The 72,089-nt window shown below is 34.2% G+C and overlaps 4 protein-coding genes and 1 long non-coding RNA gene across 9 annotated transcripts; all 5 read left to right on the forward strand.

The window, feature by feature from the left end:
* The first annotated feature begins 13,851 nt into the window (after window positions 1–13,851).
* On the forward strand, window positions 13,852–14,946 carry LOC110693628 (VQ motif-containing protein 4-like). The gene has a single exon (XM_021870770.1). The coding sequence runs from the start codon at window positions 14,104–14,106 to the stop codon at window positions 14,734–14,736; it is 633 nt and encodes a 210-aa protein (XP_021726462.1). The 5' UTR covers window positions 13,852–14,103; the 3' UTR covers window positions 14,737–14,946.
* A 13,243-nt stretch (window positions 14,947–28,189) lies between these two features.
* Window positions 28,190–40,080, forward strand: LOC110693629 (protein SMG7L-like). 5 transcript variants are annotated; one of them, XM_021870773.1, is made up of 7 exons: window positions 28,190–28,520; window positions 29,418–29,603; window positions 29,685–30,290; window positions 30,572–30,694; window positions 30,800–31,011; window positions 32,202–33,940; window positions 39,840–40,080. In XM_021870773.1, the coding sequence occupies exons 2-6, from the start codon at window positions 29,550–29,552 to the stop codon at window positions 33,937–33,939; spliced, it is 2,733 nt and encodes a 910-aa protein (XP_021726465.1). In that variant the 5' UTR covers window positions 28,190–28,520; window positions 29,418–29,549; the 3' UTR covers window position 33,940; window positions 39,840–40,080. The 5 variants fall into 5 exon arrangements, with proteins under 5 accessions (XP_021726465.1, XP_021726463.1, XP_021726467.1 ...); XM_021870771.1 differs by having other exon boundaries at window positions 29,446–29,603; XM_021870775.1 differs by having other exon boundaries at window positions 29,466–29,603.
* A 1,226-nt stretch (window positions 40,081–41,306) lies between these two features.
* LOC110693632 lies at window positions 41,307–45,281 on the forward strand. The gene is made up of 4 exons (XM_021870777.1): window positions 41,307–41,923; window positions 43,727–43,802; window positions 43,898–44,299; window positions 44,444–45,281. The coding sequence occupies exons 2-4, from the start codon at window positions 43,755–43,757 to the stop codon at window positions 45,254–45,256; spliced, it is 1,263 nt and encodes a 420-aa protein (XP_021726469.1). The 5' UTR covers window positions 41,307–41,923; window positions 43,727–43,754; the 3' UTR covers window positions 45,257–45,281.
* On the forward strand, window positions 45,264–48,010 carry LOC110693630. The gene is made up of 9 exons (XM_021870776.1): window positions 45,264–45,356; window positions 45,578–45,647; window positions 45,735–46,378; window positions 46,481–46,667; window positions 46,758–46,850; window positions 46,972–47,103; window positions 47,179–47,285; window positions 47,368–47,440; window positions 47,539–48,010. The coding sequence occupies exons 1-9, from the start codon at window positions 45,343–45,345 to the stop codon at window positions 47,647–47,649; spliced, it is 1,431 nt and encodes a 476-aa protein (XP_021726468.1). The 5' UTR covers window positions 45,264–45,342; the 3' UTR covers window positions 47,650–48,010.
* A 2,969-nt stretch (window positions 48,011–50,979) lies between these two features.
* On the forward strand, window positions 50,980–52,589 carry LOC110693768. Its single transcript, XR_002505666.1, has 2 exons — window positions 50,980–51,178; window positions 51,280–52,589. It is a non-coding gene; the product is annotated as an uncharacterized LOC110693768 (long non-coding RNA).
* Window positions 52,590–72,089: the final 19,500 nt, after the last annotated feature.

The following is a 72,089-nucleotide window of genomic DNA, read 5'->3' on the forward strand; positions in this document are numbered from 1 at the left end:
TTTTATTTACTAAATATCTTATGCTCCAACAACTTTGTTTATTTCGGGAAGTGTTTTATTTTTTTGTATTTTCAACGTATAAGCATGTAATATGAACTAAATATATGAATTGTTTAGAGGATTATATGTGAATTTGTTATGAAACCAAAGAAGTTGGGTAAGTGTTTGTCTTTCTTCGTGCCTCAGATTTGATTGCCATTACTGATGACTAACAACATGCTTTGCTTGTTTACTGTAGGTGTGCACATATCATGGATCCTGATGAGAACCTTCATTCTGATGAGGATATGGATGATGATGATGGTGACGAGTTGTATGATGTTAATAAGGAGACGGATATGGGGGAACCGGAAGACCAAGCTTATGACGAGTTCCAACATAAGCTTGATGAATTTGAGCGTATAGCTAAAACTGCCCCACCTATTGATGATAATGTGGTTACCGAAGTTGTAGGTGATTCACATTGTGAAACTCAAATGCAAAGGCAAGTGAAAAAAACCGGTGGTGGAGGAGGGGTAAAGCCACCGGTGAACAGAAGGAGTAGGGGTGCAACTAAAGCTTTCAAGAAACCCGGCGTTCCGATGGTGCTTGATTTTGATGAGTTAGGTCAACCTACTGGCCAATGGCGCGACAAATTTTCTAGTCAAGTTGGCATTCTAACTCGTAAAATACCAATCACACTTGAGTTTGCCGATATACCTCACGGGTTGCTTCAAACATTTTGGGACGATACTATGGTAAGTATTTATTTCAATCACACTTTTATTTTAAATTCATATTTATCTTGGCAATAAAAAATAAAAAAAATTGCAAAAACCTCCCATGGGCCTAACCCGAGGGCTGCAGCCGGCAGCTGCCCGGGGCTGCTGCCTGGGTGCTGTAGCTGCCTGGGTTGCTGCCTGCGTGCTGCAGTAGCCTGGGCTGCTGCTGCTGCCTTGCCCGATTCCCGGGTTTTTTTTCCCTTTTTTCATTTTTTTTCTCTTGCCTAACGTGGATGTTTGCGCCAATTACAGAGTATGTTCCATATTCCTGATGAGCCGGCCAAGAGAAAAGTCTTTGAAGCTTTTGTACAAGAGAGATTCAAAAACTTCAAGAATTACTTGAGGACGAGATGGATCCATAAGAAAAGAAAGAGAAGACCAAAGAAAAATGTGCCTGCAGATGGAGAAGAAGAGAAACCTGATAAGAAACCGTGGGATTTATATCCACAAATAACGGTGGATGATTGGGAGAAGTTTGTGGAAAAATCTTCCACTAGCACCGCACTTGTATGTTTTTATTTATCAATAGAGTCAGCTACTCATATTTAGTTTCTTACAATGACTGATGCTAACATATATTTCTGAATGTGTAGGAAAAAAGCGAACAAGCTAGAATCAATGTCGGAAAGAAATTGTATAGCCATCATATGGGTTGTAAGAACTTTGCGGAGTCAAGACCAAAGTGGGTCAAAGCGGGTCTTTACCCAAAATCCATAATGTCATCAACTGATAAACCACTTTCTTCCACGGTCACAACTTTGGTTAATCGTGCAATTGACTGGTGGTATGCTATGCATGGGATGGACAAGGAAACCGGCAAGTATGTCATGCAACCGGATAAGAAAGTAGTAGCAGATGCACTTGTAAGCAAATTTTTCTACTTATTAATTATATTTCCTTGTCAAGTACATTGTACTTAGATCTGATAAATTTTTGTGTTGTTAAAGCTCGAACATACTTCGGAAGTGATTGAAGGCAAGCTGACTCCAAGCATCGAACATGATCCTTTCACCTTAGCTTTGGGAAAACCATACCACCCTGGGCGAGTAATTGGTTTTGGCGGGAAAATTCTAGGGTGGGAGAAGGTGATGGGTTCAGAATACACCAAATCAGCAAAAATCAGATCAAGTGTTAATTCGCCACATCGAATTGATGAGAAGGAAAAGGAATCAATTAAGGCGGAGATACGCGCGGAGCTGCAAGAACAGATGCAAAGTCAATTCAATGCCATTCTGAAGCACATGAACTTGCCGCCTTTGCCATTTCCCTCGAGTATCCCAGTAGACTCATGTAGTCACCCAAGAGGCCCCGAGGACAATCCAGTAGTTGAGAGAGAGGTAATTTTAGTACAAGGACGAATTACATCATATGAAGTTCGTCTAATGAGGTCGTTTGCATGTTTAATTATTTTACTTTTGCAGGATCCTAGTCCTATGGATGCAGAGTCACTGAAGAGAGCAAATCCGATGCCTGAACCTTTCCCAGATGTTAAGGTGAACTTCACTACGTAATCAGCTTTTCTTATGTTAGGCTTTCGTTTGTTATTTCTTAACTTATGTCCTAACTCCTAACCAAATATGTAGGAAGAGACGCCTTGTGAGCTTCTTCACCCCGGGGAAAACACCGGTGGACAGTTGCAGTTGGTGGGGTATGGTAGTGCACAACCTTTTGACAAGGTCCATTTTAAGTCTAATACTAGCACCCATTACATCTCGGTCGAGATCGATTCTATAGTTGATGGGTTTGAGGACTTACCACTACCGGTGCCTAGAGAAGAATATGATTTTTTAAGCTGCGTGACGCGACCGGGAGCTTTGTGCAATGGCCACGTGATCGGTTGAGGTTGGTAGGAGGGGTAAGTAAACACTACTTGTATGTAACTACTTGTATGTAACTAGATTAACATGTGCTTTGTGCAATGACCATGTTCTTTTAAGCTACTAGATTACTATGGAAATTCAGTCCGCTAAAAGGAAGAAGGTGGAGAAGCCAAAATCCAAGGAAGAAGGTCCTCCGAAGATGGAACAAGGACAAGTGTCGAAGAAGAGTTTGAGAGCTTCATGTACTCCATTGGTAGAAGCCAATGTCCTTAGGTCGCTTTCGAAAGCATGTACTTTTCTTCACAGCCGTGTTAGTGAGTTGCCTACGGGTACACGTATTCAAGTGAACTTGCCTAAGGCATTGTTCCACTATGATGAGGATGCGATCGCATACATTTCTAGAGAGGATGTGACGGAATTTCTAACCGGTTCCATGCTTAACATTTCCATCATTCAAACTTTCATGAGGTAAATTAACGAGACTATTTCTAAACATATTGTATTTTTGATATTTTCGTACCAAAACAATGCAACTAGTAATTACTTGCACACATTACTTTCTTGAAGGTCACTACAGGAGCTCCTTGCTAGTAAACCCGATGGTGAAGCAACAGTTGGGTGGTTATGCCCCGAGCAGACCTCCGTAACCAAATGCTTGCATAACCCTCGTGATGTGATAGATTACCTTGAGCGGGGTATTAGAGAATCAATGCGTGCGAGAAACAAGTTCTTATTAGCCCCTTGTTTTGAGGAGTAAGTTTAAATAGGTCACTCTTAATTTGTTTGTTAAGTATAGATGTTGACGCATAAAAATTGATGGATTGATATTTGCTTTAATATACATGTAGTCTACATTGGAGCCTTATGGTGATTTGTGTTTCCAATAATACAATCTACTACTTTGACTCGGCTCGTATATGGCCACTAAGGAAGTTTCTAGTGAATAACCTATTGAATAGGTACATACCGCTTCCTATATATTGTTTTGTATCATCACCTAAGTGATTGAGTGGCTATGTTCCTAAATCGTTTGTTTTTTTATTTTTTTGAAGTGTTATGAAGAAGTTGAATTGTCGTTCGGTTGCGGGTCTTACGTGGAAATATGCGAAGGTAAAGCCTTGATACATTGATTTATTTAATAAAATTGCCTTGAGTTATGGCTATGCATGACTATTTTAACTTTGTGTCATGTTAGTGTGCGCAACAAGACAACGGCATTGACTGTGCCCTCTACGTGATGAGGTTTATGCATGACATAGTCAATAGGTGCACTGAAGCCTAACACATTGAGGAGGTACTTGTTTTTACTTTTTTCCGGTTTGATTTCGGGTAAAAGCTGTCCTAAAACTAAGTATAATGCTAATTTGCTATGATTCCAAACATTAGACACCTAAGACTAGTTGTAATTGACATGTTATGATAAAGAAATAGCTCATTAGATAAGAAATGTACAAATCGGGCAAAGAAGTAGTGAAATAGACGATTTTGGGTAAAAGCCGTCCTAAAACTTAGTTGAATGCTAATTTGCTATGATTTCAAACATTAGACACTAAGACTAGTTATAATTGACATGTTATGATAAAGAAATAGCTCATTAGATAAGAAATGTAGAAATCGGGCAAAGTAGAAGTCAAATAGGCGATTTTGGGTATAAGCCGTCCAAATACTTAGTAAAACCTTCTTCTGATGCGCTTACAGACCTTAGACACCCAAAACTAGTTAATATGGGTCTGCTCTAAGGACAAATTAGGTCATTTGATACAAAATGCAGAAAATGGGAAAGTGAGCACCTGAGGAAACTACAACACCAGAGGCAACAACCTCGGGTTTTGCCAGGCAGCTGCAAGCAGCCAGCAACCAAACTGCAACAGCTGCCAGGCAGCCGCAGCGGCAGCATAGGCAGTTGCCCAGGCAGCTGCATAGGCAGCTGTAGCAACCGCCAGGCAGCTGAACATGCAGCAGCAGCAGCAGCCAGGCAGCTGCACAGGCAGCTGCAGCAACCACTAGGGAGCTACACAGGCAGCTGCACCAGCCACCAGGCAGCTGCCAAGGCAGCTGCTGCAGCAGCCCAGGCAGCACCCAAGGCAGCTGCTGCAGCAGCCGTTCAAGAAACCGAGCCGCTCATGCAATTTTGTGTAATTTTTTTGTACTTGCATTGTTAGTGTATTATGGGCAATGTTTGTGGAAAAAAATTCCAAACGGAAAAAAAATGTAAAAAATGGGCAAGTAGAAGTGGAATAGGCGATTTTGGGTAAATGTCGTCCTAAAACTGAGTAAAATGATCTTTTGCTATGATTTAAACATTAGACACCTAAGACTATTTAATAATGATAAGTTATTATTAAAAAAAAAATTACGTAAGAAATGTAGAAATCGGGCAAAGTAGTAGTGAAATAGGAGATTTTGGGTAAAAGTCGTCCTAAAACTTAGTAGAATGAAAAACTTGCTATGATTTCAAACATTAGACACCTAAGACTAGTTATAATTTACATGTTATGATAAAGAAATTGCTCATTCGATAAGAAATGTATAAATCAGGCAAGTTAGAAGTCAAATAGGCAATTTTTGGTAAAAGCCGTCCTAAAACTTAGTAGAATGCTAACTTGCTATGATTTCAAACATTAGACACCTAAGAGTAGTTATAATTGACATGTTATGATAAAGAAATTGCTCATTAGATAAGAAATGTAGAAATCGGGCAAGTTAGAAGTCAAATAGGCGATTTTTGGTAAAAGCCGTCCTAAAACTTAGTAGAATGCCAACTTGCTATGATATCAAACATTAGAAACCTAAGACTAGTTATAATTGACATGTTATGATAGATAAATAGATCATTAGAGAAGAAATGTAGAAATCGGGCAAGTTAGAAGTCAAATAGGCGATTTTTGGTAAAAGCCGTCCTAAAACTTAGTAGAATGCCAACTTGCTATGATATCAAACATTAGAAACCTAAGACTAGTTATAATTGACATGTTATGATAGATAAATAGATCATTAGAGAAGAAATGTAGAAAACGGGCAAAGTAGTAGTGAAATAGGCGATTTCGGGTAAAAGTCGCCCTAAAACTTAGTAGAATGCTAACTTGCTATGATTTAAAACATTAGACACCTAAGAGTATTTATAATTGACATGTTATGATACAGAAATTGCTCATTAGATAAGAAATGTAGAAATCGGGCAAGTTAGAAGTCAAATAGGCGATTTTTGGTAAAAGTCGTCCTAAAACTTAGTAGAATGCTAACTTGCTATGATTTCAAACATTAGACACCTAAGACTAGTTATAATTGACATGTTATGATAAAGAAATTGCTCATTAGATAAGAAATGTAGAAATCGGGCAAGTTAGAAGTCAAATAGGCGATTTTTGGTAAAAGTCGTCCTAAAACTTAGTAGAATGCCAACTTGCTATGATTTCAAACATTAGCCACCTAAGACTAGTTATAATTGACATGTTATGATAGATAAATAGCTCATTAGAGAAGAAATGTAGAAAACGGGCAAAGTAGTAGTGAAATAGGCGAATTCGGGTAAAAGTTGTCCTAAAACTTAGTAGAATGCTAACTTGCTATGATTTCAAACATTAGACACCTAAGACTATTTATAATTGACATGTTATGATACAGAAATTGCTCATTAGATAAGAAATGTAGAAATCGGGCAAGTTAGAAGTCAAATAGGCGATTTTTGGTAAAAGCCGTCCTAAAACTTAGTAGAATGCTAACTTGCTATGATTTCAAACATTAGACACCTAAGACTAGTTGTATTGAAATGTTATAATAGATAAATAGCTCATTAGATAATAAATGTAGAAAACGGGCAAAGTAGTAGTGAAATAGGCTATTTCGGGTAAAAGTCGTCCTAAAACTTAGTAGAATGCTAATTTGCTATGATTTCAAACATTAGACACCTAAGACTAGTTATAATTGACATGTTATGATACAGAAATAGTTCATTAGATAAGAAATGTAGAAATCGGGCAAGTTAGAAGTCAATTAAGCGATTTTTGGTAAAAAGTCGTCCTAAAACTTAGTAGAATGCAAACTTGCTATGATTTCAAACATTAGAAACCTAAGACTAGTTATAATTGACATGTTATGATAAAGAAATTGCTCATTAGATAAGAAATGTAGAAATCGGGCAAGTTAGAAGTCAAATAGGCGATTTTTGGTAAAAGCCGTTCTAATACTTAGTAGAATGCTAACTTGCTATGATTTCAAACATTAGACACCTAAGACTAGTTATAGTTGACATTTTATGATAAAGAAATTGCTCATTAGATAAGAAATGTAGAAATCAGGCAAGTTAGAAGTCAAATCGGCAATTTTTGGTAAAAGCCATCCTAAAACTTAGTAGCATGCTAACTTGCTATGATTTCAAATATTAGACACCTAATACTAGTTATAATTGACATGTTATTATAAAGAAATTACTCATTAGATAAGAAATGTAGAAATCGGGCAAGTTAGAAGTCAAATAGGCGATTTTTGGTAAAAGCCGTCCTAACACTTAGTAGAATGCTAACTTGCTATGATTTCAAACATTAGACACCTAAGACTAGTTATAATTTACATGTTATGATAAAGAAATTTCTCATTAGATAAGAAATGTAGAAATCGGGCAAGTTAGAAGTCAAATAGGCGATTTTTGGTAAAAGTCGTCCTAAAACTTAGTAGAATGCTAACTTGCTATGATTTCAAAAATTAGACACCTAAGACTAGTTATAATTGACATGTTATGATAAAGAAATTGCTCATTAGATAAGAAATGTAGAAACCGGGCGAAGTAGTAGTGAAATAGGTGATTTTTGGTAAAAGCCGTCCTAAAACTTAGTAGAATGCTAACTTGCTATGATTTCAAAAATTAGACACCTAAGACTAGTTGTAATTGACATGTTATGATAGATAAATAGCTCATTAGATAAGAAATCTAGAAAACGGGCAAAGTAGTAGTGAAATAGGCGATTTCGGGTAAAAGTCGTCCTAAAACTTAGTAGAATGCTAATTTGCTATGATTTCAAACATTAGACACCTAATACTAGTTATAATTGACATGTTATGATAAAGAAATTTCTCATTAGATAAGAAATGTAGAAATCGGGCAAGTTAGAAGTCAAATAGGCGATTTTTGGTAAAAGTCGTCCTAAAACTTAGTAGAATGCTAACTTGCCATGATTTCATAAATTAGACACCTAAGAATAGTTATAATTGACATGTTATGATAAAGAAATTGCTCATTAGATAATAAATGTAGAAACCGGGCAAAGTAGTTGTGAAATAGGCGATTTTTGGTAAAAGTCGTCCTATAACTTAGTAGAATGCTAATTTGCTATGATTTCAAACATTATGCACCTAAGACTAGTTGTAATTGACATTTTATGATAGATAAATAGCTCATTAGATAAGAAATGTAGAAATCGGGCAAAGTAGTAGTGAAATAGGCGATTTTTGGTAAAAGCCGTCCTAAAACTTAGTAGAATGCTAAATTGGGCAAGTTAGAATGATGTTTGAAATATTTAACATATATACATTATTATTTTTTAATTATTAGTTTGAATTTTATGTAATAATGAATGATGTTTAATGTTTGGTATTTTTTTCTTTTCAAAGGTTTGTAAGATTCAAAGGGAAGGCCCTTTGACAAAGGAAGAAGTTGATGAAATTCGCTACATGTGGGCTTTTTTTGTGACATTTGATGGCATCTAGGTAAAATATATAATATATATGTGTTAGTTAGATAATGAATGAGATTGAGTTTTTTTTTTTTATGAACAATTAATATTTAGTTACTATATCTTTTTTATTTTTATTAAATCCATATGTACATTATATTACTTATTTGTAATTATTACTATACATTATTTATGAGTTTTATATATGTTATTATTATTATTTATTTTATTGTTATTGAATTATTATTATTCCAAAATTTGTAATATTTTTAATTAATTATTATTAATTATTAATATTAATTAATAATAATATTAATAATAATAATAATTTTTAAAATTACAGATTAATGTGCATATCAAAACAGGTCACTAATAATATTATTATTATTAATTATTATATATATAAAAAAAAAATTACAAATGGCAAGCGGTTTTGGCGCCAAACCGCTTGCCATTCCCCCCAAATGGGAAGCGGTTCTGAATCGCTTGCCATTTACATGGCAATTGGCAAGCCCCCTAAACCCATGCGATTCAGAACTGCTTCCCATTAGGGGGTTTGAACCGCTTGCCATTTACATGGCAATTGGCAAGCCCCCTAAACCCATGCAGTTCAGAACCGCTTCCCATTAGGGGGTTTGAACCGCTTCCCATAACTTTTTTTCTACTAGTGATAGAGGTAACACCAATAACGAAACCCAACTAGAAATATCATTAGGCTTAGATATTACCTTATCAAGAGCACCTTTCAGAACCCGAGAAAACCCCAAATTAAATGACATTTAGGAGGGATAGACTTCACAGTGCGAAACCCCTTTGAGAACAAATAATTAAGGAGAGCCACATCAAAACTACGGAACTGATCTCGAACCAAACCATCCACATGTCCAATATGAGCCGGAGAAGATGGAGCGTTTGGCTTGGAGAAATTATAAAGCACAAAATGAACAATACCATCTCCATCATCAGGGGTGACACATCCTCAGCTGCACTATGACAACACTTAGAATGAACCATATGAGTTTTGTAACAAACCCCACATAACCAAATCCCCATACGGAAAAAGGTAACTTCTACAGCAGTATATACGGTCAAATTAGAAGCAAAAGAATGTTGTGTGATATCTTGCGCACCAATACAACAATGGCGATCATGAAGATGCTTGATTAAAGAACTTCTAGTAAGGCCATTCCCATTTTTATTATTATTATTATTATTATTATTATTATTATTATTATTATTATTTCATTTGTTTATTTCGTTTTTTTTTTTGGTATTTTGTATTGTGAAATTTTAAAATATTTCTTCTTATTAGGTTTATTCCTACAAATAGAATTTATGGACAAAAATAGCGTTATTAAATTTCTTAGAAGTTTTCAGCTATTGTGAATATGTGTTAGTGTGTTACGTATGTTATTTTTCTACCATCGCATGATATATGTGAAGTGTATTAAATGCACAATACATAATTTCTATTTTGGAGAAATTTTTTAACTTCTCAATATCTTAACTAGAATTTCTTTTAAATGGAAATTTCAGTTTTTTTTTTTAATGTTTTTTTAGAAGAACATAAGAAAATGAAAGAAGTATAAATAATACAGCTGAACATTTGCCTCAAAAAAAAAAATAATGTAGCTGAACATTTAACCCTTCAATCTAAATCTGCATGTAACATGTACAGAGTAAGACAATTTAATTAATAAAAACTTCATTCTTTTTAGAATTAGTTCTCCAATGGTTTCATATTATCATATATTAAAAAAAAACATCATTAAATGAAGGTTATTATTCCTGCCCTGCTGCCCAATATATATAATTGAATCTTTCATTATATTTCATGTCCAATTTTACTATATATGCGAAATAAGAAGAAAATAAATATAAAGTATGTTATCCTTGTATTTTATCTATCTATGTTATTCTTGTTATTAAATAAGTTTTTTTTAAAATTAAATTTTTTTTTTTGAATAGCAAAAATATTTCATTAATTAAAAGTCATACGACATCTTCAATAGAGATTCGACGTTAACAAGCACATAAGATATTGAATCAAATAGAATATTCCTTCATTAAAAACTACGATCGTCGAGTAGATCTTGCAATGCGGAGCATCTCCCGCTTATATCGCTGAAAAATACAGCTTGTTGGAAAGACAATCTAACGATCCTTTGTAGCCGTGAGGATGTTTTCCTTCTGATTCATCTGTTCGTATTCGAAAACTTGATAACTTTTTCACCAACGAAATAATTTCACAACAATCCATTAGATCTGCTACCATGGATTCAAAACTAAGAAATTTCTCCCTCGATAATAGGACACAAACCTTGTCTTTCGAAGGAGGTCGAAAAACCTTTGTCTTTCGAAGGAGATCGGAAACCCTTTCTTTTGAGAGAGAAAAGTTCCTCTCAAAAGGAGGAAGCATTATTATAAACCTAAAAAAACAATAAAGAAACAAGGATTGGGCTTTCCACCGATTAAAATCGATGGAAGCCCCTCCAACATTCAACAATGGAGGCTAGGGATTTGGAGAGAGAAAGGAGGAGAGATATGCGGGGCTAATTTTTTTAAAAATTAATTTAATTGACGGAGTACATAAGAGAAACCTTACAAGTATGATAGTTTTCCTTTTTTTTTGTTTTTTTTTTGTTTTTTTTTTGTTTTTTTTTTTTTTTGTTTTTTTTTTTTTTTTTGTTTTCTACACTTAACATCTACAAGTAGTTGATTATTAGCTAGAGTTTTGTGCACTTACTAATAGATGATAAATTTTCAATACATGCTCAAATTGTATAACCAAGCATGATTTGGTGGAGAACACCACCATCTGTATTTGCTACTTCCTTTGTCCCTTTTTTATTATAAAAAAATTCATATTAATAAAAAATACAATGAAACGAATCTAACAAAACCATACTTGAGTATATTTTCTCGTGTAAATTAATTGATATTTATGGTTAAAGATTATAAGATTTAACCTAAAATTTTGCGATGGGGCAATAAAATAAGAACAAATGGAGTAGGTATTAGGGGATATTCTTATTGTTGAAACCCATTGTACCCCACTTATGAGTGTCCCACATTGGAGAAAGAGGAGAGGTGGTTCCATTTTATAAGGTAGAGGAGTTACTCCTACTATTATCAATTGTTTTTGGTATGGAAGCTCCTTGACCTTGTTTGTGGACCAAACTCTCATTCTCTTTGTTTGGGTTGTTCAGCCCATTTCATATTGTTTCACAAAATTAACATGGTATCAGAGCCTAGATTTGTTGGGTCGCTCAAAAACCGGGTATTTGTCAAGCCACTGGTTAAGGGGGCTCTATTAGATGTTCATTCCCAATGAGGATTATATTGTACCTTCTGGTGAGCCTTAAGTTCTAAGGACAATCACAAGTGAATTGGAGTGTTGAAGGCCATTGTACCCCACTTGTGAGTGTCACACATTGGAGAAAGAAGAGAGGTAGTTCCATTTTATAAGGTAGAGGAGTTAGGTTCTGTCCTCTTACGTTGAAGTTCAGTTTAGTTCAGCTCCTAATTTCCTTCTCTTATAAAATATTCATTTCAGTTCAGCTCAGCTCAGCTCAGTTCAGTTCAGTTTAGTTCAGTCAATGAGAACAAACTCTTACTCCTACTATTGCCAATTGGTTTTGGTATGGAAGCCCCTTGACCTTATTTGTGGACCAAACTCTCCTCCTCCTTGTTCGGGTTGCCCAGACCCATTTCATATTGTTTCAAAAATTTAACATTTATCTGCGTCTTTTACTCATGAATGTTAACCTGTATAACTGAGAGTCTTTGAAAGTATAAAATATAGTTCTTCTAAGCTGTTGATACCTGCTCTGCCTGCTCTGAAACTCATCAAAAGAACATAGCCTAAAAAAAGTTGCAACTTGGTTACTTGCAAGTATACAAGGAGAAGTAGGTTTCACGGATTTCATTGTCTATGACAAGTCAATTGGGCAATTACGACTTCTAATTTTTACTGGTAATAAACTTCTCCTATTCATTCTTTCCTTTGACAACTTCTTTCGACCATTCCAAGTTTCCAACCCCACCACATGAATGACTCACCATTTTTCAATATTTTTTTTTTCTCTCTTTAAAATTTGACTAGCAACCCCACAACACAAGTACACAACTCTGTATGTACCTCTTCCTCTTCAACCGGTTTCTTATTGCAATACCAATTGTTATGTTACGACTCTTACGACTGTCATAATGTTTATCACCAATCGAACCAGCCACCCAACTTGATTCCACCTTCGCTGAAACTTCGTGCATTCCACTCTCTTACAACTCTTTCGTTATCATCTTGAGAATTTGAGGTAGACACGGTCGGAAATAAGTTTGTTTCGGACATGGTACCATGTGGAATTGAGGGTATATATCCCGTTACTAACTTATGGAACTCGTTGCTAAAAGATAGATAAAGACACAACAATGAAATGAATTAATAACTCAAATTTTAGTCAGCAAAAATGATTACACCTCAAATTTATTTATTTATTTTTAATGAATCTTAGTTTTGTAATCCCTATTTATATCTTAATTTTTAGATTCGTCACTGTCTTAGACACAAGAAGACATTCTTATATGTGGTTGATCACATGAGGATACTTCTAGGGCTATGCACCGGTCCAAAACCTGAAATTGACAGTTTTTAAGGATCGGGACCGGACCGTAATCAACCGGTCCTGGTACCGATCAAGACCTGTTTATTCTGGTCCGATTTTGGACTGAAATGGACTTTTTTTTTCTTTACATTTTAATATCTTTATATATACATCAGTTTTTAACGTCTTGTTTTTGTGTGCGTACTTTTCTATTTTGTACCTAAAATTTATAAATTATAAGTTTTACACCTAAATTTTTTAGAAATTTAAACATAAAATATAAAATTTTCATTTAAAAAATAAGAAAAATACATTTTTCGAATATTGATCCGATTGTTACCTGGACCGAAAACCCGAAATCAAGAAAATGTGAGGATCAAAGACCGACCCGAAATCTAACGGTCCGGTCTAGTCCCGGTCCGATTTCTGGCCTCGGTCCTTTTTTGCACACCCCTAGATACTAATTAGTGTTAAATGAATTACTCGATCAATGTTACATAGGTTATTGGGTCAATATTATAGGGATTACTTAATTTTTTTACAAGCGGTCATATGGCGTGGTCAACTGCACGTAAAAAAAAATGAAAAAAAAAACGATTAATATACTCTGTAACTAATACTTTCAGCCAAACAAACACGCCAACAGCTAGTCAGCTAACCACCAAACGCCGATTGTCAAACAAACCAAAAATAAAAATGACGGTCATAGAGCCTGTTCTTATTGACTGAAATGAGCTGAATTGAACTGAATATTTTATATATAAGAGAAGAAAATTAGGAGCTGAATTGAACTGAATTTAACTTATTAGAGCTGAAATGAACTGAACTGAAAATAATCGTATGAGAACAAGCTTACACTCCGTAATATAAAGAGTGTATATCTCGACGTCAATATCTTCACTTGAAAAAAAAAAAAAAAAAAAAAAAAAAAAAAAAAAAAAAAAAACCTTTCATTGATTCAAACCGTTTACGTGTTGGTCAACCTACATTATAAGTGAGTGAAACCCACTCGCTTATAACGAAAATATTTATAAACTGATAATGTACTCTCTCTCTCTGTCTTCCAACCAAACTTACTCTTCAAAACTCACCTCCCCACACTTTTCTCACCCAACTCACCATTTCCCTAATCCATTTAATTTCATCATAAAATAAAAATAAAATAAAAAACACACAAATTCAACTCAAATTAAACTCTCCTCTTTCCTCTTTCATTTCCTTCCCACAATCAACTCTCTCTCCTCCAACAATGGAAAACCAAACTCACACACTCCTCCCTTCCCCCTCCTCATCCTCCACAAGCAGCAACACCGCAATCGCAGCGAAAACTCCAAAACAACAATTCCCCCTCACTCGATCCGAAACCAACCCTTACCCAACCACCTTCGTCCAAGCCGACACTTCTTCCTTCAAACAAGTCGTCCAAATGCTAACCGGATCCTCCGAACCAACCCCATCAAAACACAACAACAACAACATCCCACCCATCAAAACCCCCACCAAATCCAAACCATCCAAACTCTACGAACGTCGTAGCACCACTCTCAAGTCTCTCCGTCTCTGTAACCCAATCTTCTCTCCAAATCGAAATAATAATGCCGAGATTCTCTCTCCTTCTTTACTCGATTTCCCGTCTCTCGTTTTATCCCCTGTAACTCCCCTTATCCATGACCCCTTCAATCGATCGCCAATTTCTTCGTCCGCCTCGCCATCTCCGAACGTAGTTGTCGATAAAGTTGCTGAAGACAAAGCCATTGCTGAAAAAGGGTTTTTCCTTCATCCTTCGCCCGTTTCCACTCCTCGTGATTCGGAGCCCCGTTTATTGCCTCTTTTCCCTGTTTCTTCTCCGAGGGTCTCCTCAGGTTCTCATTCCACTTCTTAGTTTTGTTTTTTTATTTTTTATTTTTTAAAATACTATGTAGTATATATAAAAATATATAAATAGTGTTTTTAATTATTACTTTCTAGTACTTGATTATAAATATTTCTATCTCTATCATGTAATGGGCCTAATCTACCAATTGTAACAAAGTGAGAGATGAAAAAAAAAAAAGTTCGCCTATTTTGAGGGTAATTTATTTCAATTGTATCATTTTTATGGTTGTGTTTTTAATTTTTGGATTTAAGTTAATTGTTTTTGTTTCGATGACAACCTGAATATCTTTTCGTTCGTATTACTTTACGACTAGTAAAATGTTGAATGATCATACTATCATAGTAAGAATTTTGAAGAAGATTGCAATTGAAAAAAATAAAAAAAGGGTTGAAAATGGAAATTTAGAGTTACTAAAATCGTTGGTTGTACTGTACAATTTAGGGAAAAAGAATTCACTTTAGATTTGAATTCATCAAGTACAATGACAGCTCATGGTAAAATTTACTGCTCTGTCTGTATTGAATTGTCCATTAAAGATCTATCTAAATTGTCCATTAAAGATCTATCTAAGATTTTATTTTTACAGTGTTGCAGTAAAACTAATTTAATTTTTTTTGTTTTCTTTTTGAAAAATTGGAAATTTAATTACTAAATACTTCCTCCATTTCTATTTAGTTGACGCGTTTGATTTAGAGAATGAAAAAGCAAGTGGGTAGCTTGTAAATACATTATAAAAAATTTACCCAAAAAAAAAAACGTGTCAATTAATTAAACTTCTTATAAAACAAAACACTTGCGTGGACCTGGTCCACAATAATATTATTGTGGACCCAAGGTCTATACACATATTAACCTTATATTGAATACACACGCAACTGACATTATATTGAATATAGTGACTATTATTTTTAACATATTAACTTTATTTTTAACATAGTAACCTTGATTAAAACTACTACAACATTTAATAATATTGTGAACTTGAAATACGACGCTATTACCCTAATTTTAGCATAGTGACCTTTATTATTCATATTGATCAGTATATAAAATATTTCATTACAAAATAACCACTTAGGCCTATATATTACCAAAATGATTTTTATTTCAACATAATGACTTTTTTAAAATTATAGTGACCTTTTTTTTTATTAATAAAATAACCATATTTTCTCTAATGTTAGTGGTTCACAATAAATTAGTGTGAACTAGGTCCATTTAAGAATTTGTACTTATAAAATATAATACGTGTCAATTAAAAAGAAACGGAAGTAATATTATTAGAAAAAGAATTTGGGTTGAAGATTAAAGAGGCAAAAAGGGGGGTAGCTGTCAAAGAAAGAGTGGAGGGATGGGCAAGGAATCTTGACTGTGAATGTGTTGATTTATGACTTTTTCTGAGTGGAGGATGTTGCTAAGTTGAAAATGGTGGGTGCTTTTTTTTATGATTTGTTTTTCTTACAAATACAAATACCCTTTCAGATATAATTATTCTTTTCTTTCTTAAAGATATCGTCCAAAGGAAAGTGTCAAGTTACCAATTGAATTTAGGCTAGCCGTAAAATACTAAAATGTCGACTTTTTTTTTTTTTTTTGTAAGTTTTGTGCTTAAAGTAGTTTTGCATAGGTAGCGTTTTTTTTTTGCCCAAAAATTTCAACTTTTGGGGTGGAGAGCATTAGCATATATGTTATGTGCCTATGTGGGCACGCCCGCCGTCCAGGTTTTTTCATGCGCGCTTGAGTAACATAGTTGGAACGGTTAGTGTCAATTTTTGTACGTTGAATTAGCTGATTATTTATAGTAGCTTTTTTGTTAAGGGGTGATGCTAATAGGAGCTTAGAAAATAGAAGGGGTGTTTAATAAAAGCATTTTTGTCAAGGGATGATGCTAATAGAAAGAATGTGTCAAGGTTTAATGAGGAGAGAAGCAGACAACGGACAAGTGACAACATTATATGAGACTATCAGAGTAGTGCTGTTACTTGTTAGTCATTAAAACCTAAAATTATTTGTTCTTAATTATATATTGTTTTACCTATTTTTTTCCTTCAAATTTTTACTAATCATATACTTTTATTTGAATATATTTGTAGTAAAACTTGTTGGTTAGATCATCGCTCTCGTTCCAAGGCATCTTGGGGACATGGGTTAAATTCTATTACTCGTCCTTCTAGCTTTATGGGATAAATTCTATTACTCGTCCTTCTAGCTTTCTAAGCACACGCAAAGAAAAAAAAAGCCCTTGATATCAATGGATAACATAATTTAGTTTAAGGGGAGGTAGCTCCTTTAATTTAAATACTTTTCAACTTCCTACTGTTCTTTGAAAGAAGTTCTTTCACACATTTGTGCTCGTGCTTTTTTTCACTAAAATGTATACTCTAGTTAGAGTGCTCAATGCATCACGCGGAGGCCTCATCTCCAGTACTTCCACTATAACTTTTGAGATAAAGAGAGTATTATTGGGGTTAGATTCTCGATTTATGATAATTATTTCAATTGCAACACGTCCCTGGGCTATGTAGATAGTTTGCGGCTAGTGTGGCTCTACAGTACAAATTCACGTCCATATTCATATATGCTTTGATACAACATAGTTCTTCCCACCCGCATGTTTATGCATTTATGCACCATGCCTACCCCTAAATCAAAGGAGCATTAAGTTAGGCCTTTAAGTGCCATTAATGCCTTCAATAGGTTGCACCAAAGCCAATGGATTATGTTGGAGACCAAACCTATTTCACCCGTATGTTATTAATGCAATGGGGTTCATGCCGTTCACCATTAAATTTAAAGATGGATAAAATGGAGCTCAATTTGACAATTAAAATGAACTTAGGGCTTGTTCTCGTACGTTTATTTTCAGTTCAGTTCCTAATTTTCTTCTCTTATAAAATATTCATTTAAGTCTATTTCAGTTCAGTTCTGAGTTCAGTCCATGAGTATAGGCCCAAGGGCCTGTTTTCTTTAGCTTATTTTTAGTTAGTTCAGCTCTAATAAGTTTAGTTCAGTTCTTAATTTCCTTCTTTTATAAAATATTCAATTCAGTTCAGTTGAGTTCAGCTCCAATAAGTTCAGTTAATCAGAACAGACCCTTAAAATGGAGAAAAAATGACATTGAAAAAGTAAAATTTTGAAATGAAATGAGCACATATTAGTATATTACACATATACTATCCCTCTGAAATAAAATGTTTTCCTTTTCTAGTTGTGCTTTAATAAATAAAAATGTTTTCTTTTTTTAATAACCTCTTTATTTTTTAAATACTACATAATATTCTCTCTATTTTTAATAATATTCTACTCATATTAATGGTCCTTACAAAACCCTTGACTCTATTTTCTCTCCAAAGCTTATACTCCACTATCTATTATTTTAATAAATTCAACCAATCTTCATAAAACTTTGTTAAAGATAAAATGTTTTATTTAATTCAAACACGGAGTGAGTATAATATCTTGATTTTTACTACTCCCTCTGCTTTTTTTTTTTCTAAGTGTTCCATTGAAGCTTGGCAGATATGCTAATGTAGAATTTTGATCAATAATATTTTTAATTATCAAAAAGTATAAATTATAACAATTGGATATTAATAATCTATTTATTGCGATTCCAAAAAGTACCTATAAACTATATTACTATTTTTTTTTCTTTATGTATAATTTACAAACATTGGTTAAAAATAGATAAAGTAAATAGAGCAAAAAATGTCAATTAGACATTTAATAAAATATGGGGAGTATTCTTCAAAGAAAGGACAAATATATTCTACAAACAAACGGATTGTTAAATCATGCATGTAACTTAATCAATTTCAAAACCCGGTTTCAGAACCTATTTAATGAATTTTTAAATTTTCCAACATATGAATTAAATTCTAGGTATGTGTAGATAAATGCGATGGAGTGAGTGATCTATGGGTAAAGTTTGATGTAAGTGGTTGAAAATTGAAATTTTGTTTGATTGGCAATAACCTAATGTATGAATTTTTACTTCAATCAAATAAAGTTTTCAACGTCCTTATTATGTACCTAGATAAGTCTTGTGATGTCAATTTTGCATATTCGACCAAATAATTTATGGTACATCATCAAAAAACACATTTGTATGAAGCATAATTCCTATTTCTAACCAATTGGCCACCGTTTTTTTAAACATAGTTTTTTTAAACATAGTTTTTTTTTTTATTCTATTTTATTTTATTATTATTTTATTTAAAGAAAAGAAAAATTAAAAAATATGTTCAACTAATAATCTCGGTACCTAAGTAAGAGTTATGCAAGTACTTCATTCTAGGACATACAAAATTATGAAATACAGAGTAGTTTATTTGATTATGTTAGGGTTTGTACTTATTGATTGAACTCAGCTGAACTGAACTGAACTGAGCTGAGTTGAGCTGAACTGAACTGAACTGAACTGAGCTGAACTGAATTGAATTGAGTTGAACTGAACTGAACTGAACTGAATGTTTTATAAGAGAAGGAGATTAGGAGCTAAATTGAACTGAACTGAGCTGAGCTGAGCTGAAATGAATTGAACTGAATTTCAATATAAGAGAACAGACCCTTATAATGTATATAATTTTTCTACTATAAAAACCTTGAGCAATATACACTATGATTGAATTTGTGAGACCCACATGTAATTTTCGAGATTAAGAAATTAATTAATAATATATGAACGGCAAAGTGGCCAAGTCAAAACTCGATCATTATATTGTAACCTCACTTTCATGAAACCGAGTAAAATTTGTCCAATAATAGTGGGTCCATTCTATTTCCATTCATTCATGGTTTTTTATTCTATTCATTTTTTCCACAAGTGGCGAAACAATCTCAAATTCACTATCTAATGTTGCTCACAACGAAGGTTAATAGAAACATCATGCACAAAAAGTTTCAATCTAGAATCTAAAATCTCACCCCCTTTATTCTTCTCAAAATATCTCTAAATTCGTTCTAAACGTAAGTATGTAATCCATTCACGCCTTAACATGTGTCTCAAGTTCGTGTTCGTGTGGAGTGTGAACTACTTAATATCAAGAGTCCCTTTTGAGTTTTGACTACTATAGTGGATACTAGTAGTAAAATGAAAACGTGAGAAAGTAAAAGGTTTATTATAGAAAGTGGGACTTGTTAGTAGTGATGATGAAAGAATGGAGAAATTGAAAGTGATGCAAAAACAAAAATTAAGGGGTGGTGGGAGAAAAAAGCCCAGAAAACATGGTGAGTAGGGCAGGGGGTGTCGTTATAATGTGTGGTCACTTAATTTGTTGTGTTTTGATTTGTATTTGTAATTTAGCGAAGACTGGACCTTTTTTTTTTTTTTTTGTTTGGTGGGTCATTAATTGGAAGTTTGAAACTTTCATATGCCACATTCCTAGGTCGATCTTTTCCCATTTTTAGGCCCGCTCTGTTTCTTTCTACTCTGTCGTTATAAACTCCGTTATATATACTTCCTCTGTTTTACAATTGCAACAATTACTATATTTACTCGTATAATATTACTTAATCTGTCCTAGTACAATTTTTTATATGCGGACTGTTGTACCACGCGGTAGAGATTACTTGACTTTCTCAGTTAAAGGTTACTCGAGTTTTCGGGCTTACTTAAGTTTTTCGGTCAAGGGTTACTCGAGTTCTCGGGGTTAATCGAGTTTCTCAATCAGGGGTTACTCAAGTCACAATTTTTTGTATGAGTCACAATTTTTTGTATACGACCTGACCAAGAAACTCGAGTAACTCCTGACCGAGTAACCTTTAACTGGATCACCCCTCGAGTAATCCCTAGTCGAGTAACCATTGACTGAGTAACCCTTAAACGAGTGAAACCCTCGAATAATCCCTAACCGAGTGAACCCCTTAAAATCCCTGACCGAGTTATTCAAGTAACTCATGACTGAGTAATTCAAGTAACCCTCGATTGAAAAACTCAGGTAACCCTGCCAGATGGTGTGGCCTGCTGCACTAAAAAGTTGCCGACTGTGCTAGATATTTATTAAGTCATGTCAATACTAAGTTGACTTTATTTTTATATAATTAAATATGAACGAAAATTATTTTTAAAATTGTATTATGAAACTTTATATTAATACCTATCAAACCACATATTTTATGATAAAATATATTTTTATTACATTAGTAAAAAATTATGGTTAATGACAATACATTAACAATGAAAAAAGCCCAACGTCCTAGATATTGAAGTTTTCATTCCACAAATGTAGCAACAATTATCATATTTAGAAGTTTCACAAACAGTACAACGTTTTCTTATTTGCGTTTCTCTCCCCTCATCACATGGGTCGATCCCTATAATTATTCCTCTGTATCTTTCTCCTCTTTTCAAAAGTCTTATTCTCTCCTCATGTTGCAATATTAAAAGAACAAATAAAGTATATAGAACATAGCTAAAGGTGTGAAAAATGACTCGACCTAAGAAATAGACCAAAAATAATCAAACTCAAATCCGAGTTTATCTAAGTTTAAAGCTATTGAAATTGATCTAAACTAATTTGATGTTAACTCACCATCCATTAATGGTTGAAGCTCAATGTCGGCTTATATAGTCTATCACGCCCCCTTACATGAGAATTCTTTGGACTTGAAATTTAGATGTTGCATTGAAATTTCTCACCTTCTTGTCAAAAAAAAAGAAGTTTCTCACTTGATAGTGAGGGGGTGGATGAAATTTGAACACATTACCTTTATGTCATGTTGGCTTTAATACCATCACATTAAAAAACCATCGCAATTAAAAGTTTAAACTAATGGTTGAAGTCTAGTATCTCAATCAAATAACTTTAAATGGAGCTAACTCCACATCTGACCTACTAAATACTAATTACTAGAAACTCCATTTTTTATCAAATAATAAATGCAAACATGACTGATAAAACTTGTCTACAAGGTTAAGTGAAAAGGATACTACTTTAAAACAATGAACTACAAGTAGCCTACTTGTAAACTCATAAGCTCCTTGAATCATACCGTATATTATAGCCTCATAAACTTACACTAGTCAAGTTGTCATGATTACATTTAAATCTATGCATTTTTATGGATCTTAATCATCTTATAAAACAGTTTACTTGGATAATATTGTATCAATACATTTGGATAGGTCCATTTAAATTTGACTGGGACTTGCTGTAACTTGGTCAAAACTTGACCCAAATTCGATAAACACAGAAGTCCATAAAAATCCATCTTAATGCCGAACCAATTCAAATCGAAATGAAGATTGACCCATGTCAAATTGTCCAAACCGAAACAATAGCTTTGTATTAAACTTGTGTGTGAAGTGATAGACGGCCGTTTATAGTATGGCACAAATTGATCGAAAAGGAAATTGAGGCAAGGAGGGAGTACTCTATAAGTTCGTGTATAAGGTGTTGTACGTCCTAGTTTAAAACTTTTTTAAAATTCAAGTGCTTATAAGGTTAATTATAGCATGTATAAAACCAGTTGTACATAGAAAATTACTTAATTTGACCAACCATACATTATCTTCGCATCCTTATGTTCCATCAATTGTCAAACTTTGTAGATTCATAACTTCTAACAAAAATTATCTATTCCGTGAATATAATCATTGATTAAGACCGTTTTGGTTTAGAGCATTATCCCAACAGTTGTGCATTATGGATAAGGAGACCGTGGAAATTTGAAAAGCAAGTAGTGCAAACAATAAAGAACATAGGGATTAGGGAGTACTCAATATTAGCGTAGGACAAACAATTAAAATTAACCTAGGAATTAGGAAAAATAAGATTAATAATTAATTGTTTCATATATTACAACTTAATAGTTAGTTGATACATATTGATAAAAAGCTGCCAGTATTCAGTTACTCACAATCTCTTAAAACAGAGGTGATTTCAAATGGGCTACTGGCCCACTTCTGTCAGTCTTTAGGAAGAATTTAGCCCAATTCTCAATACCACTTGTCACTTGATAGTTGAATGAGTTAAAGATGCAAATTGGGCTAAATACATCTTGAATGAGCCCTTCATGTTGAATCCAATGCAAGGCTCAATCAGTTCATCTTTTCTGAGAGAATCAGCCCACTTAAAAACATACGAAGTACTTCATTAGATAGCCTTTTTTATGAAAAAACTGAGCAGTGAGCTAAGAGCTTTAGTTTATGTGAGGGTCTAGGACTCTAGGTGGTAGAGCACTCACATGTAGGGGGTCAAGGCCTTATAGTTATAGAGCTTGGATTGCCGGACAGGGGACAGGGTAGCGGTCGGCCATGCGGATTGGTTGAGGGCTTATCTGGTAGGTGTCAAGGGAGCAATGGAATGCAAGGGCTCAGAACTCAGAAGTGAAGGGACGGGTAAATTTATCTTCTACAAAGTAAGTTATGGGCAATGATATAGTTAGGATATTCGTTTTAAAATGTATAACAAAATCACGAATAAATTTTATCCACTTTTGACGCCTTAATATACAGTCCTAAGGGCTAGTAAATATGTTGTATATTGTTTTTCTAAAGTTATTAAAGCAATAATTCTTTTATCTATTAGTGAATCTAGTTATCTAGTTGGTATGGGTTGTAGACTTGTCGGATCGGCAATAGAAATTTATTAGTAATCTATATCTATACTTCTATACTTAGTGTTTTAAAAAAAACAAAACATAAATTTTTCATATGACACATGGCATCACAATTCACAAGTCACTCATCACTCCATATGCCAAATATTATTTCTCTTAATATTTATGTTTAAGTCTTTATGCATTATACAACTTGCAAATTCAACTAAAAAAATGAAGTGTTTCATTTCCACCATAATAAAATAATGTTTTAATTAATACACATTACATAAACATACAGGGCCGTAGCAAGTGGAGGGCAGTTGGGGCGGCTGCCTGGGCCCCTTGTTAAAAAGCCCAGTTTCAATACAATACAAGGCCCCAAATAAATATACTTCGTACTAAATAATATTACATATATATATATATATATATACAGTTTAAAAAAAAAAAGTGTGTACTGTACAACACTACAATAGTATTGTAGAATTCCAAAATATCAAATGACATTTTTGGTAAACATATTTCTTCCCTAATTTTTTGCCCAAATTATTCACTTTCCCTAGTGAATTTGATTAACAAAAAAAAAAAGTCATTAATTTTAATTGTATCCCCATTTTGGTAATTTTATTTTTCTAAATGTATGTCATTACAATTTTCAGTTAGTTAAATTCCTTCTCTTTCGCGATTCAATTGAAGATGAAAACTATAATAAACAGTCATTTTACTTTAAATTTTCAACGAGATTAATCTAATTATATATAATTCTCTTTGCATACCCTACTTTGTTTTTTTTTTGAACGGTGCATACACACGACTTTATTCATCAAGATCTCTTCTTTGTATTAAATTATATTTTTGTTTGTATTAAAAAAATCTAATGGATTGGTTGGATACTTGATTTGAATGGTTCGGCTGGTGTAATTACTTTAATGAGAGTTAGGGGAATGTAATTTCAATGTTATATGAAATTTGATGTTTTTAAAGATTATTGATCATAATAAAATATTTTTCCATACCCAATTTTTTAAAAATTTTATATAGTATATGTGAATTAGGGCCCCGATTTATGTTTTTGCCCCAGGCCACCGAATTCTAAAAAACGGGCCTGTAAACATATAAATTATAATAAAAATTATTTTTTCAACTCCTAGACTTTAAATATAATTTAAAATAATATGTCATTTTATATCCCACAATCTTCACGTGTATATATAATAACGAACTAAATTCCTTCATCTTCTTTCACGGTTCAACCCTCTTTTTTTTTTTCTTTTAAGTTTTAGAAATGAAACAATCTTCCTACATATGAAAATAATTAATCCAAGTATTAACCCGTGCATTGAACGGGCCAAAAAGCTAGTTAAATTAGTTTGGGGTCTAAATCATGTTTGTAGTCCATTTTAATCAATATAGCCCACCCACATGAAATATTCAATTAAAACAAAGTTCAATTTGTAAAGTATTTGGGCTAGTTTATATAACTAGTAATTATTCATTTGGATCATGTTGAGACGTTTAAGTCTTATTATGATGGATCTACGTGACCTATCACGGCTAACAAGTCCATGAAAAGAGTGACTCCATCTTCTGTGTCATCTTCTCTATCAATTGAAGGATCATGAATTCATTAATCAATAGCTCATACTCCGTAAAATTCTTTGGTAATTCTCTCCAAAGATAGAGCATAACAAATTTGTGTCGACTACTCATACGCATTCAAATTTATAAGTTCAAACGGAAATTATAATTCATATTCCTTCTTGTGGTTTTGCTCAAATAAACCTTTAAACTCAAACTGGACTAAACAGATATCATCTTACCTTCAATTTCAGGTTGTAATTATAATTCTAAACACTTATGAACTTGCTAAAGGCAAATTCACTAGTTACTTGCTTAGTTTAATTCTTATAATTTATATTTAGACAAACAAATTATATCTACTCATCTTACTTTCAAACAATAAATTATTGGCTCAGTTGATAAGATTCTTATCTCAGACTCGAGATATAGGATTCGAATTCTACCAAGTGAAAGTGCTTGGGGTAAGGATTCCCCCACCCTCTCCTCTACTCTTATGTGTCTGATCCTCAAATATTGAACCAAAAAACCTTGAGGACTAGACTATCTCGTGCCAGATGCAACAAAGGATGAGTCCTTTTTCCATCTCGCGAACCACGAGAGCGCCTAGTGCCCACATCCAACTAAGTCTTTGACCAGGGAACGGGATAATTCCCACTACCGCTGGCAGGCCAGCCGGGCCGTGAGCGCGGTGGAAACGAGCTTCCCAAAAAGCCAGCCTCGGCCGGGGTCAGCATAGAATGAAGGGGACTGTTGATCAGAGTCAAATATATATTTTTTAATTCACAACCAATTTCTATAGAATATGAGTGAATATTCGATTTAAGATCAATGTGAGACAAGGTTAACAATACATAAATAACTAGGGATGACAACGGGTCAGATTCGGAGCGTATTATGCTAAATCCGACTCCGACTCTATAGGAAGTCGGATGCTAAATCCACTCCGACTCCGACATCTGACTCTGAGACTACGATTCCGATCCAATTTTAATATCCGACTCGACTCCGAGATTTTTTCGGCTATTCAATATACTCTGAGAAATTGGGCTATTTGGGCCTTTGCAACCCACACCCAAAATCCACGATACATCGCAGACCGAGTCGGATAATCCGTTAGTGTCAGACATTTTTCAACGTCGGATTCTATTATCGGATCTTTTGTAGGATTTGACTCCGACCCCCTCTGACTCAGAGTCGGATTATTTTCACGAAGTCGGACTCGGATTACTTTTTTCTCAGACTCGAAGCGGATTTTTTTCCTAAGATCGGGACGAAGTAAGATCAGATGTGGGCTGATTTGCCATCCCTATAAATAATGCACAAATCAAAATGATTTACTTACAAAAAATAGAGGGAATGTAAATTTGTCTAGTGAGTACAAGATTCTATTTTCATTGAAATTTATTAGCATAACTGTTCAATCTTCTGAATTTTCCAAGTTTACACTGTAGCTAGCCAAAATCATTGGAGTAGTTAATAATGTGGTACATAATCAACAATGGTTGGCCCTACACAATAAGCAAAGGGGACCCAATCTTCATCTCGGACGTTTGCAAATTGAGCAAATGGCGTTTTATGCGTAGAAGAAGCATTAAACAGAAAAACGACCACTGACTTTCAAAAAAGCTTAAAAAATTAACTTCTTCAACTACCCACCAATACACATCAACATATGCATTCAATATTAGCTTTTTCTTTTGTTGAATATGGTAGAAGATTAGGTTAGTTGCTCTATCACACTTCACTCTATTCCATTGATTAGTTCATCTACGTGTATGATGGATGATTAAATTTCATTCACTCTTTTGGATTGAAATAGATATTTGTTGTAAAAAAAGATAATCTTATATGAGAGTAATGACACTGACTCATAATGAAATATTGAATGACACGTTATAGTTTAATTTGTGTATTATCTTATGTGATTAAAGTGAAAACCACGATACATTCTACTAGTAGATTTTATGATTCTATTTTACTTCTTTTTCCTATACAATTTTAATTTGCAATATTTAGTAAAAAACAATCACTATCTAGTAGGCTAAGACTTCATAGACCATAATAATGAGTCATAATCCAATCAATTGACACAATATAGCTTTACCAAAAATAAAATAAATTAATAATGACTTGCATAGAAAATTTTGCATAGTAAGAGTTTAGTTACTTTATCTAAATTTGCTTTATCATAGCTTATTGATCTTATCAAATTCATCTAAATTTTTAATTTAATTTTATTTTTTTTATATATAATTTTAAATATGTAGTATATTTAAACTAATGTTAAGTTATTTCCTAAAAAAAATAATGTTAAGTTACTTAAGTTAAATTTATTATAAACTCTTAATTTGAACTCGTGTAAACTATTTAGGCCCGGTTCACTTCACCTTAAAAAAAATCAGCAAAATTAATTTTAGTTTAGTAAAAATTAGTAACTTAAAAAAAAAATAGATCAATTAAAATAATTTCAATTCAATATAAATAATTTAAATTCAACAAAAATAAAAATGAAATGATTAAATGAATAAGACCTTATTTTATGGGTAAATACAAATTAATCTCTGATATACACAAAATTTGTTTATCACATGACAATTTTGTAAATAAACCAACAACTTTTTAAATAAAAGTGGTCCCACAGTGATGATGGCCAGATAAAATTGTTGATTTATTTATCAAAATGTTATATGGTAAACCATGTTTATCCTAGAGATTAATTGGGGTTACCTCTCATTTTATAAAATTTACTATTCGATAGTGTGTGTTGAAAATGGAAAAGAGCAATGTCCTCTCAAACGTAAATAATGTGAAAAGAACAAAGTCAATGTATCGAGTCCTTTGCATATGATCTACATCATTTCCCATTTTGCATATCCCATAGGACACCACTATTGCTTCCCTTAAATTAGCAAGATTTCTTTGAGTGGATTATGGAATCTAACCAACACAAGGGAGAACTTCTAGGTTGACCAAAGCTACTGTTATTGTCGAACATCATCAACATATGATTTAATTTAATTTAAAATGCAATCATGCTGTTATTGCGTAGATTACAAGGGATCTCCCACAAATTTCTAGTCTTAAATATTGACCTACAGAATTGTCATAATAATTTACATATTAATTACACAAGAACATATGAGCAATTATAACACACTATTAGAAATCAAACTTTGTAATATAAAAGTACCTTAGGGGTACAACGTAGGGATTTGAAAATGGATGGGTACAACTTGAAAAAGTCAATACCTCAGGGACACTATATAGAAAAACCAAAAAAAAAAAAAAAAAAAAACAATGATGTAGCTGTTACTACACAATGTCACAATGTTATATTTTTTTGTTATGTGGGGATGACACATTTATTAGTAAGATGTCTTATTATAAGCAAGGAAAAAGACGTGAAATAAAGCAATGAGTTGAAGGATAATTCTTTGTCTAACCTTCAAAAATTCATGATCAGCCCACCTTTCAGTTTGTCTGTTTCACAACCAAAAATAAAATCATTTACTACTCCTTCCCCAAAAATCATCTACTACTATTCCCTGTTGCTTTCTAATTCTCTGCCATTAATTTCTGATATAATTCACCTGCAAATCTTCAGCTATATTTTGGTGGGCATTTAATTGTTTTCCTTTCTTCTTCTGGCAAAACTTTCTTCAAAGGTATGATTTTTAAGTATGTTATTTTCACTGAATTTTTTTTGGTTTTTCTTTTAGCTCATATCCCTATCAAAAAAGTACAAGTGCTTTTAATTTCCATTTGAATTGTATGTGAAGGAACTATATATTATGGGGTTTTTTCTGAATCATCTGATTGATATATTTTGGTGGGTTTATCTTTAATTTCTTGTATTTCTTTGTTGCTTGTAAGTTTGAATTTCTTTTCAATGGAGGTGGGTTTTGTAGCTTTTTTTGAAGTCTACACTGTCCTACTATCTACTCTTAGTATGCGCACCTGAAGTTTAATGAGACGTTTATTTAGGGACGGAGAAAGTATATTTTAGCTCTAGTTTCTTATGCAATAGATTTCTTTAGAATTGATCTATAGTTTCTTTTTGGTAAATTGATCTATAGTTTCTTTCATGGAGGTGGGTTTTGTAACATTTTCTCTAAGTTTATGTTCTGATTAATTTGGCTAATTATTAGTTTGTCTTGTAATTTTGGGGAAAATCTGAATTAATGGATTATTATATTCAGTTTTACTTGGATTTTGATGATAAATTATTGTAATTCTTGTTAAAGTAAACCCTGTTGGTTTTTTTAATTTGATGCCACTGTTTAGGCTCATGAAATATCCCATCTAATGTGGTACTTGTATCATACTGGCTTAATTGTCAATAAAAAGCACAACTTCATTGTTAATGGGGTTTATGTGCTGTACTAATCTTGCTCAACATCTAACTGAAATGGCACTCGTTCGTGTCACGATTTCTATTAAATTATGTGCATTATTTTGTTCATAGATAGAGGCTTTGGAGATTTTTCCTCTGGGACTTTTGCTTCTTGATTACTGATATAATGTTCTAGGCTCATTGTGTTTCATTTTTTGTATCAACTCAGTGATGTTGGTGTTATGTGCTGTTCTTAGGAAGTCTGTTTTTGTGATAGTGGCTGGTGGAAATTGATTTGGTACATATGGAAACATTTTGGTATTCTGAGTAATTAGATTGCCGACAAGGAAGTCCATCAATCATGCCTACTGATTCTCTCAAAAACCGGAGAGAGATTAGAAATTGTTTAGTTGAGGTAAAAAGTTTTCAATATTAAGCTTTAATCTTTGCTTGTTCCTTTGTTTTACTTAAATTCATCAGTTCCTTCTTTCATCAGGTGTCTGACGCTGAAAAACGGCTTTGGGCATGTTTCCAGTCCAAAGGAGTGCTTCATAATGATGCAAAAGATCTGTACCATAAGGCTTGTTGTATATATGAGAAACTCTTCTTGAATAATAATGAACTACCAGACCTTCAAAATGTTGAATATCTTTTATGGAGGCTTCACTACAAGCATATTGATGAATTTCGCAAGATAATATCCCAAAATCTGGCTAAGAGTGAGGATAAGAGGGCTGTAACCAGCCAAAAGAAGGTTGCCAATAAGGACATAGTTGATGCTCACATGGAAGGATTCAAATCATTTTTATCAAAGGCGACTAAGTTTTATCAAGATTTAATCCGAAAAATTAAAAGATTCTATGGCCTTTATGATGAGCCTTGGTTTTATAAGAATGACAGAAGTGCTGGTCGCATAGAACAGACAGAATTGCATAAATGCCAATTTCTTTCTCATCGTCTTTGTATCTGTCTTGGGGATCTTGCAAGATATCAGGAACTGTATGAAAAGCCCACTATTCAGCAAAGAAACTGGTCTGTTGCTGCTAGTTACTACTTGGAAGCAGCTATGATTTATCCTGATGGGGGGAACCCCCAAAATCAGGTACTTGCTTTTCTACTTGTACTCTCAAATGCTATGTTACTTGGACTCAGTACTCATGTCAGACATGGGTATGTGTTGAAGTATCAGACTTGACTATTTTATGAAATTTTCCATGTTTTTGGTCCGTCATGAATCGTTAAGTGTTCATATCAATGACAGAGTGTCAAAGATATGACACGGGTACTTGAGGTGCGATGAGGAGTGCGAGTAACATAGCTCAAATTCATAACATATAAGCAAGGTTGACAGGGTATTATATATGTCCTTATAATGATTTCTAGTTGGCAGTGCTGGCAACATATATTGGGGATGAATTCCTTGCTTTATACCACTGTATAAGAAGTCTGGCTGTCAAAGAACCTTTCCAAGATGCCTTGCAAAACCTTATGTTACTCTTTGAAAGGGTAAGCATTGTGCTTGTAAGATTATACTGCTGCTTCAGTCATGTAAATCCCTCTCTTTACCCAGTATATATTGAAATTAAGGTGTTACCCTTTCTGATCTTGCAGAATAGGTCAATTGACATGGATTCCAAGTCAAATGAGGTTTATGACTTCTCAAAACCATCTGAGTGGATTTCCAGCCCTAGTAAAGCAGCATCTGCAAATGCTACTTCATTATACAACACTACACCGAAAGTCACTGAGCATAATAAATCTATGCCAGCTGATGCCTGGAATCTTATTATCAGAACATATAGTTTCTTCTTTTTAGAGTCCAGGTACATATCCTAAATCGACTATGCTTTCCTTGGTTGATGTCTAAACATGTACATGACTGATCATTTGGTTTGAATAATAATGCTCTTGCATATTTTGCTATACTGCTATAATGTAGTTGATACGCTTTGAAGTTTGAACTATTCTGATCTGTCTACAGTCTTAAGTATAATGTTTGCTTCAGACGTGTGCATAATGGCATTGAATATTAGACTTATAATCAAATGCTTTTGAATCATCTACTAAAGCTACAAAAGAGTTGCCATTTTCAAAGTGGATTTATGTCTTAAATTCTTATCCTATTTGGGAGCTTTTGAGGTGCCTTTATCATGATTATTGTTTCTCCCCAGTTCTTTCAAACTAGTTAGAGAGTAACATTTTCCTCTCTATCCATATCCGATGTCCATCTGTAACTAGTTTCTGTAATAACCTTTTTTAATTCTGATTGCTGACTGCTGACTGCTGAGTACTTCTATTAACGCACATTATAGAAGCCGTCTTCAGGCAAGTGATGCAGCAATATTAGCAGTAATGGTTGCTTTCTTGGGGATTCTCTGAAATATCTGTTTATAATTGTATGATCACCAACCTTGGTCCTTGAGATCAGGATCTTGTCATATAGCTGCAGATCAATTGAAGGCAGACAAAATCTTTACTTAATTTTTCACTTTGAAATTTTGGGAGAATGTCTTTGCATTTCAAAAATAATTGAAGTGGCAAATGAGTATGAGCTTTATGACATGATGTCATCCCCCAAATTACTGCTTAAAAGCCTTTACTTCAGGTTGGCAACTTGGCATTGAGCTCATCTATATTCATGTCAGTGATTATTTTTAAACGAGCTCCCCAAGATTTTAGCTTGCTTCATCTGAATATTACTATCGCGCTGTATCTCCTCACATGCAATACAGCTAGCGTTCTCAAAATATTTACAAGACTTGACATAGTTTTAGGTCATGTGCTTTGATTTGTGAACACGTATGTATGAATATGAGAGCGACAGTAGTCTTTGATTTGTGAACACGTATGTATGAATATGAGTGCACTTCTTTTGGTTTAAAATATGCACATAATTAGTATGTTTGAATATGAGAGTGACAGGGTCTTTGAGCATTTTCTTCTTACTCAGTTTCATGGTCCTTTGATTAAATCATGATATCTTATATTGCTTACAATTTCTGAGTGTTTGCAGTTTGGAAAGCTTCCTCTCCACTTTTAATTCCACTCTAAGAGAATTGGAACCATTATTGGCACTGGATGTTTCTGAACTGAGCTCTGCATTAGAATCTTACCGGAATATGAACTTATCTAAGGCAGGCCCTTACCGAGCCCTGCACATTATCTCTGTCCTGATTTTCATCATCCACAACCTAGCTGAAGCTCCAGAGAAGAAGATTATTAAACCAAAAAATGAGATGCAGCAATCTGGGCTAGTAAAGTTGGCTTTGACTGTCGCATTCACATTCATGGGCCGCTTTGTTGATCGATGTTTGAAGGGAAGCCCCGTGATTTACTTTCCTCTTCTACCTGCTGTGCTTGTGTTTGTGGAGTGGTTGGTGGGTGCTGCTGATAAAGTAGATGTTAATGACGAGAAGTGTGATAGCTCAAGGCGCTATTTCTTTGGCTCTTTTGTAGACCTACTAAGCCAACTCCAACAAAACAGGGCTCAAAATACTTTTCCTGATCATATTGCTCTATGGGAGGATTATGAATTGAGGGGATTTGTACCTTTACTGCATACTCACAACTCATTGGATTTTTCAAGTCATTGGGAAGAAGAAATTAATTATAAAATGAGGAACGAATATCGTGCCTATCGCATTGTTAAATCAGCAATTAAGATTGCAAAGGAACCAGCTGGTTGTTCTCGAAAATGGCTATTCTATGATGATGTCAGTAGAAGTTTTAGTGCAATCGAGGCAAAATCAGCAGTGGAAGAAGAAGAAGACATTGTGTTTAAGCCAATCACTCGACGTAATTCAGAACCAATTCAAAAAGAACCAAAAACAGAAGCTTCTGATGAATGCTTGCGCCGTGCTTCTTCACTTCTTGTAGCCCAAAACCGAGAATTATTTAACTCAACTTCCAGCTCTTCTAATTTCTTTCCCAGCTCCAGTAATCAAGCCACTCAAAATGAATATCACAGTTCAACAATTAACTCAATTTCTGAGGGTCCCATAGCTGCTGGGCCTCCATCACTTAGCTCATGGGTTCTAAATGGGGAAAAAAAATCCAATGAAAGAACAAAGGGTAGGGATGCTAACAGAAGCATACTGGATCCCATTGAGGAGGCGGTGGCTTCAGACGAGTTGATGAGAAGTCTTTCTCTGTCCACCAGTGACAGCTCTGGCCCTGCATCTCCAGTATCATGTCCTCCGCCTTGCTCTACTCCCACACCTCCTGCCCCGTTATTGCCTAGTAACGCTGTGTGGTTCATAAATGCAGCAACTCATCAACCAGTGAATTTTTCTTCACATCCCCCGGATGGTCCCCAAGCAAGCCCTGGTCTCCCTTGCTTTATTGATAACTCCTCACCATGGAGCAGGCCCCAGGATCCTAAGCTTGTGAATCATAATTTACCGTGGTTCCCCAATCACGCTATGCAAGATCAATACACTGCATCTAGAGACTTCAATAGCTACCATGGCTCTGAGACTTCAAGTTTCGGCCTCTTTGACAGTTGGAGGTGTAATAATTCATGGGGTTCTGCAGGAACCATGAATGTGGATGGCGGTCCACCATTATTTCTTCCGAGCTCATCACTTCTTCATGGGTTACAGGATCATCATCAAAGAGCGAATCCCTATGTTTCCCCTGGAATTGCAGACAATAGACCAGAGCCACAGCCACTTCTGCAGTACCTTAAGGAAAGGGAGTGGCAGCTACAGCAGAATTCGCCATTCATTGGCTCTCCTTATATGCATAAATAATGTATCTGTTGATAAGTATTAGGTGACTCGTACTTCGTAGCTTTGTCCGCCCGATCGGGCGGACATTGCCCGGTCTGACCGGGCGGTGGGGGTTGGATACGTTGAAGCATTCGTATGGAGTTTTCTTCTCGCGCCCGATCGGGCAGACCTTGCCCGGTCTGACCGGGCGGAGAAGGAAAAATGCGGAGACGCGGATTTTACGATTTAAAGTTATCTTTTATGTTATCTTTTTGCCCAAGTATCTTTTATTTTAGGGATTAATATAAAACCTCCCTAATATTAGTATAAGGGTTAAGAGAGAGAGAGTGAGAGCCGTTCTTGAGAAATACAAGAATCATCTTTGTAATCTTTGCAGTTTATAGTGAAATCATTCGATCTCGGTGCCCGTGGACGTAGCTATCACATCGATAGTGAACCACGTAAATTCTTGGTGTTGTTCTTATTGTTTGCATTGAATTTCTTTATTGTTTTCTTGTTTGTTTTCGACCTTTGCTTCCGCTGTCGCACAACAATACCAATTGTTGTGCGACAGCGGAAGCAAAGGTCGAAAACAAACAAGAAAACAATAAAGAAATTCAATGCAAACAATAAGAACAACACCAAGAATTTACGTGGTTCACTATCGATGTGATAGCTACGTCCACGGGCACCGAGATCGAATGATTTCACTATAAACTGCAAAGATTACAAAGATGATTCTTGTATTTCTCAAGAACGGCTCTCACTCTCTCTCTCTTAACCCTTATACTAATATTAGGGAGGTTTTATATTAATCCCTAAAATAAAAGATACTTGGGCAAAAAGATAACATAAAAGATAACTTTAAATCGTAAAATCCGCGTCTCCGCATTTTTCCTTCTCCGCCCGGTCAGACCGGGCAAGGTCTGCCCGATCGGGCGCGAGAAGAAAACTCCATACGAATGCTTCAACGTATCCAACCCCCACCGCCCGGTCAGACCGGGCAATGTCCGCCCGATCGGGCGGACAAAGCTACGAAGTACGAGTCACCTAATACTTATCAACAATCTCCACCTTGACGAGAACTCGTAGTCAGCAAACGACCCCATCAAGACATAGTGGAAAAACATCTCAAGCCAAACCCGATGCAAGACTCATGCATAAGCCATACATCCCGATAAGTCTTCAACCAAGACCCATCACATACTCGTCTCCAAGTATAACAACTCATAATGCTCCACCTGCATCACAAGCCCCGGGCAAGCTCCACCTTAAGGCCAACACACCTACACCAGGAGCTCCCCAACTTCGCCCCTCAGGGCCTACTACATCACGTAGTAATCAATATTTAGCAAGTCTAAGCAATGTTTAAACTTGCTAAACGGAACAGGCTTAGTGAAGAAATCAGCCGGGTTGTCAGCAGTCCCAATCTTCTTCACCTTAATCCTCTTGTCAGTACGCAAGAAATGATACCTGACATCAATGTGCTTCGTCCGATCATGGTGTACTTGATCTTTAGCTAAGCAAATCGCACTTAGACTATCACAATACACTGTAGCAAAATCCTGTGCAATACCCAGTTCACCTACTAGGCCTTTGAGCCAAATAGACTCCTTAGCTGCAGAAGTTAAAGCCATATACTCAGCTTCAGTAGTTGACAACGTAACTGATGACTGCAATGTAGACTTCCAACTAACCACAGAACCACCCAAAGTGAACACATAACCAGTCACAGACCTCCTGGTATCCACATCAGCTGCATAATCAGAATCACTGTACCCAGTGACCAAGCATTCCCTACCATTCCCGTACACAAGACCAATATCAGTTGTCCCTCTCAGGTAGCGAAAAATCCTTTTCACCCCTTGCCAGTGTTCCCTCCCAGGTCGAGCCATAAACCTGCTTACAACACTAACAGCATGCGCAATATCCGGCCTAGTACAGACCATAGCATACATCAAACAACCAACCGCGTTTGCATATGGAACTCTAGACATATAAGACAACTCCTCCTCTGATTGAGGTGACATAGACAAAGACAACTTACAACTAACAGTAGTTGGCGTACTTATAGGCTTCGATTTTTCCATCCCAAAACGAGACAAAATCTTTTCAATGTAGCTTTTCTGAGTCAAGAAAAGCTTACCTCTAGCCCGATCCCTGTAGATCTCCATACCCAAAATCTTCCTAGCTGCACCCAAGTCTTTCATGTCAAACTCCGAGTTAAGCATCTCCTTTAATCTAGCAATATCAGATTTATTCTTTGTGGCAACCAACATGTCATCAACATATAACAAAAGATAAATCATGGAACCATTATCCAGCTTACTATGATACACACAGCAATCATATGAATTCCTGTCAAAACCTTGTGAAACCATAAAAGAATCAAACCTTTTGTACCACTGTCGGGGGGATTGCTTAAGTCCATACAATGACTTTAGCAATCTGCAGGCATAGTGTTCCTTTCCAGGAACTTCGAATCCTTCGGGCTGCTTCATCAGAATCTCCTCCTCCAAATCGCCATGAAGGAAAGCCGTTTTAACATCCAACTGCTCCAGCTCAAGATCAAAATGTGCTACAATTGACAATAACACACGGATAGAAGTATGTCGAACCACAGGTGAGAATATCTCAACAAAATCAACCCCTTCTACCTGACTGAACCCCTTAGCAACTAGCCTAGCCTTAAAACGTATTTGCTCAGTTTCCGACAACCCTTCTTTCTTCTTGTAAATCCATTTACAACCCACAAGCTTCCTCCCTTCCGGTACCTTTACCAGTTCCCACACTCTGTTCTTGTAAAGAGACTGCATCTCTTCACCCATTGCGGCAAGCCATTGCGCAGACTCACTACAACTAATTGCTTGTTTATATGTGGCAGGTTCAAATGACTCTACATCATCAGCTACACTCAATGCATAACCTGTCATCGCATCAACACAGCAATTTCTTCCCTCCATCTCTTCAATCAATCTAACAGGCTTCTTGATAACTCGTTTAGGCATCTCAAGAATGGTGTCAGGTTGACTAGATGACCCCTGATTAGATTGCTCCACCTCATCCCCAGAGTTAGAATGAGTAGGAGTAATCTCAGGTTCAGGAGTACCCGGCACTGGAACATCAGCATCATCATCAATATATTGTACCCGAGGTAAATCAGCAATGGTAGACTGATGTACCTCAAGTACCCCATCTGTCTGTAATAAATTGTCTCCTTCCCTTCTCAAATCTGAAATCTCTGCATTTTTAATTGAATACATGGTGTTTTCATCGAAAGTAACATCCCTACTAAGAATGACCCGACCCTCCGAAGGTGAAAAAATTCTAAACCCCTTCACACCATCCCCGTACCCAACAAAACACCCCTTCTTGGCTCGTGGATCCAGCTTACCCTCAATAACATGATAATAAGCAACACAACCAAAAATCTTCAAATTCGAAAAATTAGGCAACTTACCACTCCAGATCTCAAACGGAATTTTGGAATCAATTCCAGAATGAGGACCCCTATTAATGACATAACAAGCTGTTAACACAGCTTCACTCCAGTACCTCCTCCCAAGCCCTGCATTAGAGAGCATGCATCGAACTCTCTCTAGCAGTGTCTGATTAACCCGTTCTGCTACACCGTTCTGCTGTGGTGTCTTCCTGACAGTATGATGCCGACCTATACCCTCATCTGCACAGAACTGATTAAACTCGTCTTTGCAAAACTCTAGCCCATTGTCCGTTCGTAGCTTCTTGATCTTCCTTCCTTGTCGATTTTCCACCAAAGCTTTCCATTGCTTGAAAACTTTGAAGGCCTCATCCTTTGACTTAAGCAACCTAAGCCATGTGTATCGGGACTTGTCATCAACAAATGACACAAAATAGTGGTAACCTCCCATACCTTCAACTCTAGATGGACCCCAGCAATCTGAATGGATGTAATCGAGCACTGCATCAGTAATGTGAGCACCCTTGCTGAACTTTGACCTGTGTTTCTTACCAAACACACAATGCTCACAAAATTCAAGGTTGGCAACCTTGACCCCGGATAGAAGACCCCTCTTGGACAATAGCTGCATCCCCTTCTCCCCCATATGACCAAGCCTCATGTGCCAAATCTTAGTCATCTCCTGGTGAGATACAGATGCGCAAACCGCAGAACTAGGCAGTGTAACACCCTCAAAAACATAGAGGGTGTTCCTTTTGATACCCTTAAGTACCAACTCAGAACCTCTGAAAATACACAACTCCCCATCTGAAAACACACCATTGTACCCCAAGTCATCCAGGGTACCCAATGAAATCAGATTCTTTCCTAAAGCAGGAACATGCCGTACATTAGTCAAAGTTAACCTCCGCCCATCAACAGTCCTCAACCTCATGGAACCAATACCTGTGACCTTACATGGAGCATTGTTACCGACTATAACCATACCCCCATTGCGAGGTTCATATGTATCAAACCAATCTCGACGTGGACACATATGGAACGAACACCCCGAATCTAGAACCCAGTTATCAGATAAATCATCAGACCTAGCAGAACTGACTAATGCTAAATCTTCCTCTGAATTATAGCTCTCATTCGGTTTCTCTTCAACTACAGCAGCCTGGGACTTGTTTTTCCTCACCGGACAATTATTCCTAAAGTGACCCGGTTCTTTACAGTAATAACATGTTTTAGTAGTAGTTTTACTAGATCCATCCTTGCCGTTTCCAGCACCCGACCCAGCATTGTTCCCCTTGTTAAACCCCTTATTCTTTTTAGACTTTCCGGACTTAACAAACAACCCACTACCATTATCCCCATTATCACTCGTAGCTTTCATTCTGAGTTCCCTAGTATGAAGTGCTGCCTTCACTTCTTCTAAGGTTATAGAATCCTTACCAACAACAAAAGACTCTACAAAATTCTCAAAGCTAGACGGTAGAGATACAAGTAAAATCAACGCAGCATCCTCATCATCAATTTTAACATCTAAATTACGTAAATCAAGCAAAATAGAGTTAAGTTTTTCTAGATGTTCCCGTAAGGAAGTACCTGACTGCATCCGGAGGCTAAACAACCGCTGTTTCAGTAATAATTTGTTGGTCAACGACTTAGTCATATACAATGACTCCAGCTTCAGCCACAATCCAGCCGCCGTTTCCTGATCAGCCACCTCCGTGATGATTTGATCATCAAGACTAAGTAATATGGTAGAGTGTGCCTTCTCTTCCATAACTTCTAACTGCGGGTCAGTCGGTCCATCTTCTGACTCCGAAGTAGTACTCTTTGGAGCCAACGGACGCCATATCTGCTGTTGTTTTAACAGAGCCTTCATCTTAATTTGCCATAGCCCGAAACTATTTTTCCCGGTAAACTTCTCAATTCTTATTGTTGAATCTCCTGCCATTGTTATCTTCAAGAAACTCTCCAAGGATTGAACCTGGCTCTGATACCAATTGTTGTGCGACAGCGGAAGCAAAGGTCGAAAACAAACAAGAAAACAATAAAGAAATTCAATGCAAACAATAAGAACAACACCAAGAATTTACGTGGTTCACTATCGATGTGATAGCTACGTCCACGGGCACCGAGATCGAATGATTTCACTATAAACTGCAAAGATTACAAAGATGATTCTTGTATTTCTCAAGAACGACTCTCACTCTCTCTCTCTTAACCCTTATACTAATATTAGGGAGGTTTTATATTAATCCCTAAAATAAAAGATACTTGGGCAAAAAGATAACATAAAAGATAACTTTAAATCGTAAAATCCGCGTCTCCGCATTTTTCCTTCTCCGCCCGGTCAGACCGGGCAAGGTCTGCCCGATCGGGCGCGAGAAGAAAACTCCATACGAATGCTTCAACGTATCCAACCCCCACCGCCCGGTCAGACCGGGCAATGTCCGCCCGATCGGGCGGACAAAGCTACGAAGTACGAGTCACCTAATACTTATCAACAGTATCCAAAGTGTGATTATATAGAGTTCAATTCAAAGAAATGCTAATAATTATTGCAGGAACTGATCTAGTGATTTACGAACTTTTCCATGGACCCTTAAACACTCTGTAAGAGGTCTTACACGCTGAGTGCTTAGATTGTGAATGCATATGATGTACATATTTAACAAACATTTATCAGAATTCTGATGCATTTGCGAGCTAACTGGTTCATAATGGAAGAATAAACGGAGGTAATCCAAGACCATGACCAAGTTTTGAGAGTGATAGGCAAATAAAAGGTTCTTATTATGCAACTATGCATGGATGGTAGTATCTTATTGGTAATATAGCCGAAAATGATTCTTGATACAGAGGTCTGTTTATAAGGCAAACTATGCAATCTGAAGTTGCTATTTGGCAAAACTGAAATTTGAATAAAAGTTACTACTTGCCAATACTTTAAGAACAATACTGTGCTTAGAATTCAAGTGTCATTTGCATTTAAGTAATAGCCTTTAAACCCATCATTACTTAGCTTCTATCTTTTCAATAAGAATAAGTGAACTACCTTATACACGTAAGAGATTAAGAGTTTGGGGTTATTACAAGCTTAAAGGAAGTTACATCGCAAAACCAATTTGATTTTTGTTCATGTTCATGTAACATGTTCATAGAGTGCACGATTGCATGGTAAAACTTGTGCACTTGGATCACAAATCAATAATAGGGAAAGATTTGTATCAGATTAGGTGAATTGAACACCACATCTTACTTATTAAATTCAACCCTATTCTTAGTGAAAATAAAACTTATCTTCTTGATAACAAATTAACAATTGTTGTTTATCAAATGTCAAACTTGTAAATAAATGCGTATTTTTTCATTGTTCACGCATAAAACTGCTACTAATAGGCTAATAGCGGTTAGAGCATCCACAGTGGCTAGCTACATGTACATCTAGTTTTAGGTTGCCACATCATTAATCTCCAAGCTACAAGATTTAAGCTACAACCTCTACAATGGTAAGTTATATCATTTTGTAATAAATAAATTATATATATAAAAAAATACATAAATAATATTAAACTAATGTGTTGGGTGGAGTGAAACTACAAGAGGTTATAGCTTCGCATGTAGCTAGCATTTACAGAGTGTTTAGAAATTATTAGCGTCCTTATGCACAACCATTGTGGATACTGTAATAAAATATTACTTTATTGCAACTAAAAATTAACGAAAATAGTACGAAGTATTACAAATTTGCCCCTTAATTTGTTCATTATACGAAATTACGAAGTATAGAACTAAAACTCATTGATAAAGTGGGGCTCCCTCGGCTTCTTAGACCACTCTCATTCATGGGCAAATAAAAAAAAAAATGACATTATCTCTCTACCCACTTTCTCACTCCTCTTTTCCACTTTTTTTCATGGGCATTTTTTTTCTAAAACTTCTCACACATTCATGGGCTAAAAAAAAAACCCACACCACTCTCTCTCCTATTTTTTCTCTCTCCTAAAATATTACTATCATTACATTATCTTTAATATATGTGTAGTTTTTTTTTGGCTGATTTGGTACCATGGCCCACATTACTGTAGCAATGAATTTTTGCCATTGCTATGGGCATTTGAGGATTTCCTCATAATGCTCATGAGTGGGAAGCCAAAATTTCATTTATTTTCATTAAATTCTCCTCATGGGCAAAAAGATGCCCATGAGTGAGAGGAGGCAGGACTAATCAAAAGTGGTGAGGGTCCAATTGGTAGCAAGAAGGGGTAAAATTGTATTTTCGCCACTTAAGTTAGGGGTCAGCTGGGCAAGGAAAACGGAGGCCGTTATGCTGGAGATGAAATTTTCACGAAAATTTCATTACGCGCGCAATGAAAGCTAAAATTTGGACTGACAGTTTTCCACTTTTGGTAAAGCAAGAGAGAAAAAGCTCGATCAAGAGAGAGAAAGTGCGAGCAGAAGAGAGAGAAAGCTCGAGCAAGAGAGAGAAAGTGCGAGCGGAAGAGAGAAAGTTCGAGCAAGAGAGAAAGTTCCAGCAAAGAGAGACAAAGTGGGAGCAAAGAGTTGAGCATTCATCTCTTTTTGTTCAAGGTAAATTTCAATTGAATTCTGCATTCCATTTTCGTATAATTATGTGTAAATTAGTGATTTGTTGTATATTTTGTTTGATTACTTGTCAGTTTAGAAGCATTTGATTAATTTAGAAGCACTTGTGTTTGTAATTGACTACAATTGCTCCATCTGACTTCTTGATTGTGGTAAATCAATTCTAGGGTTATAGTTGAAGACCATTAGTTCAATTTAGGGTTTGTGTCAAATTGGGATAAATTGGTCCTGTGGCTGATTTAGGGTTGTTGAAATTCTAACCAGCACTATTGAAGAATAAGGGTTAGAAAATTGCTCACTGTATTTGTTTATCATTCACATGTTTCTGCAAAAAAACAATACAACATAACCACTTTCTTATGCCTTTATTTATCAGCTGTATGAATTTGCACATGATCATGGATCAACTCTTCTTTATTTTAAGAGTTTCAGAAATTATATGAAACTGTCTACTTCTAACAAGTATATCTTCAGATTCACTTGTTTAAAGTATATTTTAACATGTGAAGTTGACCTATCTTTAGTTTAAGTCACATCATACACAGTTGTATAGACATTTATATAATATGGAATGTGTTGAGCAAGTTTTAGATGGTACGATAGTCATATTGTCTCATACCAGAATTTTCTATCGACGTGTTTTCTTATCATTTTGTTATAGCAATCAAAGGATGATTATTTCGTCAATTGATAAATACAATCATCCAACACAATGTACATACTAGTTTAAGGACACCGGTCAACCCACACTCGAGTATTAGTCATACCTCATAAAGAGGCAATAAAGATACTTAATGAACATTTATATATCATTTAACAGGTTTTATAAGGACAAATCAAAGGTAGGTTTACAAAAATAATTCTAGAATTTAGCTCAATTTAAAGAACATAGAATTTAGGGATGCATAAACAATTAGCTCAATCGCTCAGTTTAGTTAAATTTAGGTCTTTAGTTGAAGTACCTACACCATTAGCTCATGAGTTCAATTTAGGGATTTTAAGGTTGTCGTTAAATTGGCATGTAAGGATTTTAAGGATTTGAAAAAATTATGTGTTTTTTGTTTTGTGGGGCTAGCAATTCAATTAGTGATACTAGACATAATGAAATCATAAATATATGTGATCAAAAAATATCTTTTCACAAAGGGAAAGGGGATGCATAAACAATTGATTCACCTAATTATAAGCAAAAGTTGTTGATCAACAAGTACAAGTAGCTACTAAACAAAACAAAAAGGCCGGAGAGGAACAACCCCATTAGAAAGAACAGCATCATAAGACATTCGATTAGCATAAGTGATCAAGTAGAAGTACTTAATATCAAATGTGATTGAAATAACAAGCACATTCAATACTAACATGTTGTGTGTAATTGAAATAACAAGCATGTTGACCACAATTCAAAATTCAATACATATATGTTCTATGTAATTGAAATAATAAGCACATAGATACGTTTAACATGTTGTTGATGCTTTGTTTGGGCATTGTTGCAATTCACTATATCAAGTAGAAGTACTTAATATCAAATGGTGTTGCAATTCACCATTGCTGCTACACTATATGCAAAATTGCAACACCTAGTGCCATCAAAGCTACTAACATAATTGCAAAACAAATAAGTTCAGATTATCAAAGACACATAAGTTGTAAACCAAACCAAACCCAAAGTATTGGAAACGTTCTCTTGTTAAAATTAAACTTGGTACCTTGTATGACATCAAGCCCAAACTTGTTACGATCTTTTTCAGATTTGGAGGTTGATTATATTATTCTTGGTATGTGTAGGTTTGCTTTGTGTTGAATTCTTGTAACAATGACAAAGAGCATGGGAAAGAAAGTCACTTGTAGAGGTAGATGGGGGGTAAGTTCTTGTTAAATTCTGTTGATTTATACGTTTACTCATATTTTGACTAATATATGAATTAATTGGTTGGAAAATGTGCACTATATTTGCAGAGGAACTTGAGGCAGGTGATGGCTGTTAAACCAGTTAATACAACGAAGAAAGCTAAAAAAGAAGAATCTCAATGCAACCAATGTAGTAAAGCTCAACATGATCAAAGCGACGATGACCAGGAAAGCAGTTCCTCTAGTTCAGATTATGCTACTGATTCCTCAGAGTCCTCGGAGCAGCCTAAAAGAGGAAAGAAAAAAATGGTTGCGTCTAAGACGTGTAAGAGATCAGAGAGTAGAAGGTCTGGAAAGGTTGATGTTCCTGAGAGTTCTTCATCCAAAAAAAAAAAAATTGGTCGTACGGAGGTCAAGATTGCTGACCCTAAATTTGAGATATCTGCTGGTGATAGAGTGCGTAATAAAGGCCTGGTCATTTACACTCAAAAACAAAGGGCAAGAAATAGGGTAAGCACGCACTTATATTTGTGTTTGTTTTTTTCCTCTTATAAGGTACTCGCTAGATATAACGTTCCTAAATATTATAGAGAAAAATGTTTCTAAATTTACTGAAAACAGCTATACTTATGGTCTTCGCTCTACCATTTGCAGCCTTCCAATGTAATTTGTAGGGTTGATGCTTGGAGCAAAATGATAAATGAGCTTGATGAGACGAGAGTTATGGCTGTCAAGGGAATGGGTTTCGGTGGGTTGTTGGAAATTAAGCTAAATTTCCTCCCACGTCAACTATGTTATTGGTTGATGTCAAGGATTGTTCGCGATGCCCTTGTTATTGGTGATATGGAGTTCCCTTTGTGCCCCATCCAAGTTAATTGTGTTCTTGGGTTGCCTACTGGACCGTTACAAGTCCCACATGTTGAAGGTGTTGGAGAAGCAACTCCTGAGTTGGTTGATGTTGTTGTTATTAGATATGGTACTCTTCAAGAAAATATTGACGAAGATGGGAATGTTAGGTCCATTGTCAAAATCTGTATAGATGATGCTATGAATGATGTAGAAGGTCCTAGGGTCGAAAATGGTGTAGCTGTACCATTGGGTAGTGATGATGATATACAAAAATTTCAGACGACTTTCCTTGTTGCTGCTTTGGGAATGATTTTGTGCCCCACAACAGATGGTAGTGTCCTTGCAACGAGCTTGCTCCCCGCTGTCACAGTAGCATCTAATGCTAGGATTTACGATTGGTGCAAATTTGTTCTAGACTGGCTCTTAGATTATGCTAAGATGTTTCTGAAAAGGTTTAATGCCAAGGGATATGCTGGTGGTTGTGGAGGGTGTACACTTTTTTTGGCGGTAATCTCCTACTTATACAACAAATATTCTAATTCCATTCTCCTATGCATTAACATTTTGTATTGGTGTGCAAATATTTTACTTGGATCGCTTGAAAAGACCACCAGTTGAATGGAATGTTTTTTCACGGGTGATGGTGTGGGATTCTGAGTTGATGCGCCGTGTGGTGGAAACTGATAGGACTACAACTGAGGACTATGGTGAATTTGGTGTGAGTATGCTGATCCTTAGTAGTTGATGTATTATTATTTTGGTATGTGAATGATTAATGTATTGTCAAATGTGTGTTTTATTAATGTAAATCTAAATAAATCATTATAGAAATGGTAGACCTTTACATTGCATCATAGCTACAAGTTGCTTAGTTTTGGATGAATGTTACATGGCTACTTCCTTATTCACTCATTTGATAATTTTTTCCTTTTCCAACAGGTTGTTGATGCTGCTTATGGGAATGCGCACCCGAGGCTTCCTCGGGATGGTAGGGGAAGTTGCAACCGAGGTGAAAGCTATTGCTAGTCCATTTCAAACAATGTCATATGCTATATTACATTTTGTGTGGTAAAAGGTTATTTGTTATTGTAAGCAGGTTGTGAACCTGATTGCCCCGGAGTTGCAGAAATTGGTTTGCTATATGATAATGGGGCTGAAGGATGCCATGAATTGGGAGGAAAAATCACACCTTCCCCCTGATGAACAGCATAATACTACCAAATTGTTTGGGTTTGACAGCTATGAAGACATGCGTAACCACCCATTCCAAAACAAGGCTGAGCCATCCCATTCCAATAGGTCAACACCTATTAAGAAGCCGGAGGTAGCCCCTGCTGAAAGGTCACAACCATTTGAGAAGACGGAGGTAGACCCTGCTGAAAAAAGGTCACAACTGTTTGAGAAGCCGGAGGAAATACCTGTTGAAAAGGCACAAGCTTTTGAGAAGCCTGAGGTGGCCGGAGTTAGCCCGAAGTCACCTCCGAAACAAAAGTCGCTTGAGGATAGGTTACTTTCTTTAGAAAGTACAATCAATGTGGGTGGTGTTCAAGTCCCTATTAGGTTAGCTGTAAGCTCTATAGCGAAAGAAGTGGCGGATGACACCAGGCAGGAGGAATTGGAGTGTAGATCTCCAAGGGCCTCAGTTGGTGTTACTGTAGAATATCGGAAGTTGTCAGCATTTCAGAAAAATGTGATTCACTTCATTAGGAGATGGGGTGAAAACAAGCGGAAAGGAGTTTGGTACGTAAGCATCGCTCTCCTCCCTTACCTTTAGTTTTGCATGATTTCGATAGTAGTCCCTTATACTTACTGTTATGGCTTTTCTAACCTTGTATTTCACAGTCCTGTGCCTATAGTTATTAGGTGTGATGGATATGAAGCATCACAGAAGGATTGCTATGAAGTCCTTCACATGAATGGTAGAGTATCAACCGGATATGTGGGTTTGGCTGCTGTTCTATACAATAAGAAATGGGCATTGAAATACAAAGGGTTGACTAAGAGAGTTATGTTTGATCATTTTTTCGCAGTACGTGTTTGGTTCTGTTTGGTTTTCATTGTTAATGTTTTAAGATAATATTGTAAGAGGCATTTTAAGTTGATTTAACAAATTTTTCAGGCTCAAGTGAAGGCTAGGAAGCATGGTTTGGATTTGCTTGGAAACAGATGGTCAAAGCCTTTAAGTGCAACCAAGACAAACGATGTTTGTGTGGTAATGATAATAATGTGACGATATTCTATATTTGAATCTTGCCAAAATTCTGTTGCAAGTTTCTATCAAATGCTAATGCCTATGATACTTGATGTCTAACCATATTCACATGTGATATTAGGTGTTTGTTCCAGTGTTGGAGAAAGAGCACTGGTGGTGTATTTCCTTTGCCCTCCAGCATAAAACAATTTGGGTGATTGACTCCCTCTTCATGAATGCATTGGTCCAGCATCAGACTACAATCAGGGAATTGGTAAGACCTCATTCTTTACTCTCTTTCGTTTATGTCAAATTTAAATGGCTAATTTTAAACCCCTACTCCTTTTAGATACAAGCTGTTGATGTGATGTTACATTGTGTGGATCCTTCCTGGTTGATTAATGACATGCCATTGTGGGAATTAAAGCAATTGGAAATCCCCCAACAAACAGATACGTGAGTACAATAGTTGATAAATTTACTTTATAAAATTGCACGTCACTTAATAGTTGATCAGTATGCAATTCTCGTTATGCAGCAAGGTGTGTGGAGTCTTGATGTTGCGCTATGTGAAGCTGTGTTGTGAACGCTTTGCAGCTAAAACTAGAACGGTAATCTCGGACCTATGGATTTGTAGAGTGTTCATGCTGTGCTCTATGTTTAGTCTAATATAGGCTTGTTTTATTCAATTCTTAAAATTTCAATGCAGGTTTCCATTCCCAAAGCTAGGCTCAAGCTACTTGTCGAGGATGTATTCTCGGAAGAAAATGAATTACGATTAAATCTCCAATCCATTATTGCCAGCCCCAGCCAAAACTGATCCCATTACAATCGGAGCAACAATATTGAACTTTTGTTGGACGCTTTCCTGAATTTATATTTCTTTATAATAGCAATTGAAATTGTAATTGTATTAACATGTATTCGTACTGCTTCGTGTTTCCCTATTCCTGGTATTAATTTTAAGATGTAGGGTACTAACCGTTACTACTCCCTCTAAACAACGAAGGTCATCTATTTCGGTTTGAAGTGAAGGAGATATATTTTGGCCCTGCGAGGCATAACTCTATCTCAAGGAAACTACTACTATGTTGTGTCTGAAACTTTTTTATTTCTAGAATTAATCTAGTTGCTATATGTTATGACCAAATACCTCCCAATCGAATAAATCTAGTTGCCGTTTGTATAGTGTTACTATTTTTTGTGATATTGTATTCGCATAATTAATAACTTGGTTGTCTATAGTCTAAAAATATTGGATTTTCACAACAAATACTTATAGAAATATTATTAGAATTATGAACATTCCATGTGTACATTGAATTAGTATGCAAACTTAAATTAATAAGTTCACTGAATGGGTGAATTAGTAATTCAAGTGAATTTACTGATATTAATATTATAGCAATTCCCACTTAAGGTTATCTTCCCATCCCACTCACCTACCATTGCAGTCTCAAAGAGTACCATTATGTCAAATAATCTAAGGGTTTAGGGTTAAGGGTCTAGGGTTTTAGTTGTATATAAATGTACATAGATAATTTTAACTGTATAAGTCATACAATATAAATTGTTGCATTTTAATTGGTCTATCAAATTATAAGTCATACAAAGTTGCTTAAACTTGAGGATTTGCTCTCGAGTTTTGAATTGTTTGGAAACTCTGTGGATGATTTCTCCAGATTGTTCCCATGAGATCGTTTTGTCGTCTGCCATTTTGGTTTTTACTCCCTAATCTTACTAGAGAGTGAGATTCGAGAGAGAAAGAAAGTTGGAGTGTTTGAAGATGTTGAGTTGTGAAATTGAACCTTGGTGACGAAAGAGAAAGGGAGAGAGGTCGTAATAATGAAAATTTTGAAATGATTTATTTGCATGTATTTTTCAAGGGTGTGTACTTCTTTTCTCCTCTTCTATTTAGTTGTATTGAACTTTGTCACCTATCTACTTCCAAAGTTTTAATGCAACTATTCCATATACCAAAATAACTATTCACTTGTTACACTATTCAAAAAATAAATAATTCAGAGAAAACAAAACTTTAATTTGGAACATAATTTTGATATAACCAATAAGAGAAACTAACCCTTTCACCCTTGTGCATAAACATTAAAAAACAAAAGTCAACAAACATAAATCTCTAATGAGTGCATAATTGCTCATATGCATTTCTTAAGCATAAATGTTACCTCCAATTTCTTGATTTTAAAATTGTTAAGGTAATTAAAAGGAAATCTTACGAGAACTCCCTCCACGAGAATTAAGAAAGAGAAAGTAGTATAAGTACATTTGAAAGTTTAATTCACATGGATTTATTAAAATGTAGAGAGAGAAAGTAAATTGGAGGGTATTTTCATGCAAATGAGATGATTATTTTAGGACTATAATATTTGGCCAAAAGGCTCAAAGATGAAAAGACATAGGGACTAGTAAAGTATTGTGAGCAATAAGTGCATGTATGTGACTATATACGGAGTATATATTTTGGGAAAATGCAACTGTGTGATAGTGACTATACATTACTAACCATATATCCCTTTGCCATTAACTCATAATAGAATAATAGATATTTGTCTGTGAATTTTGGGGTTGGAATTCATTAACTTACTATAAACACCCCTATAAAATAAATAGTACAATTGTAGCTATTTCAAAAGTAAAAGTAAAGTATTTTTATGAGCACCATTGAAACATTATCTACTTTTTTTTTGCTTGTATGATGCAGTAAAAAGAAATAAATAAAATACAGATATGCAATGTATCAAAAATATTAACATGGTCTAGTGGTTAGAGTGGGTGAATATAGGTTTTACCCCTCCTCATTTTGACCCAGGTTCAAGCCCCAACTCTCACATTTTTTATTTGGTACTTTCTTATTTTGAGATTTCATTTTTTTTTTTTTGAGCTTACTTTGGAGATTTCATTTAATAATACTGTAGTTTTTTTTTCTATTTTTTTTTCTTTTGGGTTTTATTTAATACTTGCTTTATTTTTTTCTATGTATTTGGATTTCATTTTATTATTTATATAAAGTATTATTATTTGACGTTGGTAACCACTATCGTCTAATTATTTGATTAACTACTATTTCTTCAAAAAAAAAAAAAAAAAGATTAACTACTATTTGTTGATCACCTATGAGTTGGTTCATACATTTCATTAATGAATACACATACACCTCCATGGTTTATAATCTATGTTATTAGGTGTGCCCAAATTCTATTTCATTTTTTAATAGATTACCATTTATTAATTCTTTAACTAAATTTCCAAATTTATTTATGTACCGGGTATAATGTAATAATTTGATTAGAGAATCTTCATTGTGGCGTTTGTATTTCTAGAATGTAATCCTATTATCCAAGTCCCTTCATAGCTATAATCAAATTGTTTGAAGGTCGGCTAAGTATTTATTTTATAATAAAGTAACTGATTTGAATTTATTCCTGAGTTATGTAATTATCTTTATATGCGATGGAACTTTTAACTAACTTATCTTTTCCATATAAGAAAGATTGTCTTATAAAATTTAATCGAATTAATCTAGTTGCCGTTTGTATAGTGTTACTATTTTTTGTCATATTGTATTCGCATAATTAATAATTGGTTGTCTATAGTCTAAAAATATTGGATTTACTGATATTAATATTATAGCACTTCCCACTTAAGGTTATCTTCCCATCCCACTCAACCTACCATTGCAGTCTCAAAGGGTACCATTTATTATCACTCCTTTCTTTGTTGCACTAAACAACAACAAAAAAATTAAGTACATTTATAAACCATTCATTACAATTGGAGATAAGTGCTATTGTTGGCTATTATTACAAAAACAACAAACAAACCATCATAGCTTTCTTACTGTACTTCTAATGTGAGGTGAGAGTTATAGTTTTGAGGATTTTCCTCTTACAATTGTTTATTAATATTTAACGTTAGTCTAATAATGTGAAGTAACCTAAAGTTATACGAATTAAATCTTGTGCATGTTGTTAAATATATTTCTGTGTTTATCTATTTATTGCAAGAGAAGATTGTTAGTGCAAAAGAAAATATTAGGCTTGTAAAAATGTTTTCAATCATAATACATTTATTAGGTGGTTGAGATAGTTGTCTTTATGTTAGCAAAAGTAGGTCATAGTACTCATAACTCATACTCAAACACATCTATATAATGGTTAGTAAATAGGCATAGAAAGTCATAATAGAAATTCCTCATAAATTTTTTTTTTTAAAAAAAAAGTAAAACAAAAAAAAAAGTGATTGTAGAATATATTTTAGTATTCAAAAGTAAGAAATATAGTGCTTGATTTCACTTGTTTTACCTCTACAACGTGGTGTGCACCCCAAAGGTATAATTTAGTATGGTATTTTGTTAAGTACTTCCATCATCTTATAAATTTAATTTTTTAAATTTATTTATAGTATACTAATTTTTCATGTTATTTGGCAGAGGAAGGCATGATTACTTCTAAGATGGCAATTAAGGAGATGAGATGAGTGCCTAAGAAAATAATTCGGCAAAGGAGAGAGGAGGTGACTATGGCACAGTTGGAGGACTTACTCAATCAAATGGATGAAAAAGGCCAACATGACGTTAAGTACCTAATTGGAACTCATTATGTTCTACAACGTCAAAAATTGATGTTACAAGGACACCAACTAAGTACTTTAACTCGCCTTGGGTTTGGTGCTGTCGGAGGTATTACTTGTCATCTCGAGTATCCATTCTTAACACCTATGTCACTCGGGAAGGCTAGAGAGTTTAGGAAAGAGGCCTATTGTTACATTTTTACCTCCTAAATTATTGCAAGACATGCTTTAGCTTTAACCTAGCTCACCTAAGACGCACTTTACTTAATTGCTCTATTTTTCCCCACTTTTATCGTTTCCTTAGAAGGGTATTTGAGTTCTTCATGCCATTGGAGAATTGGCTACTCATGGTACAAGAAAATATAGAAGAAAACAAAAATGATCGTAGTGTCTGGGGTTTGTTAGTGTTGGGTAGGAAATTCTTTGACCCCACAAAACACCTTGAAAGTCCCATCTTAACTATGGAGTGGGTTGGCTTCTCTCATGATGATTTATCTAAAACATATCGCTTAAGCAGCTTTGGATATGAGCAAAAATATGTTCAGTTTAAGTCTATGATGTTACAAAAAAATGGTTATGACCCTAGTGCCCATCTTGCTCTTTGCACTGCCAACCCCTTCAAAAATAGTGACTACCCAGATGAGTACAAAATAATGTTGGAATTTGCTGGAAAGGTATGGACAAGGAATTTTTTTTTTTTAGAGCAGTTGGGAGCCAACTTCGGCGGATGAATGGAATGGTGAAGATGAGGGATATGTGACCCCTGAATCAAATGAAGATTGGGATTGGGAACAAGGCGATGATGTTGCATCAAGTCAAGAAGACGAAAGCGAAGATGATAGTGAAAACGACAATGATGTGTCAAGTGACGGAAGCGAAGTCTAGAGTATGTTAGGTTTGGATATTAATTCGGGTTTTGAAGTTTCTCTTGTTTAAATTAAAGCAATGACAGTGTTAAATTATGCTTCTACGAGGAAGTTCTAAATTAAGGGTGTACTTATGGTTATCGGGGTCTATTAATGTAGGTTATTATTGTCTGAAGTATTCTATAGAGTAAGGGTAGTTTTCTATGAATTAAGGGTGTACTTATTGGTGCATATAAGGGCAACCAAAAATGTATTTCGTTCTTCTTGTTATTAAATTATTATTAAATTATTAATGGTTTTCTTAGTTCAAATATATAGTACATGATTGCACAAATTGTTTGAATTAATAAATGTCTTTCGAAATATACACTACAACAAAATAAAGCAAAGGTAACAATGCAAAACCATTGCCTAATATAAAAAAAGTGTTGCTTTGTAGCTAAGACAACACATATGAGGCGTAATTTATGCCCCCGTTGTCTATTCATAAGGCAACACATTTTTATTCAAAGGCAACAATTTTAAAAGCTTAGGTAAAATGATACATAAGGCAACACTTTAACAAAGACAACAAATGAAAAATGTTGCCATCTAAGAAGATAATTCAAAAATGTTGTCACTCCCAAGCATTTAGTAGTTAGTAGGGCTCGAAAACTTGTGACCTCAGAGTTACAAGGTGAGTTCCCCACCAACTCTACCAAACTTGCTCATATATATATATATATATATATATATATATGTATTTATGTATGTATGTATGTATGTATGTATATACATATATATATATATTTATATATAAATATATATACATACATACATACATACATACATACATACATACATATATATATGTATATATATATATGTTGTCATTTTAATATAAATGTTGCTATAGATGGCAACATAGATATTAATGTTACATTTTTCAAACAATAGTTTTGTTATTGTTATTTTTTCATGCAACAATTATTATATTTGTTGTCTTAGACAAGAAAAAGATAACACTTTAAGCGACCGTTGTCTTATATAGTCTAGAGCAACACTTTTTTTCTGTTACTTTAGTTCAAGGTAACAAATAAGTATTGTTGCGTTAGATTATTAAGAGTAACATTTCTGTAAGTGTTGCAATCTTTAGTGTTGCCTATTCTCATTTTTTTGTAGTGATAAATGCTTTTTTTTTTAGTATGTCACTTAGGAATTTATTTTTTTAATATGTCACTTAGGAAATTATTTTTTTGTTAAAAAAAAGGGTTAAGCATTAGGAAATGCTTAAGTGACAAATCTTGCACACTCGTGAACAAAGTGTCCCATTTGCCTTTCCCAAAAACATATTTTGGAATTGAGGTTGTTTAAAAAAAAATAACACCAATATTACTAATGTCAAAAATTAAAAAAATTACACCAATACAATTAATATGTCACAAATTAAATTATTAAAATACTTTTATTTCAGCAAGTGATATAAATAATAATAATAATACAAAACAAATTAAAAATTTCAGACAACTATCATGTAGCATACTACAATTTTTAATTTAATGTTATAAATTAACTCCTAAATAAAACATTAGATTCAAATGTGGTGGATTGAGTTATAGTGCTAACATTTATTACCAATCGTCATATCATTCTTACTTTACTACCGGTGTACTATTCTATGGCTAGAGTTATAGTTTAATACAGGTACGGACTTAACTAACAGGACAAAATAGCACTATTTTGTCGCGGTATTATAAAACGTTTCACTAAATATGTAGGAGTCCAAAAACAAATTTTTGTTTTTTTTAGTATTTGGACCTTAAATGAAAGTCATGAATATGAAATTTTTGTTTTTTTAGGTCAACTAATATGAAAAGAAAATTTAACAACCACAATCCATAAATCAATGCCTTAAGAAAAAGAGTAGACAAAATATGGGTAAATAAAAACCAAAGAATATGTTAAATCTTAAAGAATTGAACAATGCAAGCAGAACATAAAAAAAAAGGGGGGATATAATTAAAGGTAACATTTGGAAAACAAAACATATAAAATTAATAATAATAATAATAATAATAATAATAATAATAATAATAATAATAATAATAATAAAATGCCAAGATTATTACTAGGATACAGTCTAGTGAGATCACTTCTCAAAATAAAAGCTCCAGCCAACCCAAGTAGTAAGACACAAAATGTTCAGTGTACTTCACTCCCACACAAAATGTACTTCAAATAAAATTAATGGTCTTAAAGTCGTTAAAATCAATTAGGCCAAATCGTTAAATTATATATTTAAATGTCATGGATCGATTATTACATTTTAAGAACCCAATGTTCGGGCAAAATTAAAATGTGACGGAAAGTAATATTTATTATTATCACATCCTTATCAATTAATAGGTGGTTGCGAAAGTAGCCCTTATGGTGGTAAAAAAAATTCATAATAACTACTTGTATTATTTTACATAGTCAAATCACATCCTTTTTTTGTGTCATCCTTACATCTACTATTTTATAATACTTGTAGTTTGTTGAGGCAGTAGAAAACATTTTAGTAGTTCAAAATTCTTTTAAAAAAATAAAGAAAGAAAACATTTCAGTAAAAACGTGTTCCCCATTTTGCTACTAGGAAGGAAAACAGTGCACACCAAGGTATCTATTTTCCCAAAAATAAATTAATACTATTGTCAAAATTATTAATTATTTTAATAAGTATTGTTAATTATGCTAATGCTGGTTCGTTATTTGTCTGAAGCAGGTCAATATGGTGACTTCGAAGATGGCAAACAAGGGTAGGAAACAAGTGAATAATTATATTTTCCCAAAAATAAATTAATACTATTGTCAAAATTATTAATTATTTTAACAAGTATTGTTAATTATGCTAATGCTGGTTCGTTATTTGTCTGAAGCAGGTCAATATGGTGACTTCAAAGATGGCAAACAAGGGTAGGAAACAAGTGAATAAGAAAACGGTTAGGCAAAGGAGAGAGGAGGTGACCATGGCACAATTGGAGGACTTACTCAATCAAATGGATGAAAAAGGGCAGCATGATGTTAAGCGCCTAATTGGTACTCATTATGTCCTTGAACGGCAAAAATTGATGTTGCGCGGACACCACACCCATCTCGGGTTGGAGGCCGTAGAGGTATTACATGTCATCCCGAGTACCCGTTCTTAACACCTATGTCACTCGGGAAGGCTGAACACTTTAGGAAAGAGGCTTATTGTTATATTTTTTACCTCCTAAATTATTGCAATATGTGCTTTAGCTTTAACCTAGCTCACCTAAGACGCACTTTACTTAATTGCTTTATGTTTCCTCACTTTTATCGTTTCCTAAGAAGGGTCTTCGAGTTCTTTATGCCATTGGAGGATTGGCTACACATGGTTCAAGAAAAAATAGAAGCACATAACTATGACCGTAGTGTTTGGGGTTTGTTAGTGTTGGGTAGAAAATTCTTTGACCCGAAGAAAGACCTTGAACAACCCATCTTAACTATGGAGTGGATTGGCTTCTCTCATGATGATTTTTCTGAAACTTATCGGCATTTTGGTTTTGGATATGATGCAAAATATGTCCAATTCAAGGCGTTGATGTTTTAGAAAAATGGTTATGACCCTACTACCTATATGGCTCTTTGTACGACCAACCCCTTCCAAAAAAGTGACTACCCAGACGAGTACAAAATAGTGTTGGATTTTGCTGGGCAAGTATGGGAAAGGAATTACTATTTTGACACGTATGAGGAGGTAACTTCTGTCGAAGAATGGAATCATGAAGATGAAGAATATGAGACTCATTCCTCAGATGACGGATGGGAACAAAATGATGATACCGAAGATGAAAGCGAAGAAGATGATCCGTCAAGTGGAGATGATAACAACGATGTAATGGAAGATGATGAGGCATATGACAGTGTTGAAGAGATCTAGACTATTTCGATGAATATTAACTTGGGTTTGTTGTTTGTCTTATGTTATCTTAAGTAATGTTATTATTAAACTACGCATGTATGAGGTAATTATCTATATTATGGGTGTAACGATGGTAATTAAAGTTTTTGTCACTAAAGTTCATTTCGTACATCCGGACCTATTTAGGCCTTCCTCAAATTTATAATTTTATTGAATACATTAAAGTTGAAATTTATATGTTGGTTCATATTTCTGTATGAATGGTTTTTTTTGCGTTTAATTATTAGGTAGAGTGATGGGGTGTTTTAACTATAAAATAAGTAAATTGAATTATACAATGTTTTGAAATTTAATTATAAGGATTTTAATTGGGTTGAGGACTAGATAGAAATATAAAGGGTGTAACGATGATCTCGCAAATTTCGTCAACTTACTAACATTTTTGGTTTTCTTATTATTCTTTTCATCAAGGGTAATATTTGCTCAAATTGAAGTACGTCCGAAATTTTGGGTTTGTGTTAGTGATGATCGGTTTTATTAAAATGAAATAAGTCAACTTAGGTCTTTTCGTCCTCAGTTAAAGGCTTGTCAACTTGATGTTTCCATTTACTTGTCATATTAAATGAATCCAACTACTTTTTTTTACCTCTTTCCATCCTCTTTAAACTTTTACACTTTCACTATTTTTACTTTAAAAGAAAAATAAAAAGACAAAAGCAAGTACCTCATACCAAGTATATTTTTATAAAACCACTAGTTACAAATTTACCCTTTTATAATGTTTTTTATTTGATTACCTTTATTACTTTATCTTAATATATTATAAATATACATAATGGATGAGTTCTCCTAGAAGAATATGGCGGGAAAAAAGTATATGACTTACCTCCAAGATATTCACCAACTTAAGCTATGTCTTAGGCCTTGTATCTTATAATTCAAACATATCCCTTATTTTTCATCTTTAACACTATCTCCTCAATTTTTCCTCTTAAAAAAAAAAACCCTACACCACCACAATTTCACAATGGCAAGGAATAGAACCCGTTCAAGCACTCCAACCGTCTCAAGTGACCTTGCTTTGGTAGCAACAAGACCGTGTCTATGCAATCCTCCATTTGTGGCTGAATTTTGCATTTCGATGTCCGAAGCAAACATGAACCGTCCATACTACAAATGCATACGTTGCGACTACTGGGATTGGGAAACTGAAACAGATTTGGTTCACATGCCTCCACAAGATGGTTTCCGACACTTCATGAATAGGCTTGAGTTCCTTGAAAGGTCTCATGCAACTGTAATGAAGATAGCAGTGACTATAGCAGATGTGACTGCAGTTCTTATTTTGAAAGGCTATTAACTATTACCAGTATCTATGCAAGAATGTTTATTGTTACTCGAATAGTGTTTAAGGTTTATTTATATTAGTTTGTTTTATGTTAAAAAATTACTACTTAGAGACACTCGTTTGTTGTTAAGAGTTTATGTAGATCCAAATGTCACTTTTGTTAAGAGTTTATGTAGAAGTACCTTTGACATTTTTCTATATCATGTGTTTGACTACTCATTATGCTTCCTTTTAAGTTTAAAGTTCCTAGTGTCATTAGTATTTCACCTTTATATAAAAAGGTGACTATTATTCTTCTCATCATATTTAACTATATATTATGCTTACCTACTTATTAGTCATGCAATTTTAATCTTATAAATAAATAAACTTAATGCATTCCTTAAAACAACAAAATATAATTTATAACAATCACTATAGACAAAAATTACTTTAGCTATAAATCTATAATTTTTAACTTTTGACTTTTGTTCTTCTGTAACAAGTACTGACTTTTATGTCCTGTATACACTGACTTATATAATAGTGAGGTTTTTGTGTTTTCAATGTCATGTACATCATTGTATTGTCTTAATAGTTTATCATTCTTTTATAACAAACAAAAAGTGATTGATTTCATAGTACAAAAATTATGGATTAAAATTTATAATTGCTAAACTAGCTAATTTAGTAAAAAGATGTTTAAAAGAAACACGTAACAAATTTAAACTTAGAATTGAACACTATCCTTTTTTTTTTTTTTTGGATACCTAATATTTAATATTTTAATTCACTATAACACAATGACATTAATTAATATTTGTTAAATAAGTTTTTTATAAAAAAAAAAAAGTAAAATAACTCGAAATATGTTTCAACTGCTAATAAGGTATATATAAATTTTTTCGGCTCACTTTATCACGGTGCAAGCACTGTCCCAATGGTCACTTAGCATGCAAGTCTATTCACTCTATAAGCAAATGGTCTTGGGTTAGATCCTTACCAAAGCAATATCGTCCTCCCCTCCACCCCTTTTTGTTTATCCTTTTTTTTTTTGGGGTACCAAATATTAAATATTTTAACTCACTTTAACACAATGACATTAATTAATATTTGTTAAATAAGTTTTTAACAACAGTTCCGAAATGGAAATCAATAAAACATTGTTCTACGATGATGAGTTAAAGTATGCACAAATTAACCCAAATTTAGTAGAGGATATACAGAAGGAGATAATGGCCACCACACCAGACCGGCAGTGGTTAGGGCGGTGGTTTCCTCGACGACTAATGGTGACTAACAACGAGGAACCCGTGCCCTATCACCTTCCCCTAAGAGAAGACTTCATGGCTGACCAGCAAGATTGGGCACTTCAATTCATTCCATGGGTTATGAGCAACGAAAGAGGACTAGTTGTTCCTGAAGAGCTTCAAGTTGTGTTTGATCCAAGACCTTGTGTGAACTATCCGAACACTATCACGTACCCCCTTCCACACGATGCTACAATTTTTTGGGTGGGTACAGTGATGGTGTGCACCCAATGGAGGTGAGGTCAACCGTTGACTCAATTGATTTAATTGTTGCCGGCCGTGAATTATCCAAGAGGAAAACCCATTACTTTACAATTCAAATACTTTCGGCTAATCTAAATGAGTACCTTAAAAATCCGTATAGGGTTCCATTTGAGAAAGGGTCGGTTATGCTTAGTTGGAATTGTAGGGGGGTGACTAGGAAGTCATTTGAAGACAATTTTTGGTATCTTTATCACAAATACAATCCGATAATTATAATCCTTACCGAATCTAGAGTATCAAGGGAAGCATTGGTGGTTAAGTCAAGGTCATTGCCGGATAAGTACGTGGTCGATGTATTTGGCTCAACGGGAGGACCCGGTGGTATCGTATTTTTATGGAATCCAACCATTGTAAAGCCGTTCTACTTGTTTAAGGGCTCTGCGAACTACGGTCGTATTGCGCATATCTCATTTGAGGTAAGCCTTCAAAATTTTTTGCTTTAAGTTAAATAAAATAATTTGTTAAAATTCACATGTTCTTTGCTAGTAGGGGTGGGACTTCGGTCTGGCAGTTCGGTTTGACCTCGGTTTGAGTCGGTTTCGGTTTGGAGCGGTTCGGATTGAAATGGTTTAGTTTAGCTGGCGGGTCGGTTTGGTTCGGTTTGGGTTAGTCACGGCTCGGTTTGGTTTAGGTTTATTTCTTTGCGGTTTAAATTCGGTTTGGGTCATAAGCGGGTCGGTTTATAAACGATTCGGATTATGTCGGTTCGGTTTGATACGGGTCGGTTTAAGGGGCGGGTTTACCCGGGTCAATGTCAGTTCGGTTTACAAACGGTTTGGATCAAGCCGGTTTGGTTTGAAATGAGTCGGTTTAGGGGCGGATTTACCCGGGCCAATATCGGTTCGGTTTATAAACGGTGCGAATCATGTCGGTTCAGTTTGAAATGGGCCGGTTTAGTAGAGGGTTTACACAGTTCAATTGGTTCGGTTTATGAACGGTTTGGATCATGTCGGTTCGGTTTATAAGCGGTTTGGGTCATGAATTGAATTCATGATTGTTTTAAAGATCGCGTCATGACCATGATTTAATGAGTTGATACTTATAATACGATAAATCGATAATTAAGAATGTACAAATATTCAATTAGATTGATCAACAAGTGTTTTAAACTTTTAAGTTTTAATAATCAGATATGTAAATATGTTTATCGATTGTAGATTTGTAGTACATACCAATAATTCAATGAGGCAATGATACTTATGATAGTATGATAATGATACCAACCATACATTCGTACGATATGATATACATAATAATTAATCTATAATTACATATACATTAACAATATCGTATTGAATCAATTTCCATTTCCAAACATTGCATTTCTTATAAATTATAACTTACACGAGATTAAATGGATTCGTTATTTAGTTTGTTACTTTATTTAGATTACTAACTCAAACAACTTAATAAGTTAAATGGACGAAATCACGAAATCACTAATTAAAGTGGTGATGAAAGCATTATGCAATACTAATGTACGAATAGTCAAATATACAACGGTTAGATTGAATGCCCATGAAAAACAATGGTTAGATTTTCATTACTTTATTAGTTATTAGTATTATTACTTATTAAGTTATTATTAGTTTTATAGTTTATTATATATACTGATATACAATCACAGACTCACAGATGTCAGATATTGTCATATTGATGAGCATTAAGCCATTAACTCATTAAGTCATTAACTATGTCGTATTGAATCAATTTCAATTTTGAAACATTTGCGTTTCTTACAATTTATATTTATAAGTAATAAACTAATAATAATAATAATAATAATAATAATAATAATAATAATAATAATAATAATAATAATAATAATAATAATAGTAATAATAATAATAATTATAATAATATTATAATAATAGTAGTAGTAAACTAGTAATAATAATAATATTAACAAATAATTATACTAACAATAATAATAATAATAATAATAATAAATAATTAAAAAAACGGTCAAAAAGACCTAGAAAAGCACAAAGAAAATCTAGACCGTTAGATCTAGATGAATATTCTAGAATCTACAAAAAAAAAAAAAAAAAAATGAACGGTTAGATCTAACTTAGATGTTGAGATTGAATATGGACGGTTAGATCAACTGAAGTAAAACCTAAACCTAGAAAAAAAAACCCACTCTCACTCTCTCAGCCATTCTCATTCACTCATTCAGCCGTTTCTCTCTCAATCTCACAATCTGTCATAGTTTCTCACTCTTTCGTTCTGAAATTCTCAAGAATCTCAAGCTCAATTTCGTTTCATTTGTGTTTTGGATCTACATTTCTGATTTCTAGCTTTACATTCTCGTTTTTTTGTTAATTTTTGTTGTTTTCGTTTTGATTTTTTTCGTTTTTGTTCCGGTTTGTTTATTTAGGGTTTTTGTTTTCGTTTCATTTGTGTTTTGGATCTACATTTCTGATTTCTCGCTTTACATTCTCGTTTTTTTTGTTAATTTTTGTTGTTTTCGTTTTGATTTTTCTCGTTTTTGTTTCGGTTTGTTTATTTAGGGTAGGTTTTTGGGTATTTCTTATAGACTTGATGCTGATGAATGGGATACCATTCAAAAAATTTGTGATTTCCTTCAGCCATTTAATGATATAACTGTGTTATTTTCTGGTACCGAATATCCCACTTCTAATTTGTATTTTGTTAGTGTTTTAAAAATTGAGTACGCTATTACTGAAGCCTTTAAAGACCCTAAACTTGCACCCATGGCAGCAGTTATGCTTGAGAAGTTTGAGAGTTATTGGGAGGATTATAGTTTGATACTTTCAGTTGCTATTGCTCTTGATCCTCGTTATAAGTTGTTTCGAGTGAGACATATGTTGAACTCGTTATATAATGATGAGGCATGCGACGAAAAGATTATGATGATTAAGGAAGCTTTTTATGACCTCTATAAATTTTATTCTACTGCATTTAATACAAGCTGCAGAAATCCTGCCTCTTCAAACACAGCTCAATCTGAAAATTCTAATCGTACGTTGAGATCTCAAAATATTTTCACGGTATTTATGTTATACAATATACTCAATATTAATGGTAGTCTTCTATTTTTATTTGTAATGTCATAATTTAACTTTTAATAAAAAAATATGTTGCAGTTGCGTGAGGTTGATGACGAATGTGATGATTCAACTAGTTGCCCTCTGGCTGATCTTGAGGCATATTTGAATGGACCTCGTTCGCGATTAATTCAAGGGGAACATTTTGACGTTCTCAAGTATTGGGAATCTCAAGCTTCTTCTCTTCCTATTTTAGCTAATATGGCAAGGGATGTTTTGGCCATTCCTATTACATCGGTGGCCTCTGAATCTTCTTTTAGTTTGGGTGGTCGTATTTTGAACAAATATAGGGGTAAACTTTTGCCAAAGAATGTTGAGGCATTGGTTACCACCCAAAATTGGTGCCGTGGTTATCAAGCGGATGTTGAGGAAGACGTCCTCCTTATTGGTAAAGAGATTGAAGCCGAAAGTGCTTCATCTGCATAACTGGTATTTGTGTCTCATTGTGGTTTATTTTATCTTGAAAAATCGTTGCCCTTGTCATTTATTTTCAGACTTGCTGGCAGCATTTTTCTAGACTTTTAAAATCGTTGCCCTTGTCATTTATTTTCAGACTTGCTGGCAGCATTTCTTAAGTTTTTGTTAAAATAACCATTGCTCGGTGATGTAAATCTGAGAGCAATTTTAAAAAACAAAAGCTATAATTTTGAAGTTGCTTGAACTTGTTATGAGCTGCTGCCTGCTGGTAGTGCTTTTGCCTTTTGGTTGTTGTCTCTGCTGAGTTGTTATTGCCTATATTGTTGCCTGCATGAGCTGGTTCCTGCCTCCTGCCAGCTTGAGGTGCTGTGTTGCTGCCTTTTGTGTTATGAATTTATGATAAGTTTTGTTGCTGCTGTTTCTTATGCTTGCTGTTTTAATTTTTCTTGAATCATCGTTGCCCTTGTCATTTATGTTGAGACTTCAATGTATATGTACTTGCTGGCAGCATTTTTCAAGTTTTAAGTTAAAATAGCCATTGCTCAGTGATGATACGATAAACGTAAATCTGAGAGCAATTTTGAAAAACAAAAATAAGTTCCTGCTGAGTCCCTTCTGCTTATATTATTCCTTGCTTCGGATAAGTTGCTGATCTGTTATTGCGTGTGCTGGTTCCTGCTTGTTGCTGCTATTTCCTCTGCTCTTGGGTGCTGGGCTGCTGCTTCAAGATTCTGCTTCAAGATTCTGCTCCCAAATCACTCACATTCTCACTCCTCCCTTCATCTTATCATGTATCATTTTTTGCAACCCTAAACTTGATGATGTTTCAGTTGATAAATCTGAAATCTAATCTGGGTAGTAGTGATAGTAGTTTCATTATGTATTGGTATATGTATTGTGAATTTTAATCAATGAAAATGGTGACTTTTTTTAATTGCTTGTTGATATTACTCTAATTTTAATGTTATTTATCTCCAATCTTAATGTTATTTATTGGATGATCATGAATATCAAGGAACAATGAAGATAATTTGGGTGGACTTTATTACTGGAATGAAAAGATACAAATGATATATCTTGTAATTAAAATAAATAAGTAATCTAAAACGATATTAATAATGTCGTTGGCCTAGATCTAGGTGATATAAACCTTTGTATAAACCTAAGCCGTTTGGTTAGATCTACATTTATTAACATTAATTATTTAATTGTATTTACTATTTAGCCATTTAGGTTGTAAATAATTCAATTTGAATTAAGCAGTTTGTAATTGGATAAGTTTAAACAGGTTGCGATTCGAAAACAGTTCGATTTTAACGGTTTAACGGGTTATGGCAGTTCTGTTTAGACGGTTAGCGGATTATAACGGTTCGGTTTATACGTGCGGTTTAAACGGTTTCGGTTCATAAACGGGTCGGTTTAAACGGTTAGCGGGTTACAAATGGTTCGGTTTAAACGGTTTTTTTTTCGGTTTAAACGGTTTCGGTTTATAAACGGTTCGGGTCATTAACGGGTTTCGTTTCGGTTCGGATTTGCGCAGTTTGGTTTGTTATCGGTTTACGGTTCGTAACGGGTTGACATTGAGCGGTTCAATTCGGTTTCGGTTTGATATTGAACGGTTCAGTTCGGTTTTCGGTTTACATTTATCGGTTTATAAACGGATCGGTCCGTAATGGTTCGGTTCGGTAACGGGCGGTTTCACGGTTCGGTTTGAAAAGTCCCACCCCTATTTGCTAGTATTTTTAGCTTGTAGTAGCTTGTAGTAGCTTTTTTAATATCCAAATTACTACGGTCGTATTTTTTTTTACCCACTTTAAGTATTTGAATATGTATTCCCCTTTAAAAAATAATGTTACATACATTGTATATTTTAAGTTAGTTGGGTACCTTTTAATAATGTTACACATAGTGTATATTTTAAGAAAGTTATATATCTTTTAGAAAATAACATAGGGCTTTTAAAGTTTGATGTATTAAAATGTCAGAATAGTAATTTGGATATTTGTGCAGATGTTGTATATTTTTTATTTTTTAAAAAATATATATATTTTATAATCTTCAAACAGAGGGTCAATCCCGATGGCTCATCGACTGTTAGAAAGGTTTATGAAGTTCCACCGTATGATTACAATCAGGGGCGGAGCTAGAAGGGGACGAGTGGGGACACTTGTCCCCCCATTTTCAAAAAAAAAAATTAAAAAAAAAAAAATTTAAAAAAAAAAAAAAAAAAAAAAAAATGCAATTACAAGTTGCGTTGCGACATTTTCCAGCCAGCCAAAGCCTGAAAGCCAAACCCTAAGTTTTTCAATTTTCAATTTCTCTCTCTTCGATTCGCCCAATCGCCCTCGCCTTCGTCCGTTCGCCACTTCGCCGGCAGTCTTCGTCCGTTCGCCGGCAGTTCGCACTTCGCAGCAGTGACGAGGTTCAACAGCCGCCCTTGAGCCTTCGTCCTTCCTCCTTCGTGACTTCGTGTGTTCGTGACTTCGTCTGTTCGCCTAGCCGTCTGTTCGTCCACCGTTCGCCGGCAGTTCGCAGCAGTGACGAGGTTCAACAGCCGCCCTTCAGCCCTTGAGCCTTCGTCCTTCGTGAATCGTGACTTCGTGTCTTCGTGACAGCGTGACAGCGTGACTTCGATCGACACTTCGTCTGTTCGTCATATGCATTTCAATGGAGGTATGAATCAATGAATGTATGATTAATTGAATAATTGATTACTTGTTTTGTTGTTTAAATGTTTAATTGTTTAAATTTACAGTAAATCTGAAATTCTGAATTTCATATTTTTATTACTTGTTTAAATGTTTAATTGTTTATATTTTTATTGTGAATTTGTCATTTGTGGCCTTGTCACTCCAGCTGAAATTTAATTTTGATTTCTGGGTTAATCTCCTTTTTATTCTATTTAGCTTCATATTGCCGGCTTTTTTATAATCCAATTCAGTCTTAATCAGGAATTTCAATAATTTGAAGGTAACCCTTCTTGTCTTTGCTAATTTGGTTTCTGGGTTTGTTTTAGAATTCTCTGTTGGTTTCTGTATTGATTGATCTGATTAATGTTGGGTTTAAAGATTGGTTTTTTTTTTCTTCTTAATATGAACAATATGGGTGATTATTAATGTGTTTGGTTTGATTAAGAGTTTCAATGATGGTTATTTTTTGTGGGTTTTAGTCATTGATGATGAGCATTCAATTACTGTGTTTATATTATATAAGTTGATTGTCTTAGTTTTGGTTTAAAATGTTGCTGATTTTACTTGTTTGATTAATTTTTCTGAGTATTAAAATGAAGAAAGTATATTTGATTTCTTAGCTATAATAATATGATGAGATTGAAATAAGGGGTAGAAATGGAGAGCTGCTTATGGAATCGTGGGTATTGATTATTGAATAATTTGAATTGATAAATGATTATTGATTTATATTTGTTTGATTGTTTCCCCTGTTAGAGTTTTTGGTTGTTTTTGTGAAATGTGAATTTAAATTTATTAATTATTGTAAATTATTGAAATGTGTAGTTGAATTAGAAATTTAAAATCTTAGCCTCTTAGGTTTTGTTATTATGTAATGATGTGGATTGTGGTCTTGTGGAAATTGATATATAATTTTCGATTTAATTAGGAAATGTCAAACGATTCACCAAATTCAAACAAATCAAAGGCAACTAAACAACCCGATCTTCGACAATTCTTGTTTAAAAGAACGAAACTCAATGAAAATGAGTCCAATGAAAATGAGTCCAATAACTCACCTTCATTTAGCTCCCCTCAAAGTCAAGAAAATAGTATGGAAATGGGTGGTTCAAGTAATAGTAATGTACCAAATCAAAGGCAACTAAACAACCCGATCTTCGACAATTTTTGTTTTTTTTTTTGTTAAGCTTTTCGTAAGTTAAGCATTTTGTCCCCCCAAGTTGAAAATCCTGGCTCCGCCACTGATTACAATGACACTGATGATGAAAATGAAACTGAAAATGAAGATGGAATAGCAAATGATGGTCGCATGAATCCTACGGAGTTTGAAACTATGATGCACGACTTAAACGTCAACTCTGACTATTACGATGCTGATGCATCAAGCTCCGGCTAAATTATGTAATATTTTAGTTTTCCATTATTCTACAAACATATTATCGACGGCTATTATTTAGATTTCCAATCAAAAATTATGTATATTGAATTTAGTATTATGATGCATGTATTAGACTACTACTTTATTTCTTATATGATCCAATGCACTCCTTTTGAAGTTAGCTTAGTTTCAATAGTTCTTAATACGAATTAGTGCATTAATTGTTATGTATAAGTAAAATTATTTGGGGCTAGGGATGCTTATGAGACGAGACAACTCACGAGTAACTCGAATTCGAATTGAGTATTAGCTCGACTCGAACTCGAGATTGACTCGAAATGTTAACGAGTCGTGTTGAGTTGATCATTACTCGACTCGAAAGATCGTAAGAAGCCCAGATTCTTTACTATAATATTATATATACAGAAATAAAGATATTTTGATTTTTTACAAAAAAAAATAAGAACTTTTAGTTTAGATTATACATTAACAATTTAAAATATTAATGTAATCTTAAATGATAAATGAAAAGATCTTACACAAACTCGAGAGTTTTACTAAGACAAATCAAATTGCAAGCTACTCGAGATCGACTCGGTCAAAGCTCCGTTAAAAAAAATAAAAAATAAATACAAGAATAAAAAATATATATATATTAACAAAAAATTGGGGTTGGGTGGAGGATGTGGCTTTGGTAAGGATCGAACCCATGACCTTATGCTTGATAGAATGTAGAGACTTGCGTAATACATGACCAATGGGACAGTGCTTGCACCGTGCTAAAGTAGCCCAAAAGAATTGACATATACCTTCTTACCAATTGAAACATATTGTGACTTATTTGATTGAAAAAAAAAATTATTTAACAATTGACACAAAACAAATATAAATTTATGTCATTCTGGTAAAGTGTGGAATAAAATATATTTCTAATCATTACTTAAATAAAATATACTTGTATATAACAAAATAAAAAAATTTCAATAATAAAAAATTTAAAAAATAATAAATTAAAAATATATGGGGTGGAAGGAAACCGAATTGGCTTTGGTAAGGATCGAACCTATGACCTTATGCTTGATAGTATTCACAGTAGGGGTGGGACTTCGGTCTGGCGGTTCGGTTTGACCTCGGTTTGAGTCGGTTTCGGTTTGGAGCGGTTCGGATTGAAACGGTTTAGTTTAGCTGTCGGATCGGTTTGGTTCGGTTTGGGTTAGTCACGGCTCGGTTTGGTTTCGGTTTATTTCTTTGCGGTTTAAATTCGGTTTGGGTCATAAGCGGATCGGTTTATAAACGATTCGGATCATGTCGGTTCGGTTTGATACGGGTCGGTTTAGGCGGCGGGTTTACCCGGGTCAATGTCAGTTCGGTTTACAAACGGTTTGGATCAAACCGGTTTGGTTTGAAATGGGTCGGTTTAGGGGCGGGTTTACCCAGGTCAATATCGGCTTGGTTTATAAACGGTGCGAATCATGTCGGTTCAGTTTGAAATGGGCCGGTTTAGTGGTGGGTTTACACAATCCAATTGGTTCGGTTTATGAACGGTTTGGATCATGCCGGTTCGGTTTATAAGCGGTCTGGGTCATGAATTCATGATTGTTTTAAAGATCGCGTCATGACCATGATTTAATGAGTTGATACTTAGAATACGATAAATTGATAATTAAGAATGTACAAGTATTCAATTAGATCGATCAACAAGTGTTTTAAACTTTTAAGTTTTAATAATCATATATGTTTATCGATTATACGGTTTATACCGTTATACGTACATACCATGATACCAACGAGACAATGATAGTATGATACCAATCGTACATTCGTACCATATGATATACTCATATACATAATACATATACTGATATACATTAACAATGTCGTATTGAATCAATTTCAATTTCCAAACTTTGCATTTCTTATAATTTATAAGTTAAACGAGATTAAATGGATTAGTTATTTACTTATTTAGTTTGTTACTTTATTTAGATTACTAACTCAAACAACTTGATAAGTTAAATGGACGTAATCACAAAATCACTAAAGTGGTGATGAAATCATTATGCAATACTAATGTACAAATAGTCAAATACATAACAATTAAATTGAATGCCCATGAAAAACAATGGTTAGATTTCATTACTTTATTAGTTATTAGTTTATTACTTATTAGTTACTAGTCTTATTAATTAGTTTATTACATTTAATGTCACAGACTCACATATATAATGATTTATGTTTACCGGTTAAACTTAAAGAGGATGTTCAGTTTAATTATGAGTTTGATCAAGTAGGTCGAACCACAATGACATACATTAGATAATTTAGATTCTATTCACAGTCAACTTGATAGCGTGCGGTATATCAAATCTACTAACAGTATTGCCAAATTAAATGTATATAATAGCAAACTAGCTAGTATGGTCGGATCAATATCAAATTAAATATATTTTTCATGGCAACAGACATGCTACGTACATTGAGAATAGTTTCGGCTATTGTTTAGTTAACGGTTAAACATGAAAGATAACAACATCTGTACAAAAAATCATTCGTTCATTGTCGAAATCTTTTGTAATGCTCTAAACTAAACTCATTCAGACATCGGACCCAAAAAAACTTACTACATTAGGATGATTTGATGCATGATGTAAAATCTAACCACCCAAAAAACTTAAAACCCTAAACCCTAAACCGATCATATATATTAATATATAGTTGATTAATTATATACATATAGAGATGATAGATATTGATGTACATTAACTATGTCGTAAACTCGTAATGAATCAATTTCAATTTTGAAACATTTGCGTTTCTTACAATTTATAAGTAATAAATTACTTACAGTAATAATAGATTAATAGTAGTAGTATTGTAATAATAATAATATTAACAAAAAATTATACTAACAATAATAATAATAATAACAATAATAATAAAAATAACAATATTAATAAAAATAACATTATTAATAACAATAATAATAAAAATAATAATAATAATAATAATAAAACCTCAAAAGTCAAAAATTCAAAATAATAATAATAAAAATAAATAATTAACAACAATATTTAATATGTTTAAAAAAATGAACGGTAGTATCAAAAAAAAAAAAAAATTAAATAAAATAATAATAAACGGTTAAAAAGACCTCGAAAAGAACAAAACAAAACAAGACCGTTGGATGTATGAAGATTCTAGATCCTTAATTACTACCAAAAAAAAAATTGAAATGAACGGTGAGATATTGAGATTGGAAATGGACGGTTAGATTAGGGGAAGAAGTTTTAACCTAACCTAAACCTAACAACAGCAGTAGCACGCCTCATTTGATCATTTCATCATAATCTAAACGACTCTCTCTCTCTCCTAACTTGCTCCTCTCCATCTCTCTCTCTCCTAACGCCTCTGAATCTCCTAACTTTCTCACACCTCTGAATCTCCCTCTTCATCATCTCTCTGCATCTGAATCTCCTTATTGGCGAACGGTAAGGTATTTTTTCTGTTTTCTTTTGCAATTTATGTAATTGATTAATTTGTTCTTTTTTATTTGAAGTTTTAATTTTTTTTTTTTTTTTTTTTTTTTTTTGTGTAGATCTGTCTTATTCCTTCACGGTATAAGGTAGTTTTTCTTTTTTCTTTTGCAATGTATAATTAATTAATTTGTGCTTTTTTTTGTTTTGAAGATTTAATTTTTTTTTTCTTTTTTTTGTTTTTGTAGACCTGTCATACTATACTCACGGTATAACCGTATAAGGTATTTTTTCTTTTGCTATGTATAATTAATTAATTTGTGCTTTTTTTTTTTGAAGTTTTATCTTTTTTTTTCTTATTTTTTTTTTGTAGATCTGTCATACTATACTCAGTTACTCACGGACTCACGGTATAACCGTATAAGGTATTTTTTCTTTTTTTTCTTTTGCTATGTATAATTAATTAATTTGTGCTTTTTTTTTGAAGTTTTAATTTTTTTTTTCTTTTTTTTGTAGATCTGTCATATTATACTCACGGTATAAGTGTATAACCGTATAAGGTATTTTTTCTTTTTTCTTTTGCTATGTATAATTAATTAATTTGTGCTTTTTTTTTTTTTTGAAGTTTTAATTTTTTTTTTTCTTTTTTTTTTTGTAGATCTGTCATATTCTACTCACGGTATAAGGTATTTTTTTTATTCTTATTCTAAGTTTCGATCTTTTGTTCATTAATTGTTCTGCAATGTATATTTCGTTATTTTGTGCTTTTTTTTTTGTGAAATTTTATTTTTGTGTATATGATCATGATGTTGAGTATATGAATTTGATGGGGGTTTTTATGGTTTATACTATATGATACTTGTATAAAAAAAAACATATATTACAATTCAATGTAACATGTAGTTTTAGTTAGTGTTATGTTGTGTATTTATGTCCCAAATCCCAATTTAATCCAAGAATTGTTTGTGGGAAGTATGATATGAGGATTTTTTTTTTTGTTCAAATTTAGTTTTTGTGTGTGTGTGTGTGTGTTTTTTTTTTTTTTTTTGGAAACTAAACTCCAAGTAATGGACTATAAAATAATTGTGCATTTGTGCCTAATGTCATACTTTGTACATTCTGCCTAAGTCCAACATTTATTAAATGGGCCTAGTTTGTCTGAGGCCTCTATTAGTTTGTTACCATTACCTCAGGAAAGTCCAGTGAAATGTATACTTGTCTGATTGGCTTAAAGTTAGTACATAAAGTTAGTATACTTGTATGTACTTAAAATGTATACTTGTATGATTGGCTTAAAGTTAGTACTTAAAATGTACACATATGTCAGTCACATGAGACAATGCATGCTTAATTGCTCACTATTAGTAGAATCTGTCACTTAATTTGGTACTTATAAATGTTGTTTTTTTTTTGTTTCAGTCATGTCTCGCGAGTATGATGAATTTGACTATGAGAGGCAATCAAATTTTGATACTGTTAGCTCTCAAGCTGCCTCTGTCCCGCTTGATGATGCTAGTAATACCGGCACTATCAATCCTTCTGTTAATAAACGTCAAAGAACCGCAGGTATATGGAAGCATTACACTTTTTTTGTAAAGACGATAGGTAATGAAAAGGTAGATTATGCTCGTTGTAATTTGTGTGGCAAAGAATATAAAGCACCTGGTAAAGCGGGTACTTCAACTTGTAGAGCTCATATTAATGCATGTTTGGAAAAGCATGGTCTCCAGTCCGGTAACGAATCACAATTTGATCAAAAAACTTATTTACAAAAGTTTGCTAAAGCTATAATCTGCCATGCATATCCTTTAAATATTGTAGAGCATGAATACCTTAGGGAACTTCATGCATATTTGAATCCTAAGGTGCAGCATGTTTGTAGAAAAACTATGTTAAAGTATGTTATTGCTGAGCATGATAAATATAAATCCTTGTTGCATGAGTCTTTGGCTAATGTTTCTGGTAGTGTT

The sequence above is a fragment of the Chenopodium quinoa genome, unplaced genomic scaffold, assembly GCF_001683475.1.
Source record: "Chenopodium quinoa cultivar QQ74 unplaced genomic scaffold, ASM168347v1, whole genome shotgun sequence".
In the NCBI taxonomy this organism is placed as follows: Eukaryota; Viridiplantae; Streptophyta; class Magnoliopsida; order Caryophyllales; family Amaranthaceae; genus Chenopodium; species Chenopodium quinoa.

Excerpts from the sequence above, each read along its gene's own strand:
- LOC110693628 (XM_021870770.1), top strand. The coding sequence starts at position 14,104 with ATGGAAAACCAAACTCACACACTCCTCCCTTCCCCCTCCTCATCCTCC.
- LOC110693629 (XM_021870773.1), top strand. The coding sequence starts at position 29,550 with ATGCCTACTGATTCTCTCAAAAACCGGAGAGAGATTAGAAATTGTTTA. Across the intron at positions 29,604-29,684 it reads TTAGAAATTGTTTAGTTGAG|GTGTCTGACGCTGAAAAACG; the intron begins GTAAAAAGTTTT and ends TTCTTTCATCAG. Across the intron at positions 31,012-32,201 it reads TTCTTCTTTTTAGAGTCCAG|TTTGGAAAGCTTCCTCTCCA; the intron begins GTACATATCCTA and ends GAGTGTTTGCAG.
- LOC110693632 (XM_021870777.1), top strand. The coding sequence starts at position 43,755 with ATGACAAAGAGCATGGGAAAGAAAGTCACTTGTAGAGGTAGATGGGGG. Across the intron at positions 43,803-43,897 it reads CTTGTAGAGGTAGATGGGGG|AGGAACTTGAGGCAGGTGAT; the intron begins GTAAGTTCTTGT and ends CTATATTTGCAG. Across the intron at positions 44,300-44,443 it reads AACAAAGGGCAAGAAATAGG|CCTTCCAATGTAATTTGTAG; the intron begins GTAAGCACGCAC and ends TACCATTTGCAG.
- LOC110693630 (XM_021870776.1), top strand. Across the intron at positions 45,648-45,734 it reads TAGGGGAAGTTGCAACCGAG|GTTGTGAACCTGATTGCCCC; the intron begins GTGAAAGCTATT and ends TATTGTAAGCAG. Across the intron at positions 46,668-46,757 it reads TGTTTGATCATTTTTTCGCA|GCTCAAGTGAAGGCTAGGAA; the intron begins GTACGTGTTTGG and ends CAAATTTTTCAG.